General features: G+C 44.2%; 2 protein-coding genes across 4 annotated transcripts in view; both read left to right on the top strand.

The window, feature by feature from the left end:
- The window catches only part of SLC44A2 (solute carrier family 44 member 2 (CTL2 blood group)), a 125,107-nt gene extending 121,636 nt beyond the window's left edge, over nt 1-3,471 (top strand). For 2 of the 3 annotated variants that reach the window (XM_089662634.1, XM_089662635.1), the window contains exon 22: nt 1-3,471. This exon is cut by the window's left edge and continues 407 nt beyond it. Coding sequence is in view for 1 of the 3 variants with exons in the window: in XM_089662636.1 (XP_089518762.1) it covers nt 143-249 (107 nt within the window). In the remaining 2 variants the exon portion in view is untranslated. The other variant, XM_089662636.1, reaches the window with a different exon arrangement.
- Nucleotides 3,472-21,682: 18,211 nt separating this feature from the next.
- AP1M2 (adaptor related protein complex 1 subunit mu 2) lies at nt 21,683-68,795 on the top strand. Its single transcript, XM_089662633.1, has 12 exons — nt 21,683-21,901; nt 31,146-31,302; nt 32,836-32,903; nt 33,804-33,934; nt 35,080-35,227; nt 41,257-41,383; nt 47,656-47,798; nt 49,511-49,582; nt 52,046-52,204; nt 54,044-54,169; nt 54,822-54,897; nt 66,856-68,795. The coding sequence occupies exons 1-12, from the start codon at nt 21,860-21,862 to the stop codon at nt 66,876-66,878; spliced, it is 1,272 nt and encodes a 423-aa protein (XP_089518759.1). The 5' UTR covers nt 21,683-21,859; the 3' UTR covers nt 66,879-68,795.
- Nucleotides 68,796-72,089: the final 3,294 nt, after the last annotated feature.

Here is a 72,089-nt window from a genome sequence, read left to right as displayed (position 1 = left end):
AGTGCCTTGTTTTAACTCTTGCATGACCTGCGTTCGCATTGAACCTAGTGCTCTTTGTATCTGTCAAAGCCTCTTTCCTTCCTTTTTCTTCCTAACTTGATTATGCCACGCTGCTCACTTGTTCCAATTCCCTCCTGCGCAGTGGAAGATCTGGAGCGCAACGATGGCTCGACTGAAAAACCCTATTTCATGTCCCCCAACCTGCAGAAATTGTTGAACAAGAAGAACAAAGACCAGACCGACAAATGACCTTCAGCGTTCGATCCCTTTTTTGCAATACCCATCTGACAATCCCTGAATTCCAGGCCAGATATGTACTGTACCCTATAGGCCTCCATCTTATCACATTAAGTTAAATCGTTTTTTTTTTCTCCAGAGTTCAGCAGTCATTTTTCTACCAGGCGTTGGAGAATGAATGCTAGAGTTTGACTGGTTAGTTCCCCCATTTTCCTGAACATGTTCTTACCTTGTTTTCATGAGTTTTATCGCCAAAGATTTGCTTTAAAGGAAACCTATGCTGAGAGAGCATGAAAGCTGTCACTGCAGACCTCTTCTGAAAATGCTGGTCACCTGGCTGTCCTGCTGGGCCAGTGGCCTCAATGCCTCAATGCTTAGTCAGTGACTCAGAACAAGTATGCAGATCAGGAGATCTGATATTTGTAGTCTGTGTGTCTGCTCCAAGTCAGTGACACCGCTGAACCAGAGATTGCCAAGCAACTAGTATTCTTAGCATGAAGTCAGCAATGATTGTCCTCATTTCTTCTTGTACAGGTGTCCTTTTATGGCCAATTCACTGAAATCACAGGTGGGTTAAAAAGTAAAACAATTAAGTCCTTGCCTTGTCAAGAATTTTTGAACTGTCCCTATTTTTTTATATCTTGTTGGAGGGCCTTTCTGACTTCTAGGTCCTGTAAGTTGTACTTTAGTTTCCCTGCTCTGGGTGTCAGGCCGATAAAATCTCTAAGCACGCAGGTATTTGTCAGTCTTAGTTTGCACATAGCTAGTTTAGAGCAATATATCTTTTGTTTACTTGCCAAAAGATTGGTAATTCTATTTAGCCAGTTTTGTGCATCGCAAAATCTGCAGGACCTTCCTTTCAGTGTCTCGTATAAAATCTAAGACTGGCTGAACAAAATAACAAATCCTTAGGCATATCAAACCTTACATATAAATGTAGTGCAGCAGTTTATTTAGTAGTTTACCTGGATTTCCATTTAGGCCAGTGGTTCTCAACCTTCCTAATGTCGCGACCCTATAATACAGTTCCTCATGTTGTGGTGACCCCCAACCATAAAATTATTTACCCGGTAATTATAATTCATGAAGTGTCGTTTTACCTCCAATACTGCTGCTTTCAGCACAGCAGCTGCTTTCAGCACAGCAGCTGCTTTCAACACAGTAGCTGCTTTCTACACATCAGAAATGTGTTTTCCAATGGTCTTAGGCGACCCCTGTGAAAGGGGCGTTCGACCCCCAAAGGGGTCACGACCCACAGGTTGAGAACCACTGATTTTAGAAGCACCTTTTTTTTTTTTTTTTTTTTTTTTTTTTTTTTTCCCCTCAACCATGGGAATGTCAAACACAGATCTTGGTGAGTGATGGCTGTAGCTTTACACAAGCTTTAGCAGGGTTAAAGCAGCCTTGGCATTGGCTTGTTCAAAGCTATAACCAACTCTCCAGATAATACTTGTATTATCTGGAAATAAAGGAAACTGTTCTTAGAAAAATATACAGGCTGCCATTACTGGACTACGTTGATGGGATCAAAGCCAGGGACAGCCAGGCAACTAGCATTAAGTCTGGCAACAAGCATGCACATTAGATGCAAGCCTTTTGTCTAAGGCTAGATTTACTTCCAACAAAGGTTGACACGCAGACTAGCCTTTACAAACAAAGACTGACAAATGCTCTTGCGTTTTAAGGGTGTAAAGGACAATCTCTGACACCTAAAGGGAGTAACACGTTTTGGCTTTCAGTGTGAGTCTGGGGGGAGTATGTATGCAAAAAATTGGTGGCCCCGATTTAATCTAGCTTAAAGCAGCACTTGGGGTATGTTAAAATGTGCTAAGGTGGCCTCTCAGGCAAGACTGTGGGGTTTGTTTACTGTGGGGCTCATTTCTGCATAGAAACCAATCAGCTTCTAACCTCAGCTTGTTCAATTGGCTTCCAGGTTTTATTGCCAAAGCTTGATTGGTTTCTATGCAGAAGGGAGCCTTCTTTTGCACTCTCCATCGTTAGTAAATAACCCCCTGCGTGTCATTTTAGCATGCCTTAGTACTGTAATACACACCTTCAGTGCTATTGCAGTGTAAATTGCAATAGATTGGGGCTCATATGTGCTTCACTCATCTGTTACCATGTGTGCCCATTATAATGACTGTGTCCTATCAAGTTTTACTGTTGAGCTATACCAAATATATGTTGTTTCTGGCATGGGGAGCGTTGGGTCCTGTGTCCACAGGCGTTTCATATCTAATGGGTTTCTTGTCCATGCAAGTCTATGGGAATTCAAAACTCATCAGAGACGCAAGCCTAAGGCCCCTTTCAGATGCGGCGGACCAGTCCGTAGATCCGCTTGCTCAGCAGGGGGATTTCTCTGCTGATCCCACTGAGCAAGTGGATGACAGGTCTGTGTCTGCTCCGCTGCTGCAGAGCGGACACAGACACGGCCCACTGTTTTTTCTATGGGGCGGTCTGATGGAAATGGACCGCCAGTCTGTTTCCATCTGACTGGTGGATGGGTGGGGAACGGATCCCAATCTGTCTGTTTTTCAGTGTACAGGATCAGATCGGTTGATGGCAGGTATCAACACACGTCCACTGACACCTGCCGCTCCAGAGAGAGCTATGGATTGTCCGATTGGACCGTCGGTGTGAAAGGAGACTAAAGCCTGTTGGTAAATAAGGGGTTGATTTACCAAAACTTGAGAGTGCAAAATCTGGTGCAGCTGTGACTGGTAGCCAATCAGCTTCTAACTTTAGCTTCTTCAATTAAGCTTTGACAAAAAAAAAAGTGCTGATTGGTTTCTAAGCATAGCTGCACCAGATTTTGCACTCTAGTTTTAGTAAATCAACCCCATAGTGTTGTGGATGTATAAACTGACTTGGTCATGTACCTTGTATCCACCTGTAGTGCTAAACTGGCCTCCCATGATGCAGTGCAATGGCAGCCATCTTTTATACTAACTCCCTGGCTCTAAGGCCCCCCCATAGCTTGGCCACCCACCAAGTGCTCAGTTCAAAGATATATTTATATGTAACTTTAACTGGATTGTCCATATTAAATGTTCTTGTTTTTATATATAAATAATTGCATGAGAAGCGTGTGGTTTTTGTATGTATATACAAATCTGTTACAGTCCGCAATGTTAACGGATACCAAATGTAATGGCATCCTTGCAGTTTGTACAAATTCGCCCTCTAAAATGTATGGTTATACGTTCAAACAATAAAAAGTTGTTTTTTTTTAAATGGCTTGTTGTACCTTTTTTGTATATTTGTACAGTTACAAGGTTACATAGTTAACAGAAAATGCACTTTTAGATGTTTTGTGTCATAGGAGATCAGGAATATGATTACCTTTTTAAATAAAGATGTTGGCTGCCTGCCTGGAATAATTAGTATATTTTTCTAGATATTACACAAGGGCTCTTAAAAGATATGTTCAAATAATGTAATATCCACAAAATACTTTACAACCTCCACAACTTCAAGAAGAAAATGTGGCGAGAGGCATCAATTCTTAATGTAATCTCCCTCCCGTTATATGGGAAAAACAAAATCATTGAAGAGTTTAACCACTTCACTACTGCCATAAAGTTTTTAAAATGTGTTTCGCAGGGTCAATTTAAAAATGGTGTTCTGTTTAAATCTTGTGCATGCCCCCAACACGCATACAAAACCTGGGATTGAGCAGTCATTAGTGCAGATCTCAGGCAAAAGGCACAGAGCCAATCTGAGTGGCTCTGTGCCTTATGATCACTCAGGTGTTAAAGGATAAGTTAATCTTTCATAACATGTTACACCGATATCCAGGGTTATATGTAACCTGTTCCGAAACGACCGGCCCCCGCTCCCCTTTTTTGACAGCTAGTGCGGGATCTTCTTCCCCTGCTGGCTATCACAATTAAAGGATAAGTTCATCTTTCGTAACATGTTACACCCATATTCAGGGCAATGTGTAACATGTTACGAAAGTACCGGCCCCCGCTCCCCTGTTTTTACAGGTAGTGGAGCATCTTCTTCCCCTGCTAGCTATCACAATTTTGAAAAAAAAAAAATAGGTGGCTGTGTGGAGCTCTGCTTGCCCAGCCGCATTACTCATTTCACAGTATTCTGTGAATGGGAAAGCTACAAGTTCTGACAGCCTGTACAGCTGTCGGTTAGTAGTTCTCAATGAACTACTACAATGCTGTTGAGCACTGTGGTAGTTCATTGATTCTTCCTATCAGTGTATCTGCTTGCCCATACGACGTACGAGCACACAGATACACTGACAGGTCTGCAGGAGTGCTGCATGGCACCAGAGATCTGCTGATCGCTGGTGCAGTGCTTTCCATCCTCCCAAAACAAAAAAACATAAATTAACTTTTTTTTTTTTTTTTTTTTTTTTTTTAACCTGCAAAAAATGTTCATTATTTTTTGACAAAAGGTGAACTAAAATAGTTTTATATAGATGACTGTTTTGCAAAAACTTTTTATATAGATACAAATGTGAACTTCTCCTTTAATATATGAGAGCCCTCAACTTCCTAAAGAGACATTCATGAATTAAAAGATTCTAGGGAGATGGGCAGTAGCCAGTTCCTGGTGGGTGGTGGTGGTGGGGGGCGATTAAGGGTGCATACACACTCAGTGACTACGTGTGGGAACCCCAGTGGGCAGCATTGAAAGCAATTGGAAGCTGCTGACACTCGCAGTTAATCACGCCCACTCGCATGTAATCGCTCAAGGAGTGATCGTATAGGAATGATGGGCCCTGGACGAAGTATATTAATGCCTTCACCTTCCTTGCCCTGCATGATAACCACTTCATTTCCATCTTCCCTATGTGTATGATCTGTACTTTATGCTGCGTCCCATCTAGTGCACCATTACTAAACACCAGGTTTTAACCCCATCATACTTTAAAAAAACATTGCAGTCACCTTGGGGTATTTACTTTCCATAAAGGGGTCATTTTGAGGTGTTTATACTTTCCAGGCAATTTTATTTGATATGTTTTATAACTGATAAAGGAAAACGTGTTTTTATTTTTTTTATTTATTTTAAAAAATAGAAACCCAGTGGTTATTAAAAACAACTAAAAGCTCTATTTGTATCCAAATGTAATGTTATCTAATTATTTTTTTTTTTATGTAGACCATGTGGCGTGACAGAGTAATTGTCAGTCAATCTACCATAGCACTGAAACTGGTCTGGAAATGAAGGGGTATATACACAAGCTAGTACTCTAGTGGTATATTCCGATATACATCTCATAGTGTTTGCTTTAGTTTGTCCCCAATAGCTTCTGGGACACAGCATCATGGCAGCATTGTCTTTGGAAAGCATCATTTTTCGGAGCACATACAGAGTACGCTCTCCAGCGGCTCAGCGATGCTGGGATAGGGAAAGAGAGTCCACTCTGCACGTTTTAGGAAAAGCTCTGTTTTTGAAAAGGAGAAGTGTACTGCCGTGCCACTGAGGACATGAGGCCTACAAGGTGTCAATGACATTACACTGTATTTTGAATTAAAAAAAAGGCACCAAGCATACTGGGGTCCCTTGTCTGTGTGGGCCATGAGGTGAAATATGCCTGTTTTTGGTGGTCTTCAAAAGTGGCACTTGCATAATGGCGGATTTTAACCACTTGCCTACTGGACACTTTCACCCCCTTCCTGCCCAGGCTCATTTTCAGCTTTTAGCGCTGTCACACTTTGAATGACAATTGCACGCTCATGCAACACTACCCATATGAAATTTTAATTTTTTTCACACAAAAAGAGCTTTCTTTTGGTGGTACTTAATCACCGCTGGGTGTTTTTATTTTTTGCACTATAAACATAAAAAGAGCAACAAATTTGAGGGAAAAAAAAGAAGAGTCTATTATAAAATTTTGCAAAGAGGTCATTTTTCTCCTTCAATGATGTGCGTTGATGAGGCGGCACTGATAGGCAGTACTGATAGACTGCACTTATGAGGTGGCACTGGTGGGCATTGAGGAGGCACTGATGTGTAGCAGTGATGGGCGACACTGACGGGTGGCACTTACTGATGGGTGGCACTGCAGGGCACTGATCACCAGTACCTACCCCTCTGCCAGCTGCTGGTTATCGGCAGTACTTTCCTCATGCTGTGACAGCGTGAGGAAAGTGCTGCCGATAACCGACAACTGTATTTACTCCGTGATCTGTTGTGTCATTGGACACAGCTGATCATGTGGTAAAAGACTGCTGTGATTGGCCTTTTACTTAATCACGTGATCAGCTGTGTCCGTAAGGACACAGCAATCATGGAGATTGCCGGGTGTGCACCCCTGTGTGCGCGCAGGGAGGGCGCGTTCTGGGAGGATGTCATATGCCAAGTGGTTAGACCATTGTTCATAAAGTGGAACTTTACCCATAACAACTTCCTAAAAAATATTCTTTAGCAAGGAACATACATTCCACATTAATAATTATGTTACCAAAATTAGTGTGTGCTGTAAATGGCCTCCAGCATTGTTCCTGGTGTTCCTTGTTTTGTTTTTTTTTTGTTTTTTTTCCTGGCTGGAGGCTGCCATTTTGCTGAAGCCCAGAGCCCCTGGCCAGCAGTAAATCTTTAGGCTGTCGGCACATTGGCCTCTACATTTTTCAGCAAAGTGCCAAAAAATAGAGCGCAACTGAGCATGTGCAGAGCAGGGTGAGCCCATGTATTACTGGATTTTAAATTGTTTAGGCACTTATTTGTAATGTTTTACATATCTATACCTGCAAAAGGGGCCAGCCTGAAGTGATCTAGCAGGACTTCGTGTTACTAAACAGTGAAATCAGTCTGTATATACAGTAAAGCATGCTGGTTATGCTCGCTGTGGAACCTAAGGGGTTAATCCTCTGCATTGTGTAAAACTAATCAGCCAGTTTGTATGCAGACGGAGATCAGAGAGTGTGGATGTGTCAAGAAGAGGCATCTATCCTCCTCCAAATGCAGCAAACTGTTTGCATCCATGAGCTGTGTGAATGTAAAATAATTAAAGCGGAGCTCCAGTCAAATCTGAGAGAAAAAAAAAAATCAGCAGCTACAGAAACTGTAGCTGCTGAGTTAAAAAAAAATCAGCCACTCACCTGTCCTAGGATCCAGCGGTGTCCTCGTTCCTGGTGCTGTCATCTTAAGTGTGGGCACCCTGCTATGACAGTTTGCGGCTTCACAGTTGGGTGCCCACAGGATTATTATACAGGATTTATATAGCGCCAACAGTTTGCTCAGCGCATTACAATATAACGATTCAGGTGTTTCAATCCCCTCCATGGCCACAGGTGTAGAAAATCATCCCCTAGGCATGCAGACTGCTTCTATAAAAATTTGTGAAAGAATGGGTCGCTCTAAGGAGCTCAGTGACTCCAAGCGTGGTCCCGGGATAGGTTGTCACCTGTGCAATAAGTCCATCTGTGACATTTCCTGACTACTAAATATTCCACGGTCAACTGTTAGTGGGATTATAACAAAGTGGAAGCAACTGGGAACAACAGCAACTCAGCCACCAAGTGGTAGGCCACGTAAAATGACAGAGTGGGGTCAGCACATGCTGAAGTGCACAATGCGTACAAGTCTCCAACTGTCTGCAGAGTCAATCGCTAAAGACCTAAAAACGTCATGTGGCCTTCAGATTAACACAACAACAGTGCATAGAGAGCTTCATGGAATGGGTTTCCATGGCTGAGCAGCTGCATCCAAGCCTTACATCACCAAGTACCATGCAAAGCGTTGGATGCAGTGGTGTAAAGCACGCCACCACTGGACTCTAGAGCAGTGGAGACATGTTCTCTGGAGTGATGAATCGCGCTTCTCTGTCTGGCAATCCTACGGACATGTCTGGGTTTGGCGGCGGCCAGGAGAACGGTACTTGCCTGACTGCATTGTGTAAAGTTTGGTGAGGGGGGATCATGGTGTGGGGTTATTTTTCAGGGGTTGGGCTTGGCCCCTTAGTTCCAGTGAAGGGAACTCTTAAGGTATCAGCATACCAAGACATGTTGGACAATTTCATGCTCCCAACTTTGTGGGAACAGTTTGGGAATGGCCCCTTCCTGTGCCAACGTGACTGCGCACCAGTGCACAAAGCAAGGTCCATAAAGACACGGAGGAGCGAGTTTGGGGTGGAGGAACTTGACTGGCCTGCACAGAGTCCTGACCTCAACCTGATAGAACACCTCTGGGATGAATTAGAGTGGAGACTGTGAGCCAGGCCTTCTTGTCCGACATCAGTGCCTAACCTCACAATTGCATTTCTGGAAGAATGGTCCAACCTTCCCATAGACACCCTCCTAAACCTTGTGGATGACCTTCCCAGAAGAGTTGAAGCTGTTATAGCTGCAAAGGGCGGGGCCAACTCAATATTGAACCCTACGGACTAAGACTGGGGGGCCATTAAAGTTCATGTGCCTGTATAGGCAGCCGACCAATACTTTGGCAATATAGTGTATGTGCAGGTGTATAGGAGCACTCCCACCCCTGAACTGTACAATGGTGTATATACTGGTGTCTATGTGTGTGTGGGGTGGGCTGGGCTGCCTGCTGCCACAACATTTTATCTCCCGCCATTGCCTGGGGAATTCCATCCTTAGATCTGTCAGAATATGGATCCATCATCCTCCACTTCAACTGTCATCCTGCCACTGCCAGCCACAAATACACTCCATCCGTGACATTGCTTTTGTCTTTAATATTGGTACTGGTGGCATCTTATGACACTTATTTTTTTCAAATTAATAAAAAATTAGCAGTTTCATGTTTTGTTGATTTAATATTTTCTACAGTTTTTAACATTTTAAATTATCATTTTTTTTGGGGGGGGGGGCACAAGTAGCTGGTCTTGCCTTGGGCGCAAAATAGTCTAGAGCCATCTTTGGGTATAGAAGCATTCCCACTCCTGTACTGTCCACTGCCATATATACTGGTGTATAGAAGTACTCCCACCTCTCTACTGCACACTGCCGTATGTACCGGTGTATAGAAGTACTCCCACCTCTCTACTGCACACTGCCGTATGTACCGGTGTATAGAAGTACTCCCACCGCTCTACTGCACACTGCCGTATGTACCGGTGTATAGAAGTACTCCCACCGCTCTACTGCACACTGCCGTATGTACCGGTGTACAGAAGTACTCCCACCGCTCTACTGCACACTGCCGTATGTACCGGTGTATAGAAGTACTCCCACCGCTCTACTGCACACTGCCGTATGTACTGGTGTACAGAAGTACTCCCACCGCTCTACTGCACACTGCCGTATGTACCGGTGTACAGAAGTACTCCCACCGCTCTACTGCACACTGCCGTATGTACCGGTGTACAGAAGTACTCCCACCGCTCTACTGCACACTGTCATATGTACCGGTGTACAGAAGTACTCCCACCGCTCTACTGCACACTGCCGTATGTACAGGTGTACAGAAGTACTCCCACCGCTCTACTGCACACTGCCGTATGTACTGGTGTATAGAAGTACTCCCACCGCTCTACTGCACACTGCCGTATGTACTGGTGCATAGAAGTACTCCCACCGCCCTACTGCATGCTGCCGTATGTACTGGTGCATAGAAGTACTCCCACCACTCTACTGCACACTGCCGTATGTACTGGTGTATAGAAGTACTCCCACCACTCTACTGCACACTGCCGTATGTACTGGTGCATAGAAGTACTCCCACCTCTCTACTGCACACTGCCGTATGTACTGGTGTACAGAAGTACTCCCACCTCTCTACTGCACGCTGCCGTATGTACTGGTGTATAGAAGTACTCCCACCTCTCTACTGCACACTGCCGTATGTACTGATGTATAGAAGTACTCCCATCGCTCTACTGCACGCTGCCGTATGTACTGGTGTATAGAAGTACTCCAACCTCTCTACTGCACGCTGCTGTATGTACTGATGTATAGAAGTACTCCCACCGCTCTACTGCACACTGCCGTATGTACTGGTGTATAGAAGTACTCCAACCTCTCTACTGCACGCTGCTGTATGTACTGGTGTACAGAAGTACTCCCACCTCTCTACTGCACACTGCCGTATGTACTGGTGTACAGAAGTACTCCCACCGCTCTACTGCACACTGCCGTATGTACTGATGTATAGAAGTACTCCCACCGCTCTACTGCACACTGCCGTATGTACTGGTGTATAGAAGTACTCCAACCTCTCTACTGCACGCTGCCGTATGTACTGGTGTACAGAAGTACTCCCACCGCTCTACTGCACGCTGCCGTATGTACTGGTGTACAGAAGTACTCCCACCGCTCTACTGCACGCTGCCGTATGTACTGGTGTACAGAAGTACTCCCACCGCTCTACTGCACGCTGCCGTATGTACTGGTGTATATTATACAATGCCATATAAAATGTTGTATAGGAGCGCTCCCACCACTGTACTTGGCTTAAATTTCTTAATGCTTCTCCATGCAGCATTCTCTTTGTTTTTGAAATTAGGGGCTTTGTCAGCAGGGCAACCTCATCTATTCACAGGAATCTGTGAATAGGAAGACTTCAATTGCCAACTGCCACTGCAGCAGAGGGACTTGCAGTCAGCAGCAGGGTGATGACATCACCACCCTTGTAGCTAATTTATTTATTTCTCCAAATCATAAATAACAGAGGGTCTACCCCACTATACAGACCAGGGGCTAAGAGAAAGCAATGCAAGATTTAGTATTTTATCATTATTAGTGCATTTGTCACATTTTTCCAAAAGATGGACTATGCCCTTTAAGCGCCGTTTAACTTGCAGTTGATATTTAGTTGCCAAACTGTAAAGGTATTACTCTGACAGCACAGTAAATTAGAGATTATACAGCATACTAGTAATACTGCGCCTGTGCTGTTTATCTTCACTCTCATCGTAAACCACACTGGCCCCTGTGACGTCACTGCTGCCTATAGACAAGGTTGTGCTGGTTTCTTGTGTAGCCTTGTCACGTGACTCACTGCCAGCCAAATGTGACAGTTGTTGTGTCACCAACCACTCATACAGAAGGCTTACCAGAAAGGCGTGACCCCCTGTTAAGAGTAGTCAACCACGCGCCTGATGACTTTACCTGTGACGAAACGCATAGAGCGGAGCCACGTACACACGCTACTGTGTATGCACGAATGGCCGGTGGCCATTTTGGAAACTGGCAAGTTTGGATTTTTTTGCCAATCAATGCCTAGTGATGTTTGCTTACATGTGAGTGCAATCATACTTTAAGTAAATGTTGTGATTATGGTTTTACACCTTTTTTTTCCATGTTTCGCACTAGGAGTCCAATCCTCATCCTGAGTGGTTTAGCTACCCTAATTAGGGTCCATTGTTTGGAAGATCTTTATCTGCTCTTTTGGTGATCTGGAGGAGGATTCAAGTGACTGGCTTTCTGGGTTGTTTAACCACTTCAAGTCCAGACACTTTTACCCCCTTCCTGTCCACTCCAATTTTCAGCTTTCAGTCCTATCACACTTTGAATTACAATTGCGCGGTAATGCAACACTGTACTCATATGAATTTTTTAGCATTTTTTGAGACAGATAAAGCTTTATTTTGGTGGTATTTATTCACCACTGGGATTTTTATTTTTTTTGCTATGTAAATGAATAAGTCCAAAAATTTTGAAAAAGTGTTTTTCTTATAAAATTTTGCAAATAAATAATATTTCATCATAAATCTTGGCCAAAATTTATTCTGTTATCTTTTTAGTAAAAAAAATAACCCAAATTAGTTTATAACCAAAAATTATAATTTTTAAACATTTTGTTTTACATTTTTATTTTATTTTTTTTATATTATTATTTATGGTTTTTTTTGCACATACTGTCACCCTAGCAGTACAGTGTCACCATGGTGACACTGTACTACTTGTGGGGGGTGATGAAGATTTTTTTTCCTCTTTAAACTGATTGCTTTTACACCCATAAAGGCTGTAAAAGCAATCATTTCTCCTTCTCTCAGGCTGCATTCTTGCAGCCATTGAGAACTACTGTGTGAGCTGTGATTGGTCACAGCTTGTCACTGGGTACAAGGCTGTTGTGAATAGCTTTGTACCATGTGACCTCTGTGATCATTCACAGATTTCACACGAAGTAAGCAATGATGTCAGAAGTCACATCTTGCTTACTACTCTGCATGTGATCACATGCTCGGTACCTTGCACAGAGGTCCCGTATGACGATCGGTGTTCCACTGTGTCCGGAGGACACAGCGGGCACCGGATCGCGGTGCTGCGCGCTCCCAGGGAGTGCGCACAAGCAGGGGGCGGGGAAGCCGTTTATAAACAGCCACCCGACCCTGCACTGCCACCGTCTGGCCGTTTATATACAACGGCCGGACGGGAGGTGGTTAACAAAGCGCGGTTGACCACTCTTAACGGGGTCACGCCTTTCTGGTAAGCCTTCTGTATGAGAGGTTGGTGACACAACAACTGTCCTTGGATTTCTTTTGTTTCATCACAGCCTCCGGTGACATAATACCGCCTGTAATGGGACAAAGGCTGATAGTGTACTATTTATACAAGTCCTGTCTGTGCAGAGTACAGTGCCAGCCACAGAACAACCTGCTAAGGAGAACTCCAGCCAACATTTATTTTTTAAGTAATATCCCTATAAATGTTTAATCAGCCAGAATTCAAACACCACCCAGCTTGACAAGAGTGGTTTAGAGATTATTGGTGACTGGTGTTTTTCTGCACCTGATCAACATCTGTCACCAACCTTGAGGTTGATTGCAGTTTGTTGCCTGAAAACACAGAATGCTGAATTTTTCCACAGAGCACCAAAGCTCATCTGAATTCACTGCCCATTTCCACTCCACTGCAATGCAAAGAAATGGATGAAGTGTCACTTTGACATTCCAATAAAGTTAAAAAAAAACTAACACGACATGGTACTGCCTCCCACTACTGTCACACATTGAGGGCCAGTCTGCATGCTAAAGCAGACAGTTTTAGTGTGTGGCAATTGTGAACAGGCCCTTATCGACTGCGCAATTGTATTTAGAAAAATTATCAGGCGAACTGTGGCTGCATCCTCTCAGATGCCAACACTGTTTGGGAGTGTCAGCATCCATAGAGCTAGTTTACTGACATTTACATGTACTGTAGCAGGAAGGTGGGGCAGCTGGAACGTTACTTGTTTCCTGCTAACTCATAGGGTACCAAGTTGTGGGTCACACAAGAGGACTGTCCCCATCATAGGTTCTTCTGGGCTACACTAGGCACCTGTAACAGGATCACTCTTCTTTACACATGCCCTGGGACAAGGCTGAGACCTCAGTCAGGGAATACACGACCTTAAGGTGGGCCTCTATTATCAGAGATGAATGTATACTGTGTACACTTGCACAATAACTGTCCTTCAGTTAACTCCCAAGTCCCCATGAAAATGCATACCTTCACTGTTGACCTGCAATTAGGAGGAACATGCTGAGCCATGTCCACATCTACCCGTCCAGCATTTTCCACTACCTCTCTCGGTAGCAGAACGGGGCCCCACACCTAGTGCAGACTCCATACATGAACCTGACTTAGATCTTAAGCCTCTGTACAGGATGGGGACCTCTACGGGGCCGGTACGCTCCCATTGCTATGTGAGACAAACCACTGGTGGAAGGAATGCCAACAACATCTCCCTCACTGCTAGAGGCCATCTCACTTACAACAGATACATGCCAACGACAGGCTGCCTGAATTACTGTTACCTTGTGTAACCCTTGGTAACAACTTTCTATATTGCACCAGGATGTCTCTTTAAGTGCTGTCTTCATACCCCAATGTGCCTAATGACCCAAAGCTGAGAACTAAGTGTAAATGTGACGGTTACTTGCATTGCACTCCTTTAAGAACTTCAGACCAGGCAGAAAGCAAAGATTCAACACTTTAATTAGAAAAGTACCAGAAACATTACAGAGTCCAATATGCGAGAACATTCTTTTTCCCTATGCCCCTTAACCCTAATTCAGGCTTGTGTGCTGTCCCGGCATACCTGCAAAAGGTAGAGTCCATCAGTGGTATGTCCATTGGTATCAGCAGTTGGTGTCTTCAGGGTGAACCCCAGGCTCTGGTGGCTTCCTACAATATGAACAGTTCCAAGGTGACAGAACGGTGTAACACCATTCTCTTTCAGGACAGGGATGCATGGTAAAAGCCTCAGGCTCTGGACCACTGTCTCTTTTTTTAAACCCAGGATCAGTGGGTCAGACCCAAAAAGCTGGCAAAGTAGAAAACCTGGGAACTCAGGTTAACCCTAACCCTCCCAGCTGGGGCAGCAGCTAGCTAGCTGGATTGCAACCCGCTTACATACATGTCGGTGTATCCAGCAGAGGCGTACCTATAACTGATAGCTTGAATTATTGGGAATGACATTTGTTTAACCCAATCCCACACCAAAATGTTCTGAAGAAATAATGAAATTAATTATGGGTGTGACCAAACTGTACCAACAATTGCACTAACATGGGGCTACACTCCCCCCCAGGGGCGGACTGACCATTTGGAAACTCGGGCACTGCCCAGGGGTCGGGGTCAGTAGGGGGCCCCATGAGATGCATGCTAAAGATAATTATAGAGAGGTTATAAAATTAAATTATCGTATCACCCAATATTTGGTCTCCATTCAGTAGCCAAAAAGGCATATGAAAAGAAGGATTTGTGAAAAGGAATTCACAGAAAAGCGGCTACATTATGAACAGAATGTGACACTCAGAAAAATTTCCAAAAATTATGCTTTTTATTACACTTATAAATATGACATATGGGCAGTCGCCCTGGTTTACCATCACCTCAGTATGAGACAATACACACAGACCTAAAACCATTAAAATAACACCAAGACCGGTCTAAATGCATGTGCAACAGAGAGAATGACTACAAGAGTCTAATGTCCCTGAGACACAGACACATAGGTGAACACTTCCCAACGGAGGTGTATCCAAAAATTATACCATAGGTATACCATAATACATATTATAATATGAAAATACGGCTATTGCCTTAATGGTTATGTCCCAAATAGGGAATCCAAAAATTGTACTATGGATACGGATATCACATGTATGCAATACAGCAAGCACAAAATGCGTCAAGAGGAGAACAATATGCCACAGGCCTGTATAAAAAAAGACAAAAATGTCATATGTATAATGCAATGTGTTCCTGTGCCGGCACAAGTGGTTGGGGCCCATTCATCTGTATAGACAGCTGTTTCCTAGAGCTCTTAAATGAGAATATGCCCCATTTATTCCCAGGATGGAAGAAAGGATGCAAAAAGCAGCACTCTGCTTGAAATGGTTTCTTCACCACTATATGTGGACTACACACCACTTTCTGTAAGAAAAACAAGACACATCCCAAAAGATCTTCTGCCTGTTGAAATGCATGTGGTATGTCTTGTTTCCCATAAACAGCACCATGATGTCCCCATCCTGTAGTAAAACAAACAATATGTGGAAGAGTCACTGACAGAGTTTACACTCTATGTAGGATATATAGGTCATATAATGACAGAGGACCATATATCTAATGTCCTGTAACAGTCCACTCACCACCTGTGCACTGGATGATAGGAACGGAAAAGATGTCCTTCATAGGTATTGCCATACAAGGCCAAAAGAGGCCAAGGGACCACCGCTGACATCCGCCGATATACCGCGGGTTCCAGCCCCTTCTTGGCGCCTGTGCTGCTTAGGCTTGCCTCATGGCATGTGAAGATGGCTTCCTCCTAATGGGTCAGCGTGCGTTCCACCTAGTGCGCATGACCGGAAGTGACGTATCTGACGTATGACGTCATACATGTCAGCGGTGGTCCCTTGGCCTCTTTTGGCCTTGTATGGCAATACCTATGAAGGACATCTTTTCCGTTCCTATCATCCAGTGCACAGGTGGTGAGTGGACTGTTACAGGACATTAGATATATGGTCCTCTGTCATTATATGACCTATATATCCTACATAGAGTGTAAACTCTGTCAGTGACTCTTCCACATATTGTTTGTTTTACTACAGGATGGGGACATCATGGTGCTGTTTATGGGAAACAAGACATACCACATGCATTTCAACAGGCAGAAGATCTTTTGGGATGTGTCTTGTTTTTCTTACAGAAAGTGGTGTGTAGTCCACATATAGTGGTGAAGAAACCATTTCAAGCAGAGTGCTGCTTTTTGCATCCTTTCTTCCATCCTGGGAATAAATGGGGCATATTCTCATTTAAGAGCTCTAGGAAACAGCTGTCTATACAGATGAATGGGCCCCAACCACTTGTGCCGGCACAGGAACACATTGCATTATACATATGACATTTTTGTCTTTTTTTATACAGGCCTGTGGCATATTGTTCTCCTCTTGACGCATTTTGTGCTTGCTGTATTGCATACATGTGATATCCGTATCCATAGTACAATTTTTGGATTCCCTATTTGGGACATAACCATTAAGGCAATAGCCGTATTTTCATATTATAATATGTATTATGGTATACCTATGGTATAATTTTTGGATACACCTCCGTTGGGAAGTGTTCACCTATGTGTCTGTGTCTCAGGGACATTAGACTCTTGTAGTCATTCTCTCTGTTGCACATGCATTTAGACCGGTCTTGGTGTTATTTTAATGGTTTTAGGTCTGTGTGTATTGTCTCATACTGAGGTGATGGTAAACCAGGGCGACTGCCCATATGTCATATTTATAAGTGTAATAAAAAGCATAATTTTTGGAAATTTTTCTGAGTGTCACATTCTGTTCATAATGTAGCCGCTTTTCTGTGAATTCCTTTTCACAAATCCTTCTTTTCATAGGCCCCATGAGATGCCCCTGGTACCTTTTTCATAGGCTTTTTTGAGTTTGGGCAAGGACACAGGGGCCCCATGATCCCCCATTGCTCGGGGCCCCATGAGTTGTCATTTCGCCCCTGCTCTCCACCCATCATAAGTCCATGTCCTCCACAGTACAGATCTCCCCTAACATCCCTAAATCCCCCCTCCCAGCCCATGCCCCTATTAGAGCCCTCAAGTACAGACAGACCCCCACACCCAGCACAGACCCCTCCCCCAGTACAGCTACCCATCCTCACCACAGACCCCTCAGTACAGATCCTCCTCCCTAGTACAGAACCCTCAGTACAGATACCCCTCCCCAGTACAGAACCCTCAGTACAGACACCTAACCCCATAACAGACCCCTCAGTACAGAGACCCTTCCCTGGTACAGACTGCCCCCCACCTCCCTCACAGACCCACACAAACACACAAGCACAACCCTCCCAGCCCACCAGTGCAGACACCTCAGTACAGACCCCCATTCCACAGTACAGACTGACCCCTCACACAAGTACAGACTCCTTAAAACAGTCACCCCCAGTACAAAACCCCTCTCCAGTACAGATTCCCCTCCCCTGTACAGACCCCCTAGGACATTTATCCCACACTACAGAACCCCTCTCCAGTACAGATTCCCCTCCCCAGTACAGACCCCCTAGGACAGTCATCCCACAGTACAGAACCCCTCTCCAGTACAGATTCTCCTCCCCTGTACAGACCCCCTAGGACAGTCACCTCCAGAACAGAACCCCTCTCCAGTACAGATTCCCCTCCCCAGTACAGACCCCCTAGGACAGTCATCCCACACTACAGAACAACCTCTCCAGTACAGATTCCCCTCCCCAGTACAGTCCCCCAGGACAGTCATCTCACACTACAGAACCCCTCTCCAGTACAGATTCCCCTCCCCAGTACAAGCCCCCTAGGACAGTCATCCCACAGTATAGAACCCCTCTCCAGTACAGATTCCCCTCCCCAGTACAAGCCCCCTAGGACAGTCATCCCACAGTATAGAACCCCTCTCCAGTACAGATTCCCCTCCCCAGTACAAGCCCCCTAGGACAGTCATCCCACAGTATAGAACCCCTCTCCAGTACAGATTCCCCTCCCCAGTACAAGCCCCCTAGGACAGTCATCCCACAGTATAGAACCCCTCTCCAGTACAGATTCCCCTCCCCATTACAGACCACCTAGGACAGTCATCCCACAGTACAGACCCTTTTCCCAGTACCACCCCCTCAGTACAGTCACCCCTTCCCAGGCTGACCCCCCCCAGCAAACAGCACACCAGTACAGACCGACCCCCCACACTAATACAGAACCCTTTGGACAGTCACCCGCAGTACAGACTACTCAGGACAGTCATACCACAGTACAGACCCCTTTCCCAGTACAGACCCCTCAGTACAGAGTCATCACTGCCCTTGGTGGGTGGTGGTGTCTGCAGTCCAGCACTGTGCAACAAAAAAAGAATGTCAGGGGGACACAGCACCAGCAGGGAGTCAACACCCAGTGTGGAATACATCCCCCCCCCAAACCCCCTTTGTAAACCACCAGTATCCAGGCCTATTGAAAACAAAGGGCTGCATTCAGATTAGTAACAAATACACCCAAATGTTTGGCACGCGTGTGCAGGAGCTCTTAGATTCTCCCAAAGTTGAGCTTTGGAATGAAAACCTTGCATAGCTTGCATTTTAGCTGAACAAAGAATAACAATTCATGAATGCAGCAAACAAGGAGAATGTTATCTTTTTCCGCAAATTGCAAGTTCTCCATTCACTCAAATGTGTCTGTGTAGAGTTTCTGGATTTGCAATTAAATCAACCCTATCATTAATGATAATTAACACCTCCCTGAAGAGACTTACCTTTCTGGCATTCCGTACTATAAAACTCCTCCACATTGCTGATCCCGTGGCTGCAGGTATCTGACTTTTCTAGGTGTATGAATACCTGGTCCCCCGCCGTACATTGTGGTACCTCCTGCCGCCCAAAGTGGCCTCCAGTGACATAAGAGCTGGTGGGAGGAACCACAGTGCACACGGGGGAGAAAATAATCACACACCTGAAAGTGTAGAATACCTATAAATAAATATATTTATAAACAATCCAGCTTTAAAGTAGTCCCTCTGCATTGCACTCTGATGCTCTGAGATGGCAGGTTAGCAAGCCTAGACCGCGATCTATCAGTCACCTGGCCACAATCTATGGGTTGCTGACCCCCAATCTATGCAGATTGCCTGGACACAGATATCAGTATTTCAATATTTCATCATTGATCGAAGTATAGTACATGGTGTAGTATAGCCTCAAATCCAATCGCTGTCCAAATCTTGTAGACTTCACCTCCACAACATCTCCAAGATACGCCCGTTCCTAACCTCGGAAACCACTAAGCAACTTATTCACTCCCTTGTTATATCTCACCTTGACTATTGTAACTCCCTCCTCATTGGCCTACCTCATCACAGGCTATCCCCTCTTCAGTCTATCATGAATGCTGCTGCCAGACTCATCCACCTTACTAACCGTTCTGTATCTGCCACCCCTCTCTGCCAATCCCTTAACTGGTCTCCACTCAGTGTCCTCCATCCCTCTCTGCCAATCCCTCCACTGACCTCCACTCAGTGTCCTCCACCCCTCTCTGCCAATCCCTCCACTGACCTCCACTCAGTGTCCTCCATCCCTCTCTGCCAATCCCTCCACTGACCTCCACTCAGTGTCCTCCACCCCTCTCTGCCAATCCCTCCACTGACCTCCACTCAGTGTCCTCCATCCCTCTCTGCCAATCCCTCCACTGGCTTCCCATTGCCCAACTGATAAAATTCAAAACATTAACAATAACATATAAAGCCATTTATAACTCTGCCCCAAATACATCACCAATCTTGTCTCCAAATATCACCCAAATCGTCCTCTCCGCTCCTCCCACGACCTCCTGCTCTGTAGCTCCCTTGTCTCCTCCTCCCATGCTTGTTTCCAGGACTTCTCCAGAGCCTCCAACATCCTCTGGAACTCTCTACCCCGATTTATCAGACTATTGCCTACTCTGCCCATTTTTAGGCAATCTCTGAAAACCTGTTTCTTTAGGGAAGCCTATTCTGTATCAATATTTTACGATTGATCGAAGTATACTACATGGGGTGAATGAGCCCTGATATGCATGTATCAATATTTTACCAACGATTGAAGTATACCACATAGGGTGAATGAGCCCTGATATGCATGTATCAATATTTTACCAACGATTGAAGTATACTACATGGGGTGAATGAGCCCTGATATGCATGTATCCATATTTCACCATCGATCGAAGTATACCACATGGGGTGAATGAGCCCTGATATACATGTATCCATATTTCACCATCGATCGAAGTGTACCACATGGGGTGAATGAGCCCTGATATACATGTATCCATATTTCACCATCGATCGAAGTGTACCACATGGGGTGAATAAGCCCTGATATACATGTATCCATATTTCACCATCGATCGAAGTATACCACATGGGGTGAATGAGCCCTGATAAGCATGTATCAATATTTCACCATCGATCGAAGTATACCACATGGGGTGAATGAGCCCTGATAAGCATGTATCAATATTTCACCATCGATCAAAGTATACTACATGGTGTGAATGAGCCCTGATATACATGTATCAATATTTCACCGATTGAAGTATACCACATGGGGTGAATGAGCCCTGATATGCATGTATCAATATTTCACCATCGATCAAAGTATACCACATGGGGTGAATGAGCCCTGATATGCATGTATCAATATTTCTCCATCGATCGAAGTATACCACATGGGGTGAATGAGCCGTGATATACATGTATCCATATTTCACCATCGATCGAAGTATAATACATGGGATGAATGAGCCCTGATATGCATGTATCAATATTTCTCCATCGATCGAAGTATACCACATGGGGTGAATGAGCCCTGATATACATGTATCAATATTTCTCCATCGATTGAAGTATACCACATGGGGTGAATGAGCCCTGATATGCATGTATCAATATTTCTCCATCGATTGAAGTATACCACATGGGGTGAATGAGCCCTGATATGCATGTATCAATATTTCTCCATCGATTGAAGTATACCACATGGGGTGAATGAGCCCTGATATGCATGTATCAATATTTCTCCATCGATTGAAGTATACCACATGGGGTGAATGAGCCCTGATATGCATGTATCAATATTTCTCCATCGATTGAAGTATACCACATGGGGTGAATGAGCCCTGATATGCATGTATCAATATTTCACCATCGATCGAAGTATACTACATGGGGTGAATGAGCCCTGATATGCATGTATCAATATTTCTCCACTGATCGAAGTATACTACATGGGGTGAATAAGCCCTGATATCTTACATATAATAATATTTCACCATCGATTAATCCAGCCCCCTTGTAGAATCCCTGTACTACTCCCAGTAATGGTACACTGAGCTGGAAGAATTAGTACATATTAAATCCTGTGTAATAATACATGTATGTGAAGTCTCAGCCTCCTGATAGACAGGAAAAGCAGAAAAACCAGAAGTGTCACCCTGAGCCCTCCCCTCCCCCTGTCCCTGGGTGTCACAATCCAGGGCACCTCTCTGTGCAGAGGGAAGGGGAGGAGCCCTCCTGGTCTACCTGGCTGTACCTGGGCTGCTGACGTCACACAGGTGCAGGAAGGAGGAAGAAGAGGCAGAGGAAGATCTCAGTCATACATGATCTGACTGCACAGGATCTCCAAGTCACTTCCTACAAGACATCATCCTCACCCTGCACTGACAGCCCACCCTGTCCTGCACTGACAGCTCCACCATGTCTGCCTCTGCTGTGTTTGTCCTGGATCTCAAGGGGAAGGTGAGTGCTGGGGGAGGGGCACCCTACACTGACACTACCACTCCCATCATCCCCCCCTACAGGAGCATGCTGGGAGAGATCACAACCTGCCCCTTGTAGGTAGGAGGGTGTCACTGCAGAGTCCAGCTGAGTGTGTCTGCCTGTTACATAGGAAGTGGTGACAATGTGTAAATGAGCGGGGACAGTTTGCTGGTGAAATCCAAATGCACAGCATGCTGATGTGTGAAATACACTGAGCATTCAGACTGCTGACACGGGTAGACAGGCAAAACTTTTTATGTTGGCTTCAAGGGCTTGTTCACACAAGCTTTGCCCTCTGAAGAGCGATCTGCATTCAGTTCGCTCGTCAAAGAGCATTTGAGGCCGCTGTGCAATGCACACAGTTGTAGCGCACTTGGGTGGGATCTAAAGTGTAATAAAGGCAAAACTTTTTATGTTGGGTCTAAAGGCTTGTTGCTATGCAGTTTGCATTTGAGGCGTTTCTACAGTGCTTTTTGCGGTGCGTTTTATGTTTTTGCACATGTGTTTTTGATGCGGTTTGCTTTTTTTTCCTTCAACTTGTTGCTGAGCAGAATAAAACGCAAAACACATCAAAAACGCAATACATGCTTTTCTACAGTGTCTTCATTGAAGTCTATAGGACCAAACACGCAACGTTTTGCGTTCAGACTCTTTATGTAGGGTCTAAGGGCTTTTTTATACGTTTTGCCCTCTGAAGAGCGATCCACATTCAGATCGCTCTTCAGAGAGCATTTGAGACCACTCTGCGATGCACACAGTTGTAGCGCACTTGGGCGGGATTTAAAGTGTAATAAAGGGAAAACTTTTTATGTTGGGTCTAAGGGCTTATTCCTATGCAGTTTGCATTTGATGCATTTCTACAGTGCTTTTTGCGGTGCGTTTTATGTTTTTGCATATGTGTTTTTGATGCGGTTTGCTTTTTTTTTTAACTTGTTGCTGAGCAGAATAAAATGCAAAACACATCAAAAACACACGACATGCTTTTCTACAGCGTCTCCATTGAAGTCTATAGGACCAAACACACAACGTTTTGCATTCATGTTGTACTCTTTATGTAGGGTCTAAGGGCTTTTTCATACATGCTTTGCCCTCTGAAGAGCGATCCACATTCAGATCACTCTTCATAGAGCATTTGAGGCCGCTCTGCAATGCACATAGTTGTAGCGCACTAGGGTGGGATTTTATTTTTATTATTTATTTCAGGTACTTATACAGCACTATCAGTTTACATATATATTGTACATTCACATCAGTCCCTAACCCTCAAGGGGCGTACAATCTAAGGTCCATAACTCACATTTATACATACAGTCAGGTCCATAAATATTGGGACATCGACACAATTCTAACATTTTTGGCTCTATACACCACCACAATGGATTTGAAATGAAACGAACAAGGAGAGGGTATGGCATATGGCAGTTGAGGTGGGAGAGGGTATGGCATAAGGCAGTTGGAGTAGGAGAGGGTATGGCATATGGCAGTTGAGGTAGGGGAGTGTATGGCATAAGGCAGTTGAGGTAGGGGAGTGTATGGCATAAGGCAGTTGGGGTAGGAGAGGGTATGGTATATGGCAGTTGAGGTAGAAGAGGGTATGGCATAAGGCAGTTGGGGTAGAAGAGGATATGGCAGTTGGGGTAGGAGAGGGTATGGCATAAAGCAGTTGAGGTAGGGGAGTGTATGGCATAAGGCAGTTGGGGTAGGAGAGGGTATGGCAGTTGAGGTAGAAGAGGGTATGGCATAAAGCAGTTGGGGTAGGAGAGGGTATGGCATAAAGCAGTTGAGGTAGAAGAGGGTATGGCATAAGGCAGTTGAGGTAGAAGAGGGTATGGCATAAGGCAGTTGAGGTAGAAGAGGGTATGGCATAAGGCAGTTGAGGTAGAAGAGGGTATGGCATAAGGCAGTTGAGGTAGAAGAGGGTATGGCATAAGGCAGTTGAGGTAGGAGAGGGTATGGCATAAGGCAGTTGAGGTAGGAGAGGGTATGGCATAAAGCAGTTGGGGTAGGAGAGGGTATGGCATAAAGCAGTTGAGGTAGGGGAGTGTATGGCATAAGGCAGTTGGGGTAGGAGAGGGTATGGCAGTTGAGGTAGAAGAGGGTATGGCATAAAGCAGTTGGGGTAGGAGAGGGTATGGCATAAAGCAGTTGAGGTAGGGGACTGTATGGCATAAGGCAGTTGAGGTAGGAGAGGGTATGGTATAAGGCAGTTGGGGTAGGAGAGGATATGGCATAAAGCAGTTGGGGTAGGAGAGGGTATGGCATATGGCAGTTGAGGTAGAAGAGGGTATGGCATAAGGCAGTTGGGGTAGGAGAGGGTATGGCATAAGGCAGTTGAGGTAGGAGAGGGTATGGCATAAGGCAGTTGAGGTAGGAGAGGGTATGGCATAAGGCAGTTGAGGTAGGAGAGGGTATGGCATAAAGCAGTTGAGGTAGGGGAGTGTATGGCATAAGGCAGTTGGGGTAGGAGAGGGTATGACATAAAGCAGTTGAGGTAGGAGAGGGTATGGCATAAAGCAGTTGAGGTAGGGGACTGTATGGCATAAGGCAGTTGAGGTAGGAGAGGGTATGGCATAAGGCAGTTGAGGTAGAAGAGGGTATGGCATAAGGCAGTTGGGGTAGGAGAGGGTATGGCATAAGGCAGTTGGGGTAGGAGAGGGTATGACAAAAGGCAGTTGAAGTAGGAGAGGGTATGACAAAAGGCAGTTGAGGTAGGAGAGGGTATGGCAAAAGGCAGTTGAGGTAGGAGAGGGTATGGCATAAGGCAGTTGAGGTAGGAGAGGGTATGACAAAAGGCAGTTGAGGTAGGAGAGGGTATGACAAAAGGCAGTTGAGGTAGGAGAGGGTATGACAAAAGGCAGCTGTCCTATGTGGGTAGAAATGATAAATTTAGCCCTGAACTAATTTCACTAGTAAGATTTGCTGAGGACCCCTTTAGACTTGTCACTGGCTGAGCGGAAACATCTGAGCTGTGGTATAAATGGCAGATTGTGTCATCTGTGGTAAAGTCCGTTTCCTTGCAAGAATCCACAAAGCTTATGGTGACAAAAACAAATTCTATCCAAGTACTGTATGTATTCTCCAAATAAGTCCCTTCTACTGCTCCCCCTCCAAATCTCCACATTCCTTTTTTATTGCTGCTGTGATCTAAGGTCCTGTTAGAGAGGAGCTACATGTGTTCTCCATGGTCCCTCTGTATGTAGGAGTGCGGTCCTCCTCTCTTGCACAGTCCTGAGAAAGACTATTCTCTATGGCAGGGGTCCTCAAACTTTTTAAACAGGGGGCCAGTTCACTGTCCCTCAGAGCGTTGGAGGGCCGGACTATAGTTTAAAAAAAAAAAAAAAACTATGAACAAATGCGGACACAGTACAGGAGATGACCAGAGACTGCAGACTACAAAGGCGGCGGTAATACTGGGCCGGCCGCTCCATAAGACGCACAGACATTTCCCCCCAAGTGTGTCTTATGGAGTGAAATAGTGCCCCATCATTGGTGTCAGTGGGGAGGAATAGTGCCCCATCGTTGGTATCAGTGGGAGGAATAGTGCCCCATCATTGGTGTCAGTGGGGAGGAATAGTGTCCCATCATTGGTGTCAGTGGGAGGAATAGTGCCCCATCATTGGTGTTAGAGGGAAGAAATGTGCCCCATCCTTGGTGTCAGTGGGAAGAAACGTGCCCCATCATTGGTGTCAGTGGGAGGAATAGTGCCCCATCATTGGTGTCCGTGGGAAGAAACGTGCCCCATCATTGGTGTCAGTTCGAGGAATAGTGTCCCATCATTAGTGTCAGTGGGGAGAGGAATAGTGCCCCATCATTAGTGTCAGTGGGGGGAGGAATAGTGCCCCATTATTGGTGTCAGTGTGTGGGGGGGAATAGTGCCCGTCATTGGTGTCAGTGGGGGAAGGGGATAGTGCCCCGTCATTGGTATCAGTGGGGGAAGGGGATAGTGTCCCAACATTGGTGTCAGTGGGAGGAATAGTGCCCCATCATTTGTGTCAGTGGGAAGAATAGTGCCCCATCATTGGTGTCAGTGGGGGGGAATAGTGCTACGTCACTGGTGTCAGTGGGAGGAATAGTACGTCATTGGTGTCAGTGGGGGGGAATAGTGCCCCATCATTGGTGTCAGTGGGGGGAATAGTGTCCCATCATTGGTGTCATTGGGAAGAATGGTGCCCCATCTTTGGTGTCAGTGGGAGGAATAGTACGTCATTGTGTCAGTGGAGGGGAATAGTGCCCCGTCATTAGTGTCATTGGGGGGGATAGTGTCCCAACATTGGTTTCAATGGGGGAAGGAATAGTGTTCCATCGTTGGTGTCAGTGGGGGGAGGAATAGTGCCCCATCGTTGGTGTCAGTGGGGGGAGGAATAGTGCCCCACCGTTGGTGTCAGTGGTGAGGAATAGTGCCCCATCGTTGGTGTCAGTGGGGGGAGGAATAGTGCCCCATCGTTGGTGTCAGTGGGGGGAGGAATAGTGCCCCATCATTATTATCAGTGACACCAACGACACGTAACTTGATGACCCCTGTTCCAGCATGGTGCTGCTGCAGCCAACATACCTGGTTGCAGCAGCACCATCAGCATGGCACACTTACCTGTCAGCTGTCCTTCTTCTCTCTGGCCTCTCTCTCACTCAATGTTCGCGGGGCCGCTCGGCTCCGCCTCCTCGCAGGTGATTGGCCGCCTGTGTGCCTTTCCTGAGCTACAGTTTTGGCGCGGAGTGGCCGGAGTGAATGAAGGAGCAGCGCTTCCTGGACTGGATTGTCGTGGGACTGGGACCAGAGCCAGGTAAGGTACAGCAGCCCCCTGCCCGCCCATGTACTTAGTGTCCCTTCCTGTCCCGCCCCTGCCGGCGGGCCGGATAAATGGTCTCGGCGGGCTGCATGTGGCCCGCGGGCCGTAGTTTGAGGACCCCTGCTCTATGGGATTTGTAGTGTGCTTAGAGCAATGCATGTGACCGCAACTAACATGCACTGCTTGTTCCAAACAAAAGAAAAGGAGAGGGAAAAGAAGTTCAAGAGCTCACAGAAGACATTACAAGGAGGAAGAAAAATGCAATAAGAAATGATTTAATGAAAAATAGATTACTTTAGTAGACATGTATGGATTGTTTTGGAGAATAAGGATATCGCTTAATGTCACATATACAGTGGGGATCGAAGGTTTGGGCACCCCAGCTAAAAATTTGTATTAATGTGCATAAAGAAAACAAGGAAAGATGGAAGAATCTCCAAAAGGGATCAAATTACAGATTAGACATTCTTATAATATGTCAACAAAAGTTAAATTTTATTTCCATCATTTACACTTTCAAAATAACAGAAAACAAAAAAATGGCGTCTGCAAACGTTTGGGCACCCTGCAGAATTTATAGCATGCACCGCCCCCTTTGCCAAGCTGAGACCTGCCAGTGTCATGGATTGTTCTCAATCATCGTCTGGGAAGACCAGGTGATGTCAATCTCAAAGGTTTTAAATGCCCAGACTCATCTGACCTTGCCCCAACAATCAGCACCATGGGTTCTTCTAAGAAGTTGTCTAGAAAACTGAAACTGAAAATAGTTGACGCTCACAAAGCTGGAGAAGGCTATAAGAAGATAGCAAAGCGTTTTCAGATGTCAATATCCTCTGTTCAGAATGTAATTAAGAAATGGCAGTCATCAGGAACAGTGGAAGTTAAGCAAGATCTGGAAGACCAAGAAAAATATCAGACAGAACAGCTCGCAGGATTGTGAGAAAAACAATTAAAAACCCACGTTTGACTGCACGATCCCTCCAGAAAGATCTGGCAGACACTGGAGTTGTGGTACACTATTCCACTATAAAGAGATACTTGTACAAATATGATCTTCATGGAAGAGTCATCAGAAGAAAACCTCTTCTACGTCCTCACCACAAAAATCATCGTTTGAACTTTGCAAATGAACATATAGACAAGCCTGATGCATTTTGGAAACAAGTTCTGTGGACCAATGAGGTTAAAATTGAACTTTTTGGCCGGAATGAGCAAAGGTACGTTTGGAGAAGAAGGGGCACAGAATTGAATGAAAAGAACCTCTGTCCAACTGTTAAGCATGGGGTTGGATCAATCATGCTTTGGGGTTGTGTTGCAGCCAGTGGCACAGGGAACATCTCACGAGTAGAAGAAAAAATGGATTCAATAAAATTTCAGCAAATTTTGGATGGTAACTTGATGCCATCTGTGAAAAAGCTGAAGTTAAAGAGAGGATGGCTTCTACAATGGATAATGATCCTAAACACACCTCGAAATCCACGGGGGATTACATCAAGAGGCGTAAACTGAAGGTTTTGCCATGGCTTCACAATCTCCTGACCTCAACATAATTGAAAATCTATGGATAGACCTTAAAAGAGCAGTGCGTGACAGACAGCCCGGAAATCTCAAAGAACTGGAAGACTTTTGTAAGGAAGAATGGGCAAAGATACCTCAAACAAGAATTGAAAGACTCTTGGCTGGCTACAAAAAGCGTTTACAAGCTGTGATACTTGCCAAAGGGGGCAGTACAAGATATTAACTCTGCAGGGTGCCCAAACTTTTGCAGACGCCATTTTTTTGTTTTCTGTTATTTTGAAAGTGTAAATGATGGAAATAAAATCTAACTTTTGTTGACATATTATAAGAATGTCTAATCTGTAATTTGATGCCTTTTGGAGATTTTTCCATCTTTCCTTGGCTTCTTTATGCACATTAATACAAATTTTTAGCTGGGGTGCCCAAACTTTCAATCCCCACTGTAGTTACAGTTAGTCTGGCTGAAAAAAGACAAAAGTTCATCCAGTACAACCATAAAAAAAAAAAGTTATAATCCTATACCCACAGTTGATCCAGAGGAAGGCAAAAAAAACAGAAAAGCACAATCCAATTTGCTTCTGCTGGGAAAAAAAATCCTTCCTGATCCCCCGAGAGGCAATCGGATATTCCCTGGATTAACTTTACCTATAAATGTTATATTCAGTTATATTATGTGTATCCAAGAACGAATCCAGGACTTTTTTGACCAGAACCAACTCTTGAGGGAGTCTATTCCACATTTTCACAGCTCTCACTGTGAAGAAACCTTTCCGTGTTTGGAGATTAAATGTCTTTTCCTCCAGACATAAAGAGTCCCCCCTTGTCCTCTGTGATGACCTCAGGGTGAATAACTCTACACCGAGTTCACTGTGTGAACCACTGATGTATTTATACATGGAGATCATATCCCCCTTATGTATTATACATGGAGATCATATCCCCCCTTATGTATTATACATGGAGATCATATCCCCCCTTATGTATTATACATGGTGATCATATCCCCCCTTATGTATTATACATGGAGATCATATCCCCCCTTATGTATTATACATGGAGATCATATCCCCCCTTATGTATTATACATGGTGATCATATCCCCCCTTATGTATTATACATGGTGATCATATTCCCCCTTATGTATTATACATGGAGATCATATCCCCCTTATGTATTATACATGGAGATCATATCCCCCCTTATGTATTATACATGGTGATCATATCCCCCCTTATGTATTATACATGGTGATCATATCCCCCCTTATGTATTATACATGGTGATCATATCCCCCCTTATGTATTATACATGGTGATCATATCCCCCCTTATGTATTATACATGGAGATCATATCCCCCCTTATGTATTACACATGGAGATCATATCCCCCCTTATGTATTACACATGGAGATCATATCCCCCCTTATGTATTATACATGGAGATCATATCCCCCCTTATGTATTATACATGGAGATCATATCCCCCCCTTATGTATTATACATGGAGATCATATCCCCCCTTATGTATTATACATAGTGATCATATCCCCCCCCCTTATGTATTATACATGGAGATCATATCCCCCTTATGTATTATACATGTTGATCATATCCCCCCTTAATCTCCTCTTCTCAAGAGAGAATAAATTCAGTTCCTCTAATCTTTCCTCATAGCTGAGCTCCTCCATGCCTCTTATCAGTTTGGTTGCCCTTCTCTGTACTTCCTCCAGTTCCCCAATGTTCTTTTTGTGAATTGGTGCCCAAAACTGAACTGCATATTCCAGATGAGGTCTTACTAATTATTTGTACCGGGGGAAATGATATCTCTCTCTCTGGAGTCTATACATCTTTTAATACAAGAGAGGATTTTGCTCGCTTTAGAAACTGCAGCTTGGCATTGCATGCCATTATTAAGCTTGTGATCTACCAGAACCCCCAGATCCTTTTCCACCATAGATTCCCCCAGTTGTACTCCCCCTAGTATGTATGATGCATGCATATTCTTAGCTCCCAAGTGCAGAACCTTACATTTATCAACATTAAACCTCATTTGCCACATAGCTGCCCGATTAAACAGTGCATTGAGGTCGGCTTGTAAGTTGGAGACATCCTGTAAGGACGTTATTCCACTGCACAGCTTGGTATCACATTAACCATTTTGCTGCCACCGATGTATGGCATACATCAGAAGAACGAGGGTGTTTTATATACACTCCTGGTTTGTGTTTAAGTTTGACCAGCTGAGCATCACATTTATTTTAGTGGTCTACATTACGCACAAAAAATATGTTAAAAGGTGCTGGCAATTTTTTAGAAATCATATCACACTACAACACACAGCTGAACGTTCAGAAGTTTAGAAAACCTTCTGTAACCAATGCCATCAGTATGTTTTGCAACAATAAGGTTGCGGAAGTCTTGAGAGAGCTCTTTGTTTTTATCCATCATGAGAAGTTTCTTGTGTGACATCTTGGTAATGAGACACCTTTTCATAGGCCATCAGTTGAGACTGAATGAGCTGATACTAATTTGCACTGACAAGGGGCAGGATTGCTTTCTAATTACTGATACACTTCAGCTGGAATCTTGGCTTTCCATGCCTTTTTGCACCTCACTTTTTTCATGTGTTCAATACTTTTTTCCCTGTGTCATTCCATTTTATTACACATAACCTAATTTCTGAACTTATTTGTTTTGGCTTTTTTGCATGTATGGATTGCATGGGTTGTTACTGACATGTGGTGAACATTTCATGTCAATAACACCTTCAGAAATATATTTACTTATATGTATGTGTGTGTGGGGCCCTTTTTTGAAGGTATTTTTAAATGATGAAATATGACCTAGAGATATACTGTATTTGGATGACTGCCCTGTATTATTCTAGTCACACTGACATGGTCTTGTCTTTTCTGTAGCCCCTCATCTGCCGGAATTATAAAGGTGACATTGATATGGCAGTGATCGATCACTTCATGCCGTTGGTGGTCCAGAGGGAGGAAGAAGGGAACCTGACACCGCTCCTAGTTCACGGCAAAGTCCACTTTCTATGGATCAAACACAGCAACCTTTATTGTATCCTCATCATGTAGCACTAATACACAGCTTCCCTTCATGGCGCCTGTTTAGTCCATAACAGACATATCAAACTTGGGATTCTGGCCCAGATGCTGCCTTTTTATTCCTACTTTGTGGCCCTCAGCCTTTTAAAAGTGGACCTTGAATTAAAATTCAAGGTCCTGTTATTTAGTGGCCCCCCCACCTCCCTTCCCATGTGAAAGCACACACATTATCAATAAAAAAATAAAAAGATACTTCCCCTGCTCTGTGGTAGAGCAGACTGGGAAACACAACTATTGGATATCCTTGCAGGACTTTCCTTTTCTTTTGGGATTGTTTCATATGGACTTTTATTACATATAATATAATCACTGATATTTTTACTTTGTTGCATTGGTCCAGCTTGGACCAATGATACTCTGTATATACCCTACCTGGAAGCTGGAAATCACTGAAGTAGATACCGCTACTCCAGTCATCTCCACTACTGTAGTTAGGGGGTCCCGTGCTTCAGTAGCTGGCTTGATGCATTGTGAACACAGGAGGCTGGCCACTTGGCACAGGTACCATTCAGAGAATGCTTTGCATCATCTTAATGAATGCAAAGCATTTTCTGATTGGGCCAGGTGGAAATTGTGACATCACCGCCCACAGAGTGGGCCTCCTTCTGTGTTCAGAATGCATCAGGCCATCCGCTCAGCACCTGAAAACTAGTGTAGATCACTGGAGCCAGCGACAGGTATGGTATATACCAGTGGTTCTCAACCTGTGGGTCGCGACCCCTTTGGGGGTCGAACGACTCTTTCACAGGGGTCGCCTAAGACCATCGGAAAACACATATTTCCGATGTGTAAAGAGCAGCTACTGTGTAGAAAGCAGCTGCTGTGTTGAAAGCAGCTACTCTGTTAAAAGCAGCTACTGTGTTGAAAGCAGCAGTATTGGAGGTAAAATGACACTTTATGAATTATAATTACCGGGTAAATAATTTTATGGTTGGGGTCACCACAACATGAGGAACTGTATTAAAGGGTCGCGGCATTAGGAAGGTTGAGAATCACTGGTATATACAGTACATAGCTACATTGCTCCAAGCTGGACCAATGTAACTATGTAAAAATATACCATGCCTACCATTTTTGTTTAAATCACTAACCCAGAACTAGTATGCAGGTTAGGAGCTTCGATTTAGCTGAACTGCATGCTTGCTCTGGGTCAGTGATAGTACTGAAAGAGACAGCCAGGCAACTAAATATATATAGAAGATGGTCACCTGAGACAAAAACCTTTTAAATATCCCATATATACCCTATGTCACAAATACATCTAGAATTTATTAGTGCTGGATGTCTTCCCCCCCTTCTGGGAACTTTCCTTTTTAGCTGACTCAGACTGTTCTGTTGAAGATAAATTGAAGAAATAGGATATTTTTTTTTTAATCCCTCAAAAGACAGTAGGCTCCTCCTATGTATTATAAATCTGAACGATAAAAGGAAAATTTTGAATGGTCCAAGTTATAAACTTTTGCACCTTAACTCTTTACTTCATCAGTGGTTGCTTTAACAAATAAGAATGCAAATGCCTCCCTTGTGTACTCCTTCCTTTATAAAGTGGTAGAGGTAAGTTATCTCACTTTATGATAAGGTTGGATATATACATATGACACCAGTATATCTGAATGTGTTGGCTGTAACACGGTCAAGGGTGGAGGTGATGGAGCGTGGCCAACTTGGAAATCTGAGAATCATCTGTTGTACTTTGGTATGATGTGGTGTAAAAGAGCCAGTGCTCTCCCTGCTTTCCAGTGGTCCAGGGGTGTGGGTGGGACCTGCATTGTACCCAAGAAAAGCTTGCGCCTGGCGAAGCGGCCTTGGAGGGGCTGGTTGTGCACCTAGGGGAAAGACTGCAGGAGCAAGGAACAAGGTAACTACTATTGCTTACTCATCACCCCTAGACAAAACAAGCATTTAACTCATGGTGTGCGGGGGCAGAGCCCATCTCATGGCTACATTTTACACCATCTTAGTGGTGGCATCTTCTAGTGAACATCTAGAAATGTAAGGGGAACCCCACAATTGTTAAATATAACAAATGAGACTGTGTCAAGAAAATAAATACCAAATATGTCAGGCCGTAAAACTGCATGCGCCTGCAAAATGGCAAAAAAACTATGATACACAAGTTTGTACATTAAAAACATGGAAGAAGTTTAAAAGCCTCTCTACACTATAAAAATGTTTTGGGCTAGAGGTATACTTCAATACTCAGTTTTTATACATTTCAGTGGTACACTATACTTATGGGTCTCATTTATTAACGTGGAAATGTGTTGCCCAGAATGTCTGTTGTAGACTGGAAAAATAATCTGTTTAGTAAGGGAAACATAGCAGATTTTTCCTTCAAACAATCTCAATTAGGCTTTGTGTGGGTGGCTGGGACAGATCCACTATCATCCCAAGGAACTAGGTCTTGTGTTTTGTGTATCTCTTCTCATGCCTATGACTTCATGCAACAATCAGGTGTTCACAGAGTACTTCAAGGAGCTGGAAGAGGAGAGTATCCGGGACAACTTTGTCATTGTGTATGAACTTCTAGATGAGCTCATGGACTTTGGCTTCCCACAGACCACCGACAGCAAGATTCTGCAGGAGTAAGTTGGATAACATTACAATACCAATTTTGGGTGGGAACCAGATGGTCAAAACACGTTCTAGCTTCTTGTGACTTCTGGAGAGAAATATAGTGAGATATTTTTGCCCCCTTTCAAAGGTCACAAGTAAGGTATTACTTTTGTAGCTGAAATTGCCAGTGATTTATCATGTATTTGCAGGGACCATGCCATTCGCTTGAGTGTCCCTAGCCCAGATTTAGTGTTGGACAGCTAAGCTTGAGCTCTGCTTGTTTACGTTATCTGTGTTTGTAAGGTTTCTCCTAGGCCTAAGGTTGTTGCTTGCTTCTACCTGCTGCTAGGTAGTGTTGTCCAGTAGATAGTGAGATGATACAATGTTGTGGGTTTTTAATATTTACCCCGGCCAATCACTGAGGGGTGTATCGGGGAGCTTTTCTAGAAGGGGATGTGTATGGAGGGTCCCTTGCCTCCCAGGCCTGGTGGGTTGAGTTCAGAGGACTTTGCCTCCCAAGATTCCTGCCTGGGGAGGATATGGAGGCTGAGAGTTCTATTCAAGGTTATTAGGCTTACTGCCTAAGGGAGGTAAAGCCGAAAAGAGTTCTGCTTAGCAAGTTGCCAATGGTACACAACTATTACAAATAGCTGGCCTTGGTTTAAAAGTACACTACTAGCCTGTGAGAGGTAATGAAGGTATGTGAAGGTAGTTGACTGTCTAGCCTACCAAATCTGCCTGTGGCAGAGATTAAAGATACTTCAAAGTATTATTGAGTGGAGAAGATCGTATGATGCTGTTTTTGGCTATCATAAACACCAACCTTCTCTTCCCTGAATAACTGAGCTGATACATTTTGTAAAAGAAGATTTACAAAGTGTTTGTCGCCACCAGTAGGTCATTGAGTGTTTGGGTGCACAAAGCAATTCACCAGTAGAAAGGCTAGGATGGTCTGAGAAATCCAACAGCTCCAGAGGGGCTCATTGATACATATTCTAGAGAACAAATCCACCCAATGTGAAACCATCATTTGGCTTTGTAATGGCTCTGGCCGTTAGCCAGAATTGGGAATTTTACTATAGTATTATCTCTACTGTGGTCCCAGAGATCTGTAACAAGACAATATGTGGCTAAGATTAACAACGGTATATGATCTCCTTTCTGCCTGATACAGGTACATCACACAACAAGGGAACAAGCTGGAGACGGCCAAGTCTCGTGTGCCTACTACTGTCACAAATGCTGTGTCTTGGAGGTCAGAGGGTCTCAAGTACAAGAAGAATGAGGTCTTCATAGATGTCATAGAGTCTGTTAACCTGCTTGTAAGTGCCTTTGGTATAAACTCTCTCTTTTGCAAGTTCTTTTTCTGCATGTCCATTATAACTGCACTTAATCCATTAGTATTTACGATCATGGTGTAGAGGGTGATGACCGTTCTGACGATGCATGTGAACTGCTTTGGTATGCATTGTGTTTCTTTGGATGTAGCAGGTCTTTAATAACCTCTTCGATAACATGACTCCCCTACCTGAACTTGCAAATATTTCCTCACCCACTACTATAAAGAAGTTTTTTTTTAATGCTTCCTTCATCCTTATTGGTACTTGTTGTGTTGATGGAAGATTCCCAATGAAATCTTAGCAGGTTTAATTTTCTTCATGAATTTTACTTTGAATTGACCGTACTAGCTGGTTATGAATTGCCAAGTTTTTATCAATGGTGTTCTAATTCCACTACTGCTCCTAAACCGTTTAAAGATTCAACCCTTTCGCTGTCAAACATTTTTGCATTTTTTGCACATGTTTAAAAAATCATTTTAGGCCTGAAGATTGCACAAACCCCCAAACATGATATATTTTCTGAAAGCAGATACCCTAGAGAATAAAATTGTGGTAGTTCCAATGTTTTGTGTCACACGATATTACCTCAAAGGTGAATTTTAGGGCAAACAAACGCAATAAATTACATTTTTGGTAAAATATAAAAGCTTGGAAGTAAATAGATGAATCTATTCCATCAACAATTGGCTTACCTGGAGGATTACTCAGGCTTTTATGAATCTTGGGTAAATAGTAGAAAGTAGGAACCCTGCAACTAGATGGTAATAAATACTTGGCTTCTTTGTTGTCATCTATTCCGCTTTTTTTAGCTTCTTTTACTAAGATATTCAATTCCCTCTTAAAATCTTTAGTTGGATTCCTATTTAATTTCTCATATGTGGTTGTATCTCACAAAATTCTAATAATTTCTATGTCACAATCCTGCCTGGCCAATACCATTACTTCACCCCCTTTATTGGCTGGGGATATGATTATCTGTTTCTTCTTTTCTAAACTTTTCAATCCTGTAGTGATAGTAGCTTTGGTATTGGGTCCCAGTAGGGAGGCAAAATATCTTTTGATGTTCAATTTCCTAGAATATTTATTAAGATCAATGTAGGTGTTAAATGTATTCAAACTATCTTTAGAAGCAAATTTTAAACCCAAGTCTAGAACTTTGGTCTCCTCCTTAGATAAAGAGACTGAACATAGGTTATAAATCTCCTCCCCTATCACTCTCTCCTTCTTTTCTTGTTGTTTCCTGCTCCCCCCTACATCCTCTATGTGTCAGTGTGTGGGAGCTCCCCTGAATCTCCTCTTTCCTCCCTGTGATAGTATGCATCCCTTTGAGGTCTTTCTGGACAATTGGGATGGTTCCTTGGGGTTCCTGACTGATGACAATAATTGTATGTCAGGGTCCTTGTGTGTGGGAGTCCTTGCTTGATACCCCTGATTGTACATAGGGGTTCTTGGGGGATAGCCCGGAGGTCTCCCCTGACAGTTTCTCCAACTGCCTATGAGGAAGTCGATTGAATGACGAAACTCGTCAGGTGGATGTGGCGTCAGACGCAACCGGAAGTACCACGTCAACCATTTTGGAATTGGTTGGAATAGGCTGTTTGTATCAAAGATTCATGTAAGCACAATTTTTACTATTGAATTGATCTTTCAAATACTGCTGCACTATGGGCGTGTATGTTTACATTTTCCATGATCACTGAGAGTATATGAAGAATCGGGGAGGATAGAATGGATTTTGAGCACATTGATCATTGATTACAGAAAGGCAATTTAAAAGACATGTAGGGTAAGGTGCATGCCTGAAGGAGAAGGGATCAAGCATGTTAATTTGTTTTTGGACACTGGTGGTGGATGAAGTATGGTCACAAGTATATTTCGATGTCATTCACAGTAAAGAGCGTGAAATGCATGTTTTCACCCTATGAGGGTAAGAGTATTTAGTGTAATTAGTGGTGGACACTATTTGTACAACATTTTCAATTGTGCACGGGTATATATGTAGCACATTTTATTTAGAATTACTACGCTATATTAGGTTTTTTTTTGCTTTGGAGATGGGGATCAGCTGATTGGAAGATCAAAGGAGAGAGAGAGACCCCATGGTATACAACGCATTCTGGCTAAGGAGATTCTGGTGAGAAGATAGGAGGATCGGTCAAGGACAGTAGTGCGCTGTTGTTTACATACATGTCAAACCTTAAATTGGTTTGTGCCCATGAAATGGCAACAAACTTCGGTACCCTATATTTTCTATAGGGTGTGCTTCAAAAGCCCCCTGTGGGTCATCAGTTTAGTTATGGAGAAGGTCTTGTGCTAGAATTATTGCTCTCACTTCGGTATGCAATTCACGATTAGGCACCCCGACGTGTGCATTTATGTTTGTATGTGCATATATTGGGGGGTGGGGGTCCTCCAAATTTTTTGGGGAGCGGATGCCATATGCTTGGGTGTACCTCCTTTTTTTATTTTTTTTTTGCAATTAAAAAACTTTTTTTTTTTTGCGTAACTTTTTTTTTATTACTTTAGGGACAGAAAGTTCCCTATGTGAACATTTTTTGGTGACAGGTTCTCTTTAATGACACATTCAGGATCTGAAAGACCCTGTAAGTCTCCTCTGGACTCAGCCTTCGGATTGTGTGTAAAACCCCGATGTACGGACCTGGCAGCGAACGGGTTAAGGGTGGTGTAATCAAGTGATCCGAGTGTATCTAAAGCCAATATTTTTTTCAGTTTTGGATGAAGTAAAAAAGTGTTAGAATCTCCAGCAGTTTTTTTTGCTTTTTATTGTCTGTGTTCTGCTGGACAGATTTACCCTCCCTATTTGACCTGGTGACCATTGTCAGTGGAACATCTAGGGATCCAACTGGTAACACTTCTGTCCTACGTAGGCAATATTCACTCACTGTACTATATCTATGGAGGAGCAGCATTGTCACCCTAGAACAGTGGTCTCCAAACTGCAACCCACGGGCCGGCAACCCACGGGCCGGATGTGGCCCTTTGCTTAATTTTATCTGGCCCTTGGGGCATTTTTCTCTCACTGTCAGCAATAGTGGGGCATAGTTCCTGCCACTGACACCAACAATGGGGCACTATTCCTCCCACTGGCACCAATGATGGGGCACTATTCCTCCCCACTGACACCAACAATGGGGCACTATTCCTCCCACTGACACCAATGATGGGGCACTATTCCTTCCACTGATACCAATAGTGTGACACTATTCCTTCCACTGCCACCGGTCATAGGACATTTTTTACTGCCACTGACATTCTATTCCTGCTGTCCACAGTCTGGCTCCCCTAAAGATTGAAGGACAGTAAACTGGCTCTTTGTTTAGAAAGTTTGGAGACCCCTGTCCTAGGATATAAAGTGTGTTAGGACTACATAACGATTCCTCCTCTCCTGATCTCCATAACATAGAGGGGAAGTGTCTTGGGTAGATGAAAAAGTAATTTTATTCACCAGATCCCCAGCACCCAGACAGCCAGGAGTTTACTCTCCTACATTTCAGTGGTGGACTGTCCTTCAGTGTCCTCACATCCAATGCAAGGCTTTAGACCCAGCATTGTATTCAGTGACCTCAGAGGAACTGCAGCAGCATAAGGGAGAAAATGCTGTGGGCAAATAAAAATATAAAAATGTGGGCAACGACATGGAAAATGATGTTTAATGTTGAAAATTGTCAAGTAATGCACTTGGGGGCTAAAAATATGACTGCTAGTTACTAGATTGAAGATGAACCTCTGTGGGAATCCTGGATAGAAAAAGATCTGGGGGTCCTAGTGGATGACAGACTCAGCAACGGCATGCAATGCCAAGCTGCAGCAAGCAAAGCTTGCAGAATCTTAGTGTGCATAAAAAAGGGTATTTACTCAAGAGATAAAACTATAATCCTGCCGCTTTATAAAACTCTGGTCCAGCCACATCTGGAGTATGCTGTCCAGTTCTGGTCACCAGTCCCCAGGAAGGATGTGCTAGAACTGGAGAGACTCTAGAAAAGGGCAACAAAGTTAATAAGGGTACTGGAGGACGTCAGTTACAAGGAACGACTACAAACAGTTAACTTATTCTCCCTGGAGAAGAGACACATGGGAGGAGATATGATAGCGATATAAAAATAGTGATAGTGATTCTAGTTTAGGAAATAAACTGTTCAGTCTCAGGGAATATAAGAAGACACAGGGTCACTCAATGAAATTGGAGGAGAAGTGGTTTAGCCTTAAACTGCGTAGGGATAAGGGTGTGGAACTCACTTCCACAATTGGTGGTGGTGTCAGTGGGAAGTATTGATAGTTTCAAAAATCTTAGATGAGCATCTTAGTGAGCACACTATACAGGGATATGGGATATGATCTTTGACATGAGCATGCACACACCCACATAGCATGGACTGGTGACTTTTTTCAACCTTGCCAACTATGTAACTATGCAAGGTCTAGCAAGGCAGAGGAGCTTGCTCATGTGGAGGGTCAAGTAAGTAAAAGTGCTTTTTTTTCTGGCATCCTAGACATAAACTGAAATTTAACCCCTTGCTGTGCGGGGTCATTCCCACTGCAAAGGAGGATTTTTGTTTTCCCTAGAGTTCAGCATTAATAGTAGATTTATTCCTATTTTGTCTCTCTAAGACAGGAAGTGAAATAAATCTCAAATTTGGGAAAACGATATTTGCATATGGAAATAGCAAAAATACAGAAGTATAGTTTCCAACATTATAAATTAGTATGGCTTGTAGTGTGGCATGTAACTTGGTTTTTTATATTTTGGACAAAATAGGGCCTGGGGTACACTGAAAAGAAAGTGGAGGAAAAACAAGCCCCAGCATTGATGTCAGTGGCAGTAATAGCATATCTAGCACAGATGTTAGTGGGAGCAAAAATATACTATCATTGGTGGTCAATGGAAGACATTAATAGTAAACTGCCCAGTATGGAGGTCAGTGGTAGGCAGTAATATTGAGCCCCCATATGGAGGCCAGTGGCAGGCAGTAATTTTAAACCCCCAGTATGGAGGTCAGTGGCAGGCAGTAATATTGAGCCCCCAGTATGGAAGTCAGTTGTAGGCAGATATTGTAAATCCCCTCCCCACTGGTAATTAGTGCAGACACTAAAGCACACCAGAGAAGATGCAATTTTTTTTGTTCACCAAGCTGGTTGAAAAAAAAAAGGATTTGATTCCCCTATCAACACCAAGTGTGTTTATGGGAGAATCAAATTTTTTTTTCTTTCAGTCCTCCCACTGAGCCTTTGTATTCTCACAACGTCATCAGAATACATTGATCAGTATTTCTGGCTGTAGCTGGCAGCACTGATCAAGCGATAAAAAAAAAAAATTAAACCGACAGGCTGGTTGTACAAGAGTCATTCAAGAGATTGACTTCTGTACAACCAGCCTGCCCATAGATGGATGAAAGTTTGGCCAGTCCCTGCTGAACCAACCGAATTTCTATCCATCTATGACTGGCTTAAGAATTGGAAGTCGGTGGCAGACAGTAGGAGTAAGCCCTCCAGTATTGCTTACTATTATTATAATTAATAATAATCCCCTTCCAACATTGCTGGTCAGTGGTTCAATTACCTGAAAACAAGCCCCCGTGCTGTACTCTCTCTTCCACTCAGCCAGGACGCCTTTTGTCAGGCAGAGATCATTCTAACAGTTCAGGCTGCTTCCAGCACCTGGCAGCCCTCTTCCACTGCATGGCAAGCATGCTTCAAGTGGTAGTGCCCAGTTAACCAGTGCCATTGGACATGAACCACTTCTATTGGGCTAATATACTAAAACTAGAGCGTGCAGAATCTGGTGCAGGTGTGCTTGGTAGCCAGTCAGCTTCTAACTTCAGCTTCTTCAATTAAGCTCTGACAAAAAAAAATGTGGAAGCTGGTTGGTTTCTATGTGGTTTGCACCAGATTTTGCACTCTCCAGTTTTGGTAAATAAACCCCTATGTGTATTAAACTAGTTACAAAGGTGTATAGTTTTGTCGTCTTTGTCATGTATTATTATTTATTTCAGGTGAACAGTAATGGCAGTGTACTTCTGAGTGAGATAGTAGGCAGCGTCAAGCTGAAAGTCTACCTCTCTGGAATGCCCGAGTTAAGGCTTGGACTGAATGATCGGGTCCTATTTGAATTAACAGGACGTAAGTATCAATCACTGGGGGTGGGAGAGATTTTTACATTTATTTTCATCTGTCTGATTCAATAATGCAGAAATGCACAGTAACAGTATTTTTCTAATCTTGTTCAAATGGCTGTAAAGGATTTTGAAGCATTCATTGAATGTAGAAGAAAATATTCTAATCTTGCTTGTTATTGGGGAGGAACTGTAGACACTATTATCCACTGCTGACATAAATGTGCAAGGTGACTACTCTGACCATTGCTAAGTGGCCTTGCAGCTCTGGTTCCTGGGCTGCAGGGCACTTTCTGCATGGACTTTAAGATGTTCTCTTCTTGTAAATGTGCCTTTCCTCATTGGACTAAGTTCTTGTCCCATAAGCTTGCTGGCAGGACTCCTGCCTTTAGGCCTACAACGGGCTAGAGATCACGTTACTGGCAACAGCGTGCTACTGACAGGATTGCTAGAAAGGTCAAACTGCTCACCACTTTCTATGGTATATCTCTCTCATGGGCAAAGCTCAAGTTTGCATTAAAGTATAACTTAATCCAAGAAAAAAAAAATTCCAGAGGAAATTTCACTTCATTTTGTGTCCATATCATGGTGAAGACTAGAATGTTTTGAAGGCCTCTCTTGAACCTCCTGCCCAACTCTCCTGAAGGTGGAGAAAGAGCGTGTAAGGGCAAGGAGTGGCATAAGTGCCAGAATAGCTAGCCGGTGAAGTCCACTCTGTAAGTGGGTAGAGCTGGTAGTCACAGTCCTTGGAACAGGGTGCAGGAGCAGCTTTGCACCAGGGCAGACGACGGATGCAGGACCAGAAGACAGGCAGCGGTAGGCAACAACTAGACAGGGGGCGAGGGACCGAATCAGCAGGCAAAGCAAGTCCAGGAGGCAGGCCAAAGTCAGTAACAGTTGAGCAAAGCAGTACAGAATCAGCAGGCAAAGACAAACCAGGCAAACAGACCAGGGTCAGTGTAATCAGGCGAACAGAGCGGAGACAGGAGCAAAAGGGAGGTTCAAAGGCAAGCCAGGCTATAAACAGATAAACTGGTTACAGCGCTGAGTAAACCCTTTGGCGCTATATAAACTCAATGTAATAATACAGTGGATCAGGTCTCGGGAAACAAGCTGAAGAGTATTATTATTATACAGTATTTATAAAGCGCCAATGGTTCGCTCAGCGCTGTACATTACAAAGGGGGACAGAACATGTGACAGAACAATAACAATACAATGCAAAACATGAGGGGATCGAGGGCCCTGCTCTTTCGAGCTTACAATCTAGGAGGGAGGGGATAGTGGTACAGGAGGAGATAGCTCTGGGGGATGGAGTGGTAGGAAGAGTGGAGGAGGTCGGCAGGTTCGCAGGGGGTGGGGTAGGCTTCCCTGAAGAGATGGGTTTTCAGGGTGCGCCTAAAGGAGAGGAGAGTAGGTGATAATCTGATGGGTTGGGGCAGGGAGTTCCAGAGGATGGGTGACACCCTGGAGAAGTCCTGGAGGTGGGCATGGGAGGAGGAGACCAGGGAACTAGAGAGAAGGAGGTCTTGTGAGGAGCGGAGTGTGCGTGCTGGGCAGTACTTGGATATTAGGTCAGTGATGTAGTACGAGGCAGTATGGTGGACAGCTTTGTACGTCAGTGTTAGGATTTTGAATTTGATCCGTTGCGCAATCGGAAGCCAGTGGAGGGATTGGCAGAGGTTGGTGGCGAAAATGGAGCAGTTGGAAAGGTGAATGAGTCTGGCAGCCGTATTCAGGATCGACTGAAGCGGGGATAGCCAACGGCGAGGCAGGCCAATGAGGAGGGAGTTGCAGTAGTTGAGTCGTGATATAATGAGGGAGTGGATGAGCTGTTTATTGTTTTCTGGGTTTAGGGACGTGCATATTTTGGCGATGTTGCGGAGGTGGAGTCTGCACAAGTTTGTTAAAGATTGGACTTGGGGCTGGAAGGATAGGTTGGAGTCCAGAATGACACCAAGTACTCTGGCGGGGCGGGTTTGATGGTGGCGTTGTTGGATGTGACGGAGAAGTCAATGGGGGGTGGTGTCCGGGCTGGGGGGAAGACAAGAAACTCGGTTTTGGAGAGGTTCAGTTTAAGGAAGTGGAGCGACATCCAGTCTGATATGTCGCTCAGTAGGTGTGTGATTCGGGCGGAGACCGAGGGGGTGAGGTGGGGGGTTGAGAGATAGATTTGTGTGTCGTCGGCATAGAGGTGGTAGTTGAAGCCGTGAGAGTGTATGAGTTGGCCAAGGGAGGAGGTGTAGATGGAGAAGAGAAGGGGCCCGAGTACAGAGCCTTGAGGGACCCCAACAGAGAGGGGGAGTGAGGGGGAGGTGGTAGCATTATAGGTAATGCTGAAAGAGCGTTGTGACAGGTAGGATGAGAGCCAGGAGAGAGCAGAATCTCTGAGGCCGAAGGAGTGTAGTTTTTTGAGGAGGAGGGTGTCAGGAATGGACTCGCCAATAGTGTTGGGACTCACCTGCCTTGTGGTTTGCAGTACCAGGACTGGCCAGCGGGTGCTCTCAGCAACCAGAGGCTCACTTCTGCAGTCAGCCAAAACACCTGAGGCTGATTGCAGGAGGTGCATATAAGGAATGGCCAGACTTGCAAGCAGGGCCTTGGTGTATGTTTCCCAAGAGCCCCTGTACCTGCATCCTGTCTGCTTCCTGTCTGATCCTGCTTGATCCCTGACTTTGATTGAACTCCGCCTGTCCTGACCTCTGCTATTCCTGACCACTCTCCAGTCTGCTCCTTTGTACCTTGTCTGCCTGATTGTTCCTGACCCGGCCCGTCTGACTACGCTCTGCCTGCTCCTTTGTACCTTGCCTGCCCATTTGCTACCGACCCGGCCTGCCCGACTACGCTTAGTATTGTTCTTTTGTTATCTGTTGGGGGTTTTGGTTTGGTTTGTTTGCACTGTGTTTATGTTTAGTCTTGCACTGCGTTTATGAATTGTTTAGTCTTAAATAAATTATATTGCTTATACTACATCTGAAGCCTGTGTTTCCCTGAGTCAGTCCACACACCTCTGGTCATACCCGGAGCCCTGACAGAGGTGGTGGTCGACTGTGTCGAAGGCCTCAGAGAGGTCAAGGAGTAGGAGCACTGAATAATGGACATTAGCTTTGGTGGTTAGCAGGTCCTTGGAGAGTTTGAGTAAGGCAGTTTCGGTGGAGTGTAGGGGACGGAAGCCGGACTGTAGGGGATCGAGGAGGTTGTTGTCGTTGAGGTGAGAGCTTAGGCGGGTGTAGACTAGGCGCTCGAGGAGTTTAGATGTAAATGGGAGCAGGGAGATGGGTCTGAGGTTGTTCGGGTCATTGGGGTCCAGGGAGGGCTTTTTAAGTGTGGGGGTGATGTGTGCATGTTTCAAAGGGGAGGGGAAAGTGCCAGAGGAGAGGGAGAGATTAAAGATGTGGGTGAGGGAGCGTAGGATGGAGGGGGAGGGAGGTCGTAGGAGTTGTGAGGGGATAGGGTCGAGGGGGCAGGTGGTGAGGAGGGCATCAGAGAGGATCTTGGAGACTTCCTCGATGGTAGTAAGGTCAAAGGTGCATAGTGTTGGGGGGGCTTCAGTATGAGGAATGTAGGGTGGGGTGGAAGTGGGGGTCAGAGCAGTGGTGGGGCCGTGGGAGAGGGGTGATGAGGGGGTAGCTGAGTGAGGGGGAACGGGGTTGGAGGGAGTTTGAGCAGCGGCGTTATGTTAAGGGAGAGGGGGGATGAGGGGGTAGCTGTGTGAGAGGGGATGGGTTGAGAGGGCATGTGAGTTGCGGCGATGTCCTTGCGAATTGTGTCAATCTTGTTTTTGAAGTGATTGGCAATCTCAAGGGCAGTGAGTGAGGTGCTGGGTGGAGGTGGGGGTGGTGAGAGTAGAGAATTTAAGGTGAAGAAGAGTCGGCGAGGATTGGAGGAGAGGGCCTTGATGAGGCTCAGGAAGTAGGCTTGTTTGGCAGTATGGAGGGAGGAGGTGTAGGTGTGGAAGACAGATTTGTAGCGGGTGAAGGCTTGTTGGGATTTGGTTTTGCGCCATAGTCGCTCCAGGGCATGACTGTGTCATTTGAGGGTTTTGGTGTGATCAGTCTGCCAGGGCTGGAGCGGTCAGGGTCTGATGTTGCGTGTGGTTAAAGGCGCTAGTGAGTCAAGGGCTGTTGACAGCGCGTTGTTGTAGGCAGTCATAGCCAAGTCGGGGCAGGACAGGGGGAGGATGCTGTCGTGGAGTTGATCAGCTGCAGAGTGGAGGGGGGCAGGGTTAAGGCTGTGGAGGTTACGGCTGGTAGTAGTGTGACATTTGGAGGGGTAGGCGTTGGAGGACGAAGAGATAGAGAAGGTAATCAGGTTGTGGTCAGAGAGAGGGAAGGGGGTGTTAGTGAAGTTGTGGATAGCGCAGCGGTTGGAGAAGACAAGATCAAGGATATTACCGTTGGAGTGGGTGGTGGATTGTATGCACTGTGCAAGTGCAAAGGAGGAGGTTAAGTGGAGGAGATGGGCTGTGTCCGGGTTGTCGAGGTTGACAGGGATGTTGAAATCCCCAAGGATGATGGTGGGTAGCTCAGAGGAGAGGAAGAAGGGTAGCCAGGAGGAAAAGTGATCCAGGAAGCGGGATATGGATCCAGGAGGCCGGTATATCACAGCAATCTTCAGGGGGGTTGGGGAGAATAGTTGGACGCAGTGGGCCTCGAAGGAGGAGAAGGATAGGGAGGGGGGGTTTGGGAGGACTCGGAAGGTGCTCTGCGGTGACAGGAGCAGACCAACCCCACCACCTTTACGACCGTTAGGCCTGGGTGAATGGGTCCAGGTGAGACCTCCGTAGGAGAGTGCAGCAGGGGAGGTAGAGTCAGTGGCCTGGATCCAGGTTTCCGTAATCGCTAGGAGGTTGAGGGAGCGGGAAACAAAGAGGTCGTGGATGGCAGTAAGCTTGTTGCACACCGATTGGGCGTTCAGGAGTGCACATGAAAACGGGGGGGAGATTTTAGGGAGCAGGGGGACAGATACTAAGTTACGGGGGTTGCGGCAGGACGTGGAGGCGGGAGGGTGTTGTGCGGGTGAGGGAGGTGGTGGAGGGCCAGGATTCGGGGAGATGTCCCCCGCGGTTAGGAGGAGGAGAAAGGTGAGAAAGGTGGCATGGGAGCGGGATGTGCAGGAGCGTGAGAAACTACTAGTGGAGGTGTTCGGGTCAGTGGGAGAGTGGAGTAATAGGAGGAGGTGGTGGGTGCTGTAGAGGGGCGAAGGAAGCAGTGAGGACACAATATACAAATGTTTGGGAGGAGCAGAGGGATATAGTGAATGGATTTTGGGAACGGAGGAGAGGAAAATGAGGAGGAGTGGAAGAGGCATTTTGGGGAGGTGATGAGAGCAGTAGTAGGAAGATGATAGCAATGAGGGGGAGATGTACAAGTTTTGGGGTGGAGCAGAGCGGTAAAGAAATGAGATTTGGGAACAGAGGATAGTTATATGAGGAGAAGAGGGGGCGTATTATATAAAGGTACACGGAGTGGGACTCAGGTATGTAAGAGATGTTTCCCAGGGTGTTTGCTTGCAGTCTGTCCAGCGTGCAGTAGAGTTTCTTGCTGTTGTTGTGTCTTCCTGCTGCTTAAGTTCTCCTGCTTTAGTTCAACTGCTGTGTTTAACTGCTTCGCACTCCTTCAACGCAGCACTCGAACTAAAGCAGCACCCCCATCAGTGACTGTGCCCCCCATCAGTGATCTCCCCCCATGAGCTGATCTCAATTTATAGGGAGATGCTCAAATGAGCATTCAACTCCACCAAGAGTCGATGCGTTTTTCTAGTTAAGAGCGGAGATAGGAGATAGTTGCATTTAGTTGCAGTTTAAACAGGCCAGTTGGTGCCAACGGCACACGTTAATTGGTATGCGTGCATGCTTACGCACAAATGCAAGCATGATGAACTGGAATAGTATGCCTAACATTGCCTCTTCGCTTACAAATATGAGCATGTGTGCAATGAGCATGTGCATAGGCCTCCACTGGTTTTCTGGTGCTGGGAAACTGGTTCACCTTACAGCCCCTGGTAAAGGTAACAAGCAGCATCTTTCCAACAGTAACGAAAATGGGGATTAAACAGTTTTATTAGTGGAGTGGGTACGGATTAGATTTCTTTTTTAGGTTTTTGTTGCTTTCTGTGTCCTGCTGGTGAGATTTGTCTTGCTTATCCATCAGCAGAACAGGAAGTCAGAGGAAATCCTCCCCCAATGATGACAGACCTCAATGAAAACCAGACCAGTTGTAATCCTTTTTGGGTTCTTGCAGCATATGGAGGTGTGATTGTTTTTGCTTCCCATCATAGGCAATAAGAACAAGACTGTTGAACTGGAAGATGTAAAGTTCCATCAGTGCGTTCGTCTGTCACGCTTTGAAAACGATCGTACCATCTCATTTATTCCTCCAGATGGAGATTTTGAGTTGATGTCCTATCGACTAAACACACAGGTATCCAGTGTAGTATGTAATATCAATATACAAGGTTATAAAATATACATTAAACCCCTGATCACGTAACTGGCCGCTCACATGCCAGTACTGCCATTGATTCCTATTTTAGATGCGATTTAGATTTGTTTAGATTGTATTTGGATTGTAATTTTCTTTATATCATGCTACAAGATTTATTGCGTTTGTATCACCATTATAAATAATATATTCTATGACCGTTTTTTTTATTTTTTTTTTATAAATTGCATGCTCTAAGATCAACTGTGAAAAAGACTTGATTGTACTTGGGGCATTACCAGGGGCGGACTGACCATTTAGGCACTCGGCCACTGCCCGAGGGTCCCGGGGTCAGTAGGGGGCCCCATGAGATGCCCCTGGTACCTTTCATAGGCTGGTTTGAGTGTGGACGAGGACACAGGGGCCCCATGAATTCCTATTGCCCGGGGGCCTCATAAGTTGTCAGTCCACCCCTGGGCATTGCAACCTAATAGATTTCAGTTAAAGAGACTGGGATTTTTTTTTCCCATACAGTAGGATTGCGCAGCACCGCAATCCGGTGCCAGCTGTGTCCTCCGGACACAGTGGAACACCAATCATCGGACGAGACCTCTGTGGGAGGTCCCGATCATGTGATCACTGATTGGCCAATCAGTGATCACATGCAGAATAGTAAGCAAGATGTCACTTCTGACATCATTGCTTACTACATGTGAAATCTGTGAATGATCACAGAGGTCACATGGTACAAGGTTATTCACAAAAGCCTTGTAACATGTGACAAGCTGTGACCAATCACAGCTCATCAGTAGTTCTCAATGGCTGCAAGAATGCAGCCAGAGAGAAGGAGAAATTACTGCTTTTACAGCCTTTATGGGTGTAAAAAGCAATCAGTGTAAGAAAAAAAAAAAATCTTCATCACCCCCCACAAGTAGTACAGTGTCATCATGGCAGTATATAAAAAAAAACCATAAATAATAATATAAAAAAATAAAAATAAAATGTAAAAAATAAAAGGTTTAAAAATTATAATTTTTGGTTATAAACTAATTTGGGTTATTTTTTTTTTTTTACTAAAAAGATAACAGAATACATTTTGGCCAAGATTTATGATATACTATTTATTTTATAAAATAAAGTTTTATAAGAACACTTTTTTTCAAAATTTTTAAACTTTTCCATTTATATAGCAAAAAAAATAAAAATCCCAGTGGTGAATAAATACAACCAAAATAAAGCTTTATCTGGCTCAAAAAAATGCTAAATAATTCATATTGGTACAGTGTTGCATGACTGCGCAATTGTCATTCAAGGTGTGATAGCGCTGAAAGCTGAAAATTGGCCTGGACAGGAAGGGGGTAAAAGTGTCTGGACTGGAAGTGGTTAAAGAAGTATGAATGCATATTTGTGACTGGTACTGTTTGTGGGGAAGCATAACAGTTAAATAATAACTGATATAATTCAACAAAGGATTACCAATAGATTATGGACAAAAGCCTTTCTATAGGATAAGTGCCTCCATGAAAACTGATGCAAATTGTTTTGAATGTGATATAACTTTAAATCCTATGTGGGATAATAGATTTTGTTTGCTAGTATCCAAATCAGCTAGTACTATGTATATTTGATTACACCTATCCTATAGAATCAATAAAATCTTTCATGGGGAAGCTTAGCTGACAATTGAATAAAACCTGCTTTCAATTTTGTAGGTGAAACCGTTAATATGGATCGAATCAGTGATTGAGAAGTTTAGTCACAGTCGATTGGAGATCATGGTTAAGGTAAAGTGCTTTTTACGTCTGTCGTATCTACAGCTAGGTGATATCTCTTGCACCACGGGGTGACATAGACAAGAAGATAAAAGTGACAAAGAGTTTGTCCTTCCCACCACAGGGTGGCACCACCCAGGAGGAGCTATATGACATGTAGTCTGTCCCTCCTACCAGAGGGTGACACCACCCAGGAGTAGCTATGTGATATGGCGTCTGTTGCTCCCACCACAGGGTGATGCAGGCAGGGGAGCTAAGTGACATAGGGTCTGTCATTCTCACCACAGGGTGACAACACCCTGGAGGAGCTATGTGATATGCAGTCTGTTCCTCTCACCACAGTTTGACACCACCCAAGAGGAGCTATGTGAAATGTAGTCTGTCCCTCCTACCAAAGGGTGATGCAGGCAGGTGATCTATACTATATTGTCAAAAGTATTGGGATACCTGCCTTCACATACACATGAACTTTAATGGCATCCCAATCTTAGTCCTTAGGGTTCAATATTGAGTTGGTCCACACTTTGTAGCTATAACAGCTTCAACTCTTCTGGGAAGACCGTCCACAAGGTTTAGGAGGGTGTCTATGGGAAGGTTTAACCATCCTTCAGAAATGCATTTGTGAGGTCAGGCACTGATGTTGGACAAGAAGGCCTGACTCGCAGTCCCTGCTCTAATTCATCCCAAAGGTGTTGTATCAGGTTGAGCAGGCCAGTCAAATTTCTCCACCGTAAACTCCCTCATCCATGTCTTTATAGACCTTACTTTGTGCACTGGTGCGCATCATGTTGGAACAGGAAGGGACCATCCCCAAACTGTTCCCACAAAGTTGGGAGCATGAAGTTGCCCGAAATATCTTGGTAAACTGACACCTTAAGCGTTCCTTTCACTGGAACTAGGGGGCCAAGCCCAACCCCTGGAAAACAACCCCACACCATAATCCCCCCTCCACCAAACTTTATATTTGACACATTGCAGTCAGGCAAGTACTGTTCTCCTGGCAACCACCAAACCCAGACATGTCCACCGGATTGCCTGTTAGAGAAGTGTGATTCGTCACTCCAGAGAACGTGTCTTCACTTCTCTAAAGTCCAGTGGTGGCGTGCTTTACACCACTGCATTGCACTTGGTGATGTAAAGCTTGGATGCAGCCATGGAAACCTCTCTATACACTGTTGTGCTAATCTGAAAGCCACACAAAGTGTGGAGGTCTTTAGCTACTGACTCTGCAGACAGTTGGTGACTTCTGAGCACTGTGCGCTTTAGCATGCTCTGACCCCGCTCTGTCATGTGACGTGGCCTACCACTTGGTGGCTGAGTTGCTGTTGTTCCCAGTTGCTTCCACTTTGTTATAATATCACTAACAGGTGACCGTGGAATATTTAGTAGCAAAGAAATGTCACAGATGGACTTATTGCACAGGTGACAACCTATCACGGTACTACGCTTGAATTCACTGAGCTCCTGAGAGCAACCCATTCTTTCACCAATGTTTGTAGAAGCAGTCTGCATGCCTAGGTGCTGATTTTATACACCTGTGGCTATGGAGGTGATTGGAACACCTGAATCCAATGATTTGGAGGGCTGGCCCAATACTTTTGGCAATATAGTGTATGTGACATGAAGTCTGTCTTTCCCACCACAAGGTGACACAGACAGGAGGAGCTATGTGGCATGGAGCCAATCGGTGACACAGACAGGAGGAGCTATGTGGCATGGAGCCAATCGGTGACACAGACAGGAGGCTGTCTTAGCTTTATTTCTACCTTTGCTAGTCAGACTAACACAACACAAATTACATAGTTTAATTACCAGCTGCTAGAACTAAACTAGGCTATAAGAGAAAAATAAACCAACATGAATACAGGCACTTTTGGAAAGGGATTACTATCTTGTTGGCAGCCCTAGACATAAAGGGGTTGATTTACTAAAACTGGAGAGTGCACAACCTGGTGCAGCTGTGTATGGTAGTCAATCAGTTTCTAACTTCAGCTTGTTCAGTTACCCCTTTACGCGGCCTCCCAGTGTCTGGGCCTAGACGCCAAGCGGCCGCACATTTGAATTCATGTAACAAAAAACATATGTGCTGAGAGCGCGCACCCTGCGCGCTCCCAGCACACATGTCCGGTACTCACGGAAAGGTCCTGGTCTGCTCTTTCGATCGGGACCTTTCCCGATCATGTGACCGCCGTGACGTCACGGCGTTCACATGATCCCTAAACCACGCCCCACCCGCCCCACTTTCCGGCATCTGAAACTCTTAAAGGGCCGGGAGGCGCTGGCAGGAAGGTGTTAAGCTTTGGCAAAACAACTTAGAAGCTGATTGGTTTCTATGCAGAGCTGCACCACATTTTGAAATCTCCAGTTTTATTAAATCAACCCTAAAGTGACTTTTCCTGGTCACAGCAACTTTACATTTGACATTTCCTCTGAAATCTCCTGCAGACATTTAATTTCTGGTTTCTCTTACACTAGGCTAAAGGTCAATTTAAGAAACAGTCTGTAGCAAATAATGTGGAGATCTCCGTTCCAGTTCCGAGTGATGCAGATTCTCCAAAATTTAAAACCAGCGTCGGAAGTGCAAAATACGTCCCAGAAAAAAATGTGGTTGTCTGGACAATCAAATCCTTTCCGGTGAGTAAATGCAGTGGACTTGTCATTAGTTTAGGGCATGCCCAAACACAAAAGGGCCTTCATTTCATTGTGCTTGAACCTCTGATATTACCTTCAAATAGAGAGAGCCCCTTAGGGATCCACACTGCATTGTGGGAAGCGGAAGGTATCTAGAGCTTTAATTAAGGCTCCATATTGGTATTCATATACAGCAGCCTTTCTCAACCTTTTTAACATGGTGGAACCCTTGAAATAACTTTGTGGTCCCATGGAACACCTACTGATAATTACATCTACAGTTCATAGTGCATCAGTGTAATGGTCACTGAGAAGAATGCTCCTTACATTTGTGGCCACTGGAAAGAATCTCCCCATTAAAAATAGCTATGTCTGATTATGGATGAATCGAAATTCAGCCGGTTCAGCAGGGACCATCAGAATTTCGATCCATTTATAGCTGGTCCTGTTCAAGAGGAGGCGACCTAGTGATCAACTCCCCTCAAATGGGACCTTTGGAAAATGTTTGTTCGATCAGCGCATGCAGCCAGTTGGCTGCAGTGCTGATCAGTGTATTCTGATAGCTGAGAAGTCCTGCTGTCAGACTACAATGACACAGCAGGGAGAATTCCTTAATTTTCCTTGAATGAAGTTGGCTGATGGGGAAAAAAATGAATCATCTATGTCCAGCTTAAAAAAGATCATTGGTGTCAGCGGTTACTTACCTGAGAGGCAGTTATTGCTCACTGCTCAAGGCACCCCTAGCAACCTGTTGGAGCAGCCATTCTCAACCAGGTTTCCATGGAATCCTAAGGCTCCTCCAGAGGTTTCTAGGGGTTCCTTGAGCTGCCACTAGCTGACCCCCCACCAGAGATCTTTTTTCGCTGTCTGTAAGGATGGCATTCAAACCACTGATGTAAGTGGAGGTGGCATTCTTCCAACTGGCCCCAAATGTATGCGTCATTATTTTTGCTGCAAACTGATTTGGTGTCTATTTCAAGGGTTCCATGGGGGAAGGGAAAAGATTGGGAAAGTCTGCTCCAGAAGAGGCTGATGAGCAGTGGGGTTGATTTACTAAAACTTGAGAGTGCAAAATCTGGTGCAGCTCTGCAAAGAAACCAGTCAGCTTCCAGTTTTTTTTTGTCAAAGCTTAATTGAACAAGCTGAGTAAGAAGCTGATTGGCTACCATGCACAGCTGCACAAGATTTTGCACTCTCCAGTTTTAATAAATCAACCCCATTGTGTCCTCTTCTGGTGACAGCTATCAGGTCAATATGAAACTTTATACGTTTGCCATAGCATTAAATTTATTATCAACAATATATTTATAAACTTGAAGAACCCATTCTTAAATTGGAGCTTCACTCATTACAAAAACAGGAAAATTTTTCATTATAATTTGTACCCTGTCATGCAAAAACTTTCAACTTTGTGGCCTAGTCCAGGCCTGCTGCTTCCTGTGATGGCCATGTCACTGCTATCCCAGGAGGCAATATGTTACCACGTACGCACATGTGCCACAAGATGCTTCACATGCGCGGACTCTCCGTAATTTTGCAGGGGAATTTTCTGCACATGAACACAAATGCTGTGGGTCTCTATGGTGCCCATCTAGCAGAAAATGATGGCATTTGTGTGCATCCCTTGCATGTACACAGATGTGCCACCAGTCTCTGCCAAGTCCCAAATACCTGGTAGATACCAGCAGTGCATTTGCACAAGTGCTGGATTTTGGAAGATCGTATGATGAAGGGGCAGGGGACTGATGCTGTGGTGAAGTTCCGCTTTAAGTGAACCAGCTCTTTTTTTTTTCTCTTAGTTATGTTAGATTATGGTTAAACTTTGTTGTTTTGCATCTGTAGGGTGGTAAAGAGTATCTAATGCGGGCACACTTTGGGCTACCCAGTGTGGAGACAGAAGAACTAGAAGGAAAACCTCCAATTGGCGTCAAGTTTGAAATTCCCTATTTTACAGTTTCTGGAATTCAGGTATATATACTTCAAGGATAAACACAAAAACAAAAAAATGTATATATTGCAGCTTACTAGTCCTTAGATGTGTTGGCTGCATTGCTGTTTGTTTCATTTGTCTGGTTAAGAACATTTTCAGAAAGTACCTGTTGATCAGACATTGTGTGAGCTGAACCTATAGCACAAACCATGTTCTCTTCCTTCAGTAAACCACAAAGCCCCAGGTAATGGAGATGAACAAAGGCAGGCATATTTGTAGTTCAGCATGGGTGGCAACCATGGTTCCTTCCATACAATACAGTACATTGAAGGAGTGTAGCTTCACAGGGACAGGAAATGTGTTACCAGCTGGATTACCGGATGAAAATGAAGGGGGAAAAACTCTGGAAAGAAGAACTAATACAGGCATCACATTGAAGAACTGGTAAGCTGACATAAATTGATTTAGGTTTTTTGGGTTTATATACGCTTTAAGGAGAATTAGTCAGAAACAGGCATTTGAATATCCAACCTTAAAGCTGACTGTAGACACTAGAAATTCGAACCATGGATGACCCTGCAAGCATGCCTCGACCAATCAATTTAAAAATTGTTTGAGCTGGGTGAAAAATTATCTGCTGAATAATAAAATGTTTTTACATCTTTTTCTCTCCTTTTTTTTTTCTTTAAGGTCCGGTATATGAAAATTATTGAGAAAAGTGGGTATCAGGCACTTCCATGGGTCAGATATATCACACAAAGCGGAGGTGAGTACTGCAAGTAATTAACCATTTTATAAAAAGTTAAATCTGAGGTATAAGCTGCTTATATTTTGCCTTCCATGGTTCCTCCTTGTCCCCTCCTCAACATGTGAAAGACATCTTTACATGCCCTTTTTGAAACTTGGCAATGTCATCACTGGACCTTTGTGCTTCTCTGTGCAATGCAGGCAGATCATGGCTGGTGGGAGGGGTATGCAGGGTGGTGTAAGTAGCTTTTCTGAACACATCACATGTTGTCTCAGTATTCCTCTCAAGAGCCCTCAGCCCTGATGCAAGAAGTGGGCTGGTTCTTGAGAGGAATTATGCAAATATCAAAATGCCTTCACGGCAGTGTTCCAGTCTGGTGAAGTGGGCATTCTTCTTTTTTTTTGTAACAGTTGCATTTATTGAAATCGTACAAAAGTATAAACAAACCAAGGTACATGAACACAATCAGGCTCGTTGCATACATTAGATAAGCAATATATACAAACTTCCAATGTTGAGATTCTTTTTTTTTTTTCCATAAGGTTTATTAATAAACTCAGAGCATACAATAAGTACAGGTAATACAAGGTATCAGTCGGAAATACAATAGGAGGTAATGCACATACAGCGAACAAAAAGATACATAGACAAAGAATCAGACGTAAGTCATCCCAGGGGAAAGAAAACGGGAAAAATGAGAACATGCGAGCACAGGAACAATAAAGGCATATCTGGTCTCAAGCACTTATTCAGCATATTGGAATCACAGCACTGGCAGGGTCAATGATATATAACCTCAGTTACCAAGCAGAAGCAAAGAGCAGGGCCAGTGAGTCAAAGGTATGCATTGGAAATGTATACAGTAGGTGTGGAGGGGGGGTGCAAGGGCTTGTAGGATATGGCCTTGTACTTTTGATGAAACTGAGGTAACCCACTACAGGTTGCCAGCACGTGGGTAAAGGGTTCGGGAAAGGAGATATGTAAAAGTAAAACATATGCGCAGCTGGATTGCAGGTAGGGTGTAGGGCTCCTATGAGTAGAGAAGTGTACCAAAAGAGAAAGGGGAGAATGAAAGCTAAACTCTGAGTAACAAAGCAGGGAAATGGGGATTAAGAATTTAAGGATAAGCATGAAAAAGAAGGGAAGAGAGGAGAAGAAGAAAAAGAGAAAAAAAAAGGGGGGGGGGATGGGGGGGTTGGGAAAGGGTCGAACGGGGAGGAGGTGTGGCAGAGTAGGAGGGTAGGTAAGTCACCTTTACTCTAGACTCCCAGGGCATGAGAGATATGCGCAACCCTGGCAGAGAAGCGAGCTGGGGACAGTTACAGGCGTATCAGGGTGCCAAGCGTAGCTTGCTCCAAGCAGTGCAGGACATCGAGACAAAGAAAGGACCTCAATCACAACCTTGAAAAAATAGCCAATATATCGCCAGAAACACTACGGGGTATCAGAGAGATTCACAATCAATCAGCAAGGCCCATGAAAGAACGATATTCAGGGGTCGTTCGGAAGTGAATCCAACAGGAGCACATATGAGAAAATTTAGTAGGGTTATCCAGAGAAGAAGCAATCAGCTCTTCCATTTCAGCAATTCTGTTCAAACGTATGGAGATTCTTACAGAAACAGCCTTTTAACACGGGTATAGTTAATAATCACATACATACTACGGTTCTGATGGTAACAACCCCCAAAAGAAAGGAGTCAAGGATAAAAGCACAGAGCGGGAGCATTATGAAAAAAAAGAAAAATGGGGGGGAAGGTTAAGATGGGGAAGGGGGGAGAATGGTGGAGAAGAGAGAGAGATAACACAAACAGTAGCAAATCAGACAAATAACATTCTTGTCACAACCTCAAGCGGAAATACCAAAAGTGCACCAAAGACTATACCGTAAGGCCCTGCGCCTCCACCCACCAAACCCATATTTTTTTAATTTATTTGGACAATTTCACTCATATATGAAAGTTTGTACAAGCGAAGCGCACCGTTGACTGCAGACTTCCAACCCGATACCGTGGGAGGGGTAGACAGCTTCCGTCTCAATAAAATTTCCCTTCTAGCGTAATAGAGAGAGTGAAAGACAAACCGTTTGCTATGCTTACATGCTTCAATGAGGCCTAACATCATAATCAGCGGATCTATGGGAATGGACAGCTTTACCCACTGCGTTAATAGTATCTACAAAAAACCTCCTGCGCTCACAAGGACTCCTACCCTATAACCATAAGCTGCTGACACTAAGCTTATACCCAAAATAAGTGAATAAACAGTGCAAAAATTATGAGTGCAGCGCTAATTAGTATCTAATAGAACCGTAATACAATATATACTCAATCCCCAAAATAAATCCAAGATACTCAATACATATACAGTGTCATGCATGTATTCCCTCATGGGGAATATCTCGTGCAAAAACGTGAAAATAAAGTAATATATACTATAATAACATACATACTAATAATAAACAGTGCCACACAAAAAGTGCACAAAGGGATAAACAATAGTTCAAATACGAGAAAAGTCCAAAGTTAATAATAATAATACTGATGATGCTGTGCTTAATGATGAACTTCACACTCCACTCTTCATGCAAAATTATGTGCAGTGTACGTGATTCACAGGTGACAATCCTTAACAGCCAAATGCCCCCTCACCTCACCTACTTTTTGGTATAAAAAGTAGATTTCCACTCACAAAACGATGAATCTTCCAGCCTCTCATCTTGAGTACACCCATAGCATGTGGTAGGAGGCTGGAAGATTCATCGTTTTGTGAGTGGAAATCTACTTTTTATACCTATTACCAATATAATTACTGGTTGCACTATGGAGGGTCTCTGCTTGTGTCTTACTATGACCCTGGGAGGAGCTGGCTGCTAAACTGGTGGACGCTGGAGGAGGAAGATATTTTCTAGAGAGTGATCCATACTGATAGGATCATGTGATCCTGAAAGCGTGCTGGCCCCTTGGGGTCTAAGGAAGGAGGTGAGGGGGCATTTTGGCAGTTAAGGATTGTCACGTGTGAATCACGTACACTGCACATAATTTTGCATGAAGAGTGGAGTGTGAAGTTCATCATTAAGCACAGCATCATCAGTATTATTATTATTAACTTTGGACTTTTCTCGTTTTTGAACTATCGTTAATAGTATCTAACACCCTGGTCCAAAAAGAACATTGTTTCGAACATTTGCAAAACATATGGTGAAACGTGCCCTCCACCATATCACAGCGAGGACATGTTGCCGATCTACCAGGATATATCGCAGCCAATCGCCGCGGGGTGTAATACACTCTGTGGAAACATTTCAGTTGTATAAATCGGTCCCTGGCTGAGATCATGGTAGGAGGGCACTGTAAAAGACAATCCTCCCAATCATCCTCTGACAGGGACGGATGGTCTGCGTGCCATCTACTATAAAGCAACTGCATTCTAGGGGCAGATAGGGGTAGCAACAAGGAATGGAGAGAGGATAAAGGTTTATGCAAGTCCTCCTGCAACAACAAGTTTTCAAGAGGGTCAGTCTGTACGTTAGGGGGGAAGGAAATTGGGCGGCCACAGCATGTCACAGTTGTAAGAACCGAAAAACATCCAGTTAGGTAAGCCATAGATGTGTTTGAGTTCATCGAAGGAGAGTAAGACACCACGAGGCATAACATGGCTCAACGTTTGATTCCATGTCGAGCCCACACCACAGGATCTGTTATCGTGTACAGATGGGGAAGCATAGGATTGTCCCACAATGGTGTGTGAGGGGAGTAGGTGTTGTTTACATTGTATTGAGTTTTGTCTGCACACCTTCAGGGTCGTCAGCATGGGAGTAGTGATGGCCAGATTGGACTTCAGACCTCTATGAACCAGGTTACTAAGTTATGCATAAGAACGCAATACCGCTGCCACCAGGATCACAGCTGCATTATCCCTAGGCCGGGAGATCCACCAGTGCACCATGACCAGAACAGCCACCCAGTAATATAGCAGTAACTTAGGTAGTGCCAGGCTGCCCCAGTTAATAGGTAAGTGCAGGGTAGATTGGGAAAGTCTAGGGGTCTTCCCAGCCCAGAGAAACGCAGAGACAATACTATCCACACGACAGAAAAAAGACTGCGGGATCTGTACCGACGTATGACAAAAAAAGTAAATAAACTTAGGAAGAAATGTAATTTTAAAAAGATTAACTCGGCCTATGGTGCTAATAGGAAGGGAAGACCAGGCATTACATTTAGTCTTCAAATGTTGTAGGAGGGGGTGAAGGTTGTCTGAAAGGTATTTTGTCAGGTCGTGCTGCACCATTACACCCAAGTATTTAAATTTGGAAACCGATCTAACAGGGGCAAATGCAATGTCAGGCAAAGGTCCCGCCACAAGAGGAAATAATATTGACTTCTCCCAATTTATGCATATCCCAGAGTAACAGCCAAAGAGATTGATAAGGTCCAGTGCCGCTCTGAGAGACGAATTGCAGTCCTTCAGATATAGGAGAGTGTCATCCACATACATGGAAACCCCATCCTCCCAGTCGTCCACCGGTAACCCGTGCAAGGTCTTGGAAGAATGGATCAGGCAAGCCAAGGGCTCAATCAGCAGGGCAAACAGCCCGGCATAAGTGGGCAACCCTGCCGAGTGCCCCTATGGAGTGCAAAAGGGGGAGAAATAATACTGTTAGTTCGTACTCTGGCGAATGGCGCATTGTACAGGCATGGGACCCATGAAATGAAATTAGGACCAAATCTAAAACGTCTCAGAGTCTCCCATTCGACCGAATCGAGGGAGATTGGCTGATAAGAGGAGCAGTGAGTCGGGTCCTTCCCAGGCTTTAGAATCACCACTATCACCGCTTGGAGCATAGAAGGGGCAAGTTTTCTGTCTCAAGTAGTGCATTAAAGAGTGTTTGGAAGCAGGGAGCCAGCTGTTCTATATATGTTTTATAGAATTCAATTGGAAAGCCATCTGGACCCGGCATCTTGCCAGATTGGAGAGCGCCAATCACCTGTTGGATCTTCTCCAAGGAAATCGGAGCCTCCACCCGGTGATCGAGGAGCATTACTGATGGAGGGAGGGAACTATATGTAAACAATACAGTTCTCTTCCCTGTCAGCTCCTGCACACTGCTTACAGTTGAAAGTACTAACACAGCACACAGTAAAACAGCACACAGTTAACCCTTTGATTGCCCCATATGTTAACCCCTTCTTGCCCAGTGCCATTAGTACAGTGTCAGTGCTTTTTATTAGCACTGTATTGGTGTCACTGGGGATGTCAGTGACACCAAGTAATTTCCCCCCCCCCAGTGTCAGAATGCCTGCCACAGTCTTGCTATAAGTCGCTGATTGCCGCCATTACTAAATAAATAAATCTCAATATATATACCGCCATTTGTAAACGCTATAACTTTCATGCAAACCAATGAATTTACACATATTGGGATTTTTTTTTTAGCAAAGACGCGGAGCAGAATACATTTTGGCCTAAATTTATGACAAAATTAGATTTTTTATTTTTTTTTACTGGACATGTTTTAACAGCAAAAAGTAAAAAAAAAGTTTTTTTTCTCCAAATTGTTGGTCCTTTTTTTTTCATAGCGCAAAAAATATAAACCGCACATGCAGTCAAATACCACCAAAAGAAAGCTCTATTCATGGGGAAAAAAGGACATAAATTTCATTTGGGTGCAGCATTACATGACTGTGCAATTGTCAGTAAAAAGAATGCAGCGTCATAACACAAAAATGGCCTGGTCAGGAAGGGGGGTAAATCCTCTGGAGTGCAAGTGGATATTATACAGGTTACGTTATTACACATGGGGTACCATTTTTTTTGTGCCGTCTTCATCAATGCCCTGGGACAAGGCTGAGGCTGCCTTGGGGGAAAACTCAACCTTAAGGTGGGCCTCTACGCTTAGAGATGAACGTACATTGTACTACAATTCTTGGTTCTCTGTGACAATGTACACTTTCCCTGTAGTCTGCATTTAGGAGGGCTATGCTGAGCCTTGTCCACATCCACCTGTCCAGCGGTTTCCATTCCCCAGTAGCGGAGTAAGCCCCACCGTGCACCTTGCACGGGATCCACATGTGCACTCCACTTAACTTTTGGATCAGCGTACCTCTGTACAGGATGGGAACCCCAGCGGCTTGAATCTGCTCCTGCTGGTCTGGGAGACAGACCGCTGGCAGAAACCGTGCCGACAACATCTCCCTTGCTGCTAGAGGCCACTCCACCTATAACAGGTACACGTATCAACAGGCTTCTGTAAAACTTCCATCACCCCAGGTAACTACTTGTGTCTTCACTTTACTCCACACCGATGTCTTCATACCCCAATGTGTTAAGACCCACTTGATGAACCACATGTGCCAGTTACTTGCAATACACCCCTTTCAGTAACTTCAGACCAGGACAACTTTCAATACTTTACATTTCAAAGTCCAACATACAAGTACAGGGTCTTTCCTAAGTCCCTGCTCCTAACTATAGGCTTGTGCTGTCTTGACACACCTGCAAAGGTGAAGTCCAGCAATTAGAAGTCCTTCAGAGGCATTCCCCAGTGCTGATGTCTTTGGGACGAACCCCGACGTTCAGGTGACTTGACATCCCCATGATGATAAGTGACATCCTTCTGTTCCTCATGGGTGTCATTCGCCATCTCTCACTCTTACTTGCACCGGTGTCTCTCTCTTCTTTCCCCCTTTTTATCTTTCTCATACTGGACCACTGTGCCTCTTATATATCACAGGACCAGTGGGCCAGACCTAGAGAAGAACCCACTAAAAACCCAAGAAATGGGAAAGGCATTAACTCCTACCCTCTCAGCCAGGACAGCGCCTGACTATTTTGATCTGCTTGCAAATCGGCTGAATTTCGATCCATGTATGGCCAGCATTAGGCAGGCTGCTTTTGCATGCATACCAACCTAAATAATGCCAATATGAAATGCTGAACCTCCATGATTAAAAGAACTGATATCCAGTGAATGAAAAGGATAGGGCCGGGACAGTAGGGGAGTAGTGAAGAAGACAGATAGGGTGTATACTAGAATTGGTTTATGTTTTGTTATAACTTTAGCTGGCCATTTTTGATCCAATTTTGCCCACTTTCAATTAATAAAAGTGATCAGATAGATCAAGGCACCCTACTGTCAGCCTTGAATCATTTACGTTTCATTAAAAGCTGTAAGTTGTAGGCAGCCTTGATCCATTAGGACATTTTTTGTGATCTAAAGCTGGTTATTGGGTTAGCCCTAACTCCAAATTTTCAGTATGTTTATGGAGGAATCCAAGTCCTGCTGCTTGCCATGCACCTTCCGAATTGTATTTTTTATATATGCCATTCTTAAATTTATTTACCACAGGTACTTTATATAACGCTATCAATTTACGCAGGGCTTTACACATACAGTATTTATTATACATACTTGAAAATAGATTTCACACAACTGTCATTTTTTGTTCTTCCACCAGCCATTGGGAGGAGTGACATTTACACCCCTGCTGAGGGAATATATGTCCCTAAAGGCATTGCCTCTGCTTTAGTAGTAGGGGAAGACAATGTAGTGGCGGCACCAATCAACTTTATTGTGGGTGAATTGCGTAGTACTGCATGCTGCAGTAATGCCCACTCGTTACACCCACAGTGTGATTATGCTGTAGTGTGGAGGAGCTGGGGGTGTATCTCTGATGGCCAGGCTGGCCAGAAAGTTCTAGGTGATGTTGGGTGCAAAACTTAAGTGGCACTTGAACTATGGAAAAGTTTGAAGTTATGCAGTAGGGAGGGGGGATTGATGTTAATAGAAGATATTTTGTTATTATACAACCAGAATAGGTTGCACTATGAAGGACCATCTAAAAAAGGTGAGATTGGAGTTGAGATTACACCCAAGTGTATATTCCATATTAGACCACAGAACCACTGGGGTACCTTTTCCGCCATATAGCTACATGTGTAGCATCTATGGTCAGCTGCCTGCAGAAATTCAAAGGTGAGACAGAATATGTTTTCTTGTTCAAACATTTTATTGAATATAAGAAACAAAAAGAAACAAACTGAGGACAATTCATGTGCACATATGAATACAGAAGAAAATAGGTAAAAATGTCCTGCAGAAACGGGGGAATAACATAAAAAAGCATGTTGCATGGAACCATAAAAAAAACATGAAGGGATACAATAGTATAAAGGAAGGTAGGAACTGAATATACTTCAGAGAGGGAGCTGTGCTCCCAGAAACCATGTGAGGGTTCCATATGATACAAGGGGGGTGAGACAGAGGGGAGCAGAAAAGAGGGGGGAAAAGTAGGAAGGATGGGAAAAGAAGTAGGGGAGGGCGTAAGAAAGGGCATGTGACTTCCAGAAGAGAATAAAGAATCTCGAGGCCATATCAGTGTATAGCTTGACATATAGGGTAGCTACAATATGTGATTAGAAAATGTCAAGGAAGGAGCAATGAGCCGTCAAAGTTCAGTGGGAGCAACCGTTCCACCCATGGGGTCCATATCGACAGAAATCTAGGAACAGTGTCTAGGATGGTGGCTTCTACTTTGGCGTGAATCATAGCCTGCATAACTTTGTTCCTAACTTCTAAAATACACAGGGATGGAGACTTCGGCCATAATCTGCTTAGCTGCAGTGGTAATTTGCCAGAGGAGTTTAAATTGAGACTTGGAGACGCTGGAAGGGTGTAAATTTAGGATGGCTATATAGCTACAAAGAGCAGGGATAACATACGGAAGACTTCGGCCCAAAAAAGGTTTAGGCTACTGGGCAGGTCCACCAGACATGAAAATAAGTTCCTTCCATCGCATAACTCGGAAAACATTCAGAAGGATAGTTGGGGGTGTATTTAGCAATCCACTCCGGGGCCAAATACCATCGGGTCAAGACTTTATAGTTAGTCTATAGGGCTACTACATCTGAAGAGGACTTAGTAGCAGACCAAATACGGTCCCATTCTGCAGGGTCCAAATGATGGCCCAGATCCATCTCCCATCTAGTGACATAGGAAGGGCGAAGTGGGGTCTCAGGGGTAGAGAGGAGGGTGTAGATATCAGAGATAAGGCCCCATCTATGGGGATCCTTATCACAAGATCATTCAAAGGAAGACATCGAACGAGCTGCGCGGGATTGGACGGCGTGCAGTGCATAAAAGTGCTGTAGTTGGAGGTATCTAAAAATTTATGACGCCGGTAGAGAATGTGACTCGTGGAGGGATGGGAAGGATTTGAAGCCTCTGTTATTCAAAAAATGGTGGGTATGGTGGGTATGGAGTAGGTTAGCTGAGGACCAGTGTCTGAAGAATTGTGGGGAGGACCAGGCCGGGGGGGGAAGATATGAAAGCAGGGGATTATGCTGCGACTGAAGGGAGTAGTGGGATTTTAGCTTGTCCCAGAGTGAGATATAATGAAACGTTATAGGATTACGAAGTGGACGGTGATTGGACGGCCGTAGCCATAAGAGGTTAGCAGTTGAGAGGGGGTCACAATCGATCAATTCAAGGAGAACCTATTGGGGGATTTCGTGGGTCGCATGATACTTAGGCAATTGTGCAAGATGCGCTGCTTGGTAATACTTTGTAAAGTCTGGGAGGCCTAGGCCACCCCAGAACTTAGATTTATGGAACTTAGATAGTGGAACAGAGTATACGAGGACGAATGGGGCCCCAGACGTATGTGTATACACGTCGTTGCAGTATACGGAGATAGTGTGCAGGTACATGGATGGGTAGTACTCTAAACAGGTAAAGTATTTTAGGGAGAATGGACATTTTCACGACAGCGATCCTGCCCATCCATGCCAATGGTAGGGAAGACCATTTAGTTACTAGTTTTGGTAGGTGGGACAACAAAGGTAAGTAGTTGGCTGCTTAAAGGTCAGAGAGGTTAGAAGTTAGTTTGATACCTAGAAAAGTGATAGAGAATGGAGACCAGGAAAACGGTAGAACCTGTTGCAAATGAGCCAAATCCTGGGGAGGAAGGGAGATGTTAGGAGTTATAGATATCTGGGGATCAACTTGGAGGCCAGAAAAAAAGCCATGGTCCTTTTGGAACTAGAGAAGAATTGGAGCGGAGGCCAGTGCAGAGGTGGGAAAGAGGAGCACGTCGTCTGCGAAGAGACAAAGTTTATGTTGGGAGCCTCCTACCTCAAGTCCTCGAATATCTGAGTTGGCTCTTAACAGGAGAGCCAGAGGCTCAATGGCCAGGGCGAAGAGTAGGGGAGAAAGCGGGCAACCTTGACGGGTACCATGCAGGATTGGAAACGATAACGACTTGTGTCCTAGTTATCTGACTCTGGGCATTGATGCACAGTATAAGAAGAAGATCCATGTCAAAAAATGGGGTCCAAAGCCCCAGCGACGTAGAATATAGGCCATGAGACCGTGTCAAAAGGCTTTCTGATATCTAGAGACAAGAAGCATGTGGGGACGTTGCGGGAGTGGGCTAAATGAGAGAGGAGGACCGCACGTCTAACGTTATCACCAGCCTAGCGAGTGGGTATAAAGCCTACGGGTTAAGGTGCGTGGAGAGGATTTTATCGAGAACTTTAATATCTATGTTAAAGAGGGAGATTGGCCTATAGTTAGACCAGATAGAGTCATCTGCATTGTGTTTCGGAATCATAGAGATATTAGCTGTCACTGTATCGGGGTTAAAAGACTGACAGGTTAGTATAGCGTTAAGGGCATTTGTTAAAACTGGGGAGAGTAGGTGGGCAAATATTTTGTAATAAGCTGCGGAGAAGCCATCAGGGCCTGGGCGTTTACGTAACTTCAGGGCCTTGATAGCATTCAGGGTTTCTGTTGGGGTGACAGGTTGTTCAAGAGCTTCCAGTTGGTGATCTGACAATTGAGGAAAAGTAAGGTGGGCTAAGAGGGCTTCAGCGCAGGGCCGAGCGAAGGAATCTGTTGGGGAATACAGCTGTGACAGGTGTTTACAGAAAACTTGTAAGATTCGTTTTGGGTTACTAGTGAAATTGCCTTGGGATACGCGCAATCGGATCGGTTTAGTAATTTGATCTAGTCTGTGAAGCAAGAGGGCTAGGAATGTGTCAGGCTTATTTGCTTTGCTATAGCATTTACTGTATATCGAGACCTACGGAGAGAAAAATATGTTTTCTTACCTCCCTTCCTTCGCTATTTTGACTGACCTAACTAAATTGTGTGTAAAATTGGAGCAGAAGGACTTGTGGCTGCATAAAGATGATAATGGGACCAGCCATAGAGCATAAAAGCAGTTCATATCAACAGCTTGGTACTTGTGCCGACAGACTGACATTGTGCTCAGTGGCAAGGTAAGGGGTCGTGGGGGTTGTAATGTCTTTTGTACTTTGTCCTCATAAAAGTACAGTTACACTTTTAAAGATGAACTCAAGGTATGATCTCTATTACATAGGTATGTTGGTCCAGCTTGGCACAATGTAACTATGCATATCTCATACCTATGTGTGTGGCGGGGAAGATGGCAACCACTGTAGTGGTTGGTGCTACTACAGCAATAGCTGTGATCTTCCGGGCACTATGCCAAGAGGCTTCACTTTTGCACACTGACCACAGGGAGTCGCACACTCGGCACTGCCACCATTCACAGAATGCCTTGTATTTTTTAAATGATTACAAGGTGATCTCTGATTGGATGAGGTGAAGATCATGATGTTAGCACTCTTCCTCTCTACCTTATCCATTTAGCCCAGTCCTTGTTGCCTAAAGAAGTAGCTGGTATAGAGTTCCTAAACATCACTTTACTTTAGTGATGAATAAAAAAATGAAAAAGAAGCAGACGATGTGCTGGTGATACGTGTCACTGTCTGTGATTTGGTCATGGTGTTTAGGAAAAAAAAAAAAAGGTTGAACACTGTTTGGAGTGCACTGTATTTCCATATTCAGTCTGAAAAGCCTGGGAAATCGAGTTCATTAGTCATCAATATTATCTTCATTCAGTGGGGACACCTCATGTAGATTTTATTGTGATTTTTTTTGTCTCTTTTACAGATTACCAGCTACGCACAAACTGAAGAATAGTTTTTGAGGAAGAATTTAAAGAGCTGTTAACATCAAATGACATTTCTACCTAAACTAAAAATGTATATTTGTGATAAAGAAAAAAATGACAATAATGCTTTCTGACATTGTTAAGGAAAGTACTTTTATAAATATTTTATTTCTATTGCTGACTTTTTGGCTGTAAGCCTGCAGCCGTACTCTTCCTAACCCTGTTTGATGATGCAGTGCTTATCTGATATTTCACATGATCTTGCATTTCCTGTGCTGTGATGAAATGATTCCTTTGTGTCATAGCATGCCATTGTACAAAGGCAGGTGTCCGTCCACTTACCCCTCAGACCATAGATGACTACTTCCCTCTGCAGGTCATGTCCATGCAGTGTACTCTTTATAAAAGGACAAATTCCACTGAAAAGGGAAATTACAGAGTAACTCTTCTTTATTTGAGGAAAAAACATTTCCTTCTGGGTGATCTATGTACATTGCAGGGATTTTACACACTTTATTACAATGGGACTGTCGAACAATAATTGCATGTGTTAGGATGCACTCGCTGTTCAGCTGATAGTTTTCCACCTGGCTCAGTAAATTTTCAAATTGACTTTTATGGGTTATTGCAGGGCCCCTATCGATGGTTTGGATATTGGTAGGAAATGGACAAAATTCAAGCTGTCTATAGGGTTCTTAACCAGGGGCGGACTGACAACTCATGGGGCCCCCGGGCAATAGGGGATCATGGGGTCCCTGTGTCCTTGCCCAAACTCAAAAAAGCCTATGAAAAAGGTACCAGGGGCATCTCATGGGGCCCCCTACTGACCATGGGCCCTCGGGCAGTGCCCGAGTTACCAAATGGTCAGTCCGCCCCTGTTCTTAACTATTCTGAGCCAATTTACATTGACTTGCGCTAAAATGGATGGAAAATGGATGTACATGTCCATTAATTTTAGTCGCACTCTGACATCCATTTTTACATCCATTGACATGCATTTTAGCTCGCGTTAAAGGGTACTGCATTTTCACAGGATATCCTCTGCATTGCATTGACATCAGCTTACATCCATTGTGCTGTGCTAAAATGCATACATGTTATGTTTTAGCACAATGTAGGTCAACACACCATTATGGTGTGAATAGGACACATTGGAAATGGTTGTTTTTCAGATGTCCTTCCATTGATCTGCGTTTTACAGCTGTGCTAAAGCGCAGATCAACAAATGTATAGAAAACGGATGTAGATTTCCATCCATTTTAGTCGCACGCTGACATCCATTGACATACATTTTGTCGTCCATTGACATATGTTTTTGCATGGGATAAAGTGCATAGCATTTTCACAGGATATCCTGTGCATTGTGTTGACATCTGCTTACGTCACACTAAAATGCATACATGTTGCATTTTAGTGCAATGCAGGGTTATTGTGTGAATAGGACACAGAAATTATTGTTTTTCAGATGTCCTTCTGTTGATCTGCATTTTTTCAGCTGCGCTAAAATGCAGATCAAGGCACTGGTGTGAATTGGTCCTTTTAATGTGTGTTTGCTCCTTAGTAAAAAAACAAATGTGCTCCAGGTTATCATATGGATTATAAGACGTTGCATCATCATCATCATCATCATCAACATCATCATTATCATTGTGTGTGTGTTTTTTTATTTGGCTGTTCCCTTAATATTTTAAACTTGCTCTTTTTTATATTATAAATTGCAAGGGTCATTTTAAAATAATATTCCAAATACCTCACCATGTCTTCTTTTTATGACATATTTTGCAGATCAAGCACTTTCCTGATACTGCTACACCTATTTAATTATATACTGTAGTAAGTTACAAATATCTCACTTGTGAAAGCTGAGATATTGTTTTTTTTTTCCATCAAGTTTTTGGTCTGAGGGGCAGTAAAGGTTTTGGTTTTCCATTTTGCAGTATCCATGTTCTTCTACAAGTGTGTATGTTGTGTTTTGGGTCTCTCCTTTTTGTGTACTTTTATCTGTGCACCATTTATTACATGACTTTGGTGGAGGTCTTACCGTGACTGTTTTATGGTGAGCCTCCAGAATCAGGAAGCTCTGAAAAGACAGGTCTTTTTAAAAGGCTACTTTCATTTCATATGCTTATTTTTATGGCATTTGCAAATATGTACTGTTTGCAGGAGATTATTATATCAGGCTGTCACTAACAATCTCCCCCTCTGAAAAATATACCGACCCTGGCTGTCATGCTGGTCCAATCACTTTAGTACATTCTGAGCCACTGACTCGGGAGTTCATGCTGACTTTTCTGATCTGCATGCTTTTTCAGATTAGCGTGTTTTGTAAGTATTAAGGACAGTCAGGAAGCTAGCATCTTCAGAAGAATGGCACACATTTCAGCCTTGGTATTTCTCTCAATGCAGGCTCTCCCTCACGCTGAACCCCAGGGAAAGGGAAAATTCTCTCTTGCAGTGCTGCTGCCCCCACACTGCAATGGGTTAAATGCTCATTTAGGTCAAGGGGGTGGCAAAATGCACTTACCTGATCCTTATCTCCTGCAGTTTCTCTACAGACTGTAAGACTGGACCCCTAAGCATATTCTCCCCTGCCTTCTGGCAGTCACAGCTCATCTGATGTCATCAAGACCAAAGCAGAGCCCATAACCTTGCACTGCATGTGGGGAGGCCACGGACCTGTCCACTGCCAGAGGATAGGGAATTAGAGGAGAGGGATCAGATGACTTAAAGTGCTTCTTGTGTTCCCTAATAACTAAACAAACATTTGACCCTTGCAGTACAAGTCCAACCCCACCGCAACAGAACAACTTTTATTTTTTGGAGTTGGAATTTAAATTGATTGTAAAGTCTTTTTTTATAACAAATATGTCATACCTGCTCTGTGCAATGAGTTTTCACAGAGCAGAGCAGACCCGAACCTCACCTTCTAGGGTCCCCTCCTGTGCTCTCTTCCTCTTCTTGGTGGTACCCCATAAGAAACTGCTTCCTATGGGGTACCACCTGTGGGATTGCACCCAACTGCGCTGCCTGCAACCATAGACACAGACAGTGTGGCTTGGCCCCGCCTCCCTGCTGCATTGTCACAGATTTGACTGACTGCAGCGGGAGCTAATGGATCCTGCTGTTTCAGCATAGCCCATGAGAGCAAGGTGAGCCGTTACAGTCGGGAACAGTGCTGGATTGGGTGAGGGGATGATACTGTTACCTAAACATTTTTTTACTGTAATGAAAGCTTTTTAAAGCTTGCCAGGTGCATTGCAGATATTGCCAGAAGCTGATGTTCTTCAGACTAGTATTTACATGCTAAGCTTTAGCACATGTTGTATTAAATGGAACCTTAGCAAATCCCCACAAACCACAAAAAAGGGTTTTATTTTTTGCACTGCACCAGAAGACAGCTCATGTATTTTTGTATTGCCTATACTGTGGTGAACTAACTTCTCGGTTTCCATATAACTGTAGATCTAGAATATTTACTCGTCTCTGTCAGGATAGAGAAAAATACTACCAGAAGTTGCCATGAAATATAAGTCATCTTATAGTCCCCTCTCTAATAGCCTGTCTCCTACTTTTTCTCCATTCCAGTGCTTCAACCTCCATCAGTGTCTTCAGCGGGCCTGGATCTAGGGAGGTGCTGGGGTGGACTATGCCCCCCTAGACTGTAGTTGTGCCCCCCAGATCACTGAGAGTGCATCCACAAATCCATGAGACCTGATGAGGACAGTAGATGTAAGGGGGCAATTGATGTAAGGGGACACTGATGGGGACAGTTGATGTAAGGGGGAACGCTGATGGACACAGGTGATGTAAAGGGGGTACTCTGAGGGGGAAAATTGATGTAAGGGGGCACTCTGATGAATCAATTGATGTAAGGGGGCACTCTGATGAATCAATTGATGTAAGGGGGCACTCTGATGTGGACATTTTATGTTAGGGGCACTCTAGTGAGTACACCTGATGTAAGGAGGGATTCGTATAAGAGCTTTGATGTAAGAAGAAACTCTGAGAAGAAACCTCTGATATAAGGAAGGACTCTGTTAGGGACACCTGATATAAGGGGCACAGGTTCTGTTTAATCACCCTAAACTAATGACAGCGTTCCCAGTTCACTCCTGCACTACATGCCAGATGATACTTCCGGGTTATGACTCCATGGTATAGAAGTATGCTGAGTGAACAGGGAATATTGGTTCCTTGCAACCCTGTCACACTACTAACATTATGCCCCCTGCACCCCCAGATCAGATAAGATAGATCCAGCCCTGGTCTTCAGCGTTTGACACTTCAACAGTATCAGATGCCTTTGTCCCCCGTCTTGTGTTGTGGTTCTTTCCTCTGTCCCCTAAATCACTACAAGGCAAAGCAGTGACATAGGGGTCAGAGGATGGAACCACAACACACAGCGGGGAACCCGGCATCTGACGCTGAAATTATTGAATGCCGAAGAATCTCATGAAGGCTGCAGCGCTGGAAAAGAGGAAAGGTAGGAGACATATAATACTATAATAATATAATGCTTTATCTGTTGCAAGGTGTCTACCATTTGGATTTTCTTTTACTCTTGATGGGACCATTTAAACCTCCAATTTATTGTTTTGATTAGTGGCCTTTTAAAACATGGCGGCTGCCACCAAAGATTAAAGTAGAAGTCTAGTCAAATACTATAACTATACTTAGACCTGCTCCCATTCCAATTCTAAGACCATTCTAACTATGCTGTAGAGGAAAGATGTCTATACTTACCTATTCTGAGGGTGTTCCTGTCCAGTCACATGATCGGCTCCCATCAACGGCTTCAGTGTAGAGGAGGGAGAGCTGACAATGGATGCCCCCTAGTAAGCCTATGGGTGATGTCATCACCCAGACTCTGCAGCCATTGTCGGTGATCCCTTCACTAAAGCTGACACGGGAGAGGTCATGGAGCAGTCCCGGAATAGGGAAGTATAGACATCTTTCCTCTACAGAAGGGATTCTCAACCAGGATTCTAAGGAACCTTAGTGTTCCTCCTTGAGCAATGCACAATTTCTGGCTCTCAGATAAGTTCCCACTGACACCATTGATCTATCTGTATCATGAGTTGTAGATCTAGTAATTTACAGTAGCAAGAAAAAGTATGTGAACCCCTTGGGATTACGTGGAGTTTTGCATGAATTGGGCATAAAATGTGCTCTGAACATCATCTAAGTCACAACAATAGAAGAACACAGTCTGCTGAACATAATACTACACAAA

This window comes from Staurois parvus, unplaced genomic scaffold (genome assembly GCF_062004578.1).
Source record: "Staurois parvus isolate SC_StPar_1 unplaced genomic scaffold, SC_StPar_1.0 ptg001506l, whole genome shotgun sequence".
In the NCBI taxonomy this organism is placed as follows: Eukaryota; Metazoa; Chordata; class Amphibia; order Anura; family Ranidae; genus Staurois; species Staurois parvus.
This window is presented reverse-complemented; position numbering and strand designations above follow the sequence as displayed.

Coding starts and splice junctions, on each gene's coding strand:
- AP1M2 (XM_089662633.1), top strand. CDS start 21,860: ATGTCTGCCTCTGCTGTGTTTGTCCTGGATCTCAAGGGGAAG. Junction 21,902..31,145: donor TCCTGGATCTCAAGGGGAAG/GTGAGTGCTGGG, acceptor TCTTTTCTGTAG/CCCCTCATCTGCCGGAATTA. Junction 49,583..52,045: donor GATTGGAGATCATGGTTAAG/GTAAAGTGCTTT, acceptor CTCTTACACTAG/GCTAAAGGTCAATTTAAGAA.